Source organism: Homarus americanus, unplaced genomic scaffold (assembly GCF_018991925.1).
Source record: "Homarus americanus isolate GMGI-L3 unplaced genomic scaffold, GMGI_Hamer_2.0 scaffold14720, whole genome shotgun sequence".
Lineage (NCBI taxonomy): Eukaryota > Metazoa > Arthropoda > Malacostraca > Decapoda > Nephropidae > Homarus > Homarus americanus.
Window position 1 is genome coordinate 592,022 of NW_024724088.1, and position 72,089 is coordinate 664,110.

General features: G+C 44.5%; 1 protein-coding gene across 1 annotated transcript; it reads right to left on the minus strand.

Moving 5' to 3' along the window:
- Nucleotides 1–25,488: 25,488 nt before the first annotated feature.
- LOC121864036 (protein sax-3-like) lies at nt 25,489–38,534 on the minus strand. Its single transcript, XM_042362932.1, has 4 exons — nt 38,148–38,534; nt 29,673–30,251; nt 27,721–29,256; nt 25,489–27,323 (listed from the first exon to the last, which is right to left on the minus strand). The coding sequence occupies exons 1-4, from the start codon at nt 38,200–38,202 to the stop codon at nt 26,239–26,241; spliced, it is 3,255 nt and encodes a 1,084-aa protein (XP_042218866.1). The 5' UTR covers nt 38,203–38,534; the 3' UTR covers nt 25,489–26,238.
- Between the last annotated feature and the right edge of the window lie 33,555 nt (nt 38,535–72,089).

Sequence of the window (72,089 nt, forward strand, 5' to 3'; positions counted from 1 at the left end):
CCCACATCCCACACAACTTTCTAACACACAGTAAAAGACACTAAAACTAACCTTGAGAGTGCGTGTGATACCCAAGTACCCAGTTCGGCTCCCAAACCTTTCAACCGCCTCAAGCAACGGTTACCAGTCCTAGGCTACAGGTAAACAGTATATCACAATCTTGTTAGTCCAGGTACGTCAGTTGGCAGATAACAGTGGTATAATGACAACCTGGCAGGTACATCACATCAGCTGGTTTTTGTTCGTGTGGTAAAAAACTAAAAAAAATATATGTGAAAGGGTTTGTTCTGTTGGTTGCTTGGGTTTGTGTGTATGTGTGTGGGGTGGGTTTGTGTGTGGGGTGGCTTGTGTGTGTGGGGGGTGAGTGTGTGTGTGTGGGTTTGTGTGTGGGGTGGGGTTAGTGTGTGTGTGGGGTGGGTTGTGTGTGTGTGTGGGGTGGGTTAGTGTGTGTGTGTGTGTGGGTTTGTGTGGGTGGGTTAGTGTGTGTGTGTGTGGGTTTGTGTGTGTGTGTGTGTGTGGGGTGGGGTTAGTGTGTGTGTGTGGGCTTGTGTGTGTATGTGTGTGGGGTGGGTTTGGGTTTGTGTGTGTGGGGTGGGTTTGTGTGTGTATGGGGTGGGTTAGTGTGTGTGTGTGGGGTGGGTTTGTGTGTCCAATAATGTGGGGTGGGTTTGTGTGTGTGTGTGTGGGGTGGGTTAGTGTGTGTGGGATGGGTTAGTGTTTGTGAGTGAGTGACTCTGCTTTTCCTGTATAATTACCCATCATATTATTGACTACACGTACGAGAAATATCTATCCTGCCAATCTTTATATCATGGTAAAGATTTCCTACTGTTCTGTATCCTGGCTTACCACAGTATCTCCTTAGATGACTCTATCCTGTTAAACTTCATTCTATAACCTCAGACAATAACCCCTTCAGTAAAGTATATATCCTGTTAACTACAACATTCTATCCTGGTATTCCATCATGCTTACAAACATAAGTTCAAATTAACTCTCTCCTGAACCCAAAAGATAAGAATATATATATTTTTTTTAAGCCCTAAGATGGTATAAAGACACATTTCTGGATATTTTTTTTTCTTTCTGTCATTATTCTCTTGTAAGACTAATTTCTGCACAAACTGGTATATAAATTAGTTCTTATCTCGATGCTGGAACAAGAAACTTTTTTGTATCTCAAGTCGGTATAAGGAAAGAACAGTTTGAATATTATTTTTCAGGGGGGATTTTCTCTGGGGTATCATTCACACCGAGATATGTTTTGGGTCTAAATTATGCTAAAGATAATTTTTTTTGGGGGGGTCACCTGAATATTAAGAGACCTATAGTTTATTTTATTTTAGTTAATGTTTTTATTAAATCTCATGTTACCTGTGAGGTGAGGTTAGGTTAGGTTAGATGAGGTTAGGTTAGGTTAGGTTAGGTTAGGTTAGGTTAGGTCAGGTTAGGTTAGATGATTCCTTTCTTTTATAACAGATGAAACGACAACACCAACAAAGGCCAATTCCTTTACAAGACACCAAAATTATTTCTCTATCTCTTACATCATTTGGTCACCCATTGTCTCTCTCTATCTCTCTCTATCTCTCTCTATCTAATCTCTAATCTCTCTGGGGCTTCATGGTCTGCCAGCCTTCGTGCACAGGTCAGCTTCACATCTAAGATACCACGATATGCAAATTCATAGATCTTTAGCGAGATACTGACGGTGACTTTTTCCTCGTGTTTCTCCGCTGCTCGACACCCGATAATTAAGACTAGAGTTATTTTAGTTTCTTTATTATCTAGACAGAATTTTATTGGGATTCCCACCTCTTAAGAGTAATTTACCTGGTGATTAATTATCCTATTGATTACCTTGTTTTACCGAAGGTGATTTAACCTAGCCTAACCTAAACCTAAACCTAACTTGAAGATTAACCACTCTAACACTACCTGAAAGGGGGGGGGGGGTGGAGTATTAAGAGTTAGGTTAGGTTAATTACAGGTAAAATAACAAAAGGTGGATTATCTTCAGGTGAGTTGTTTACTTTCGATCCAGCCAAAACTGTCATTCAAAATCCGCTTAATCGCATCTCTGGTATATACAAAATAAAATAATACTCCTGTAATTCTGATTATCCGAATTCTGATTACACCCACACACTTCTGATTATCCAAAACCAGTTAAATTAACCTTCTGCTTATCAAAAAAACGAAGAATATTTATGGATGTAATTATCCCCAAGTTAATGACTCTTAATTACTCTTGGTAGAATCTGGGTTAATTACAGTGTAGGATGTCTGTGATTCTGGTTTTACACGCTACTAATTATCATAGACCGGTAACTACTTGTGAGTGTCTGAGTACTACTTGTTTTAACTCGTAATGATGAAGAAACGTGTTATTAGTTGGCTCTCTCTCTGGTCCGTACAGGTAAGAGTGGATTTGATACTACTGATGGGGGGGGGGGTGACCTGAAGATTAGACACCCCTCTCATTATTTCACCTCAGGATTAGACACCCTAACGCTACCTGGCCGGGATAGATTTGCCCACTATCTCGGTCACCAGAACAGCCATCACTCCTATAGTTGAGTTATTAGTAATTTCAATATCATTAATATCATTCTTATCATAATTACTAACATCAAAACACTCTCTTGAACCAGACATTGAAACACCCGTAGAAACAAGAAATAAAGAGAAACTGATAAATACAGACTAAGAAACACAGGAAGAATAAATGAGGTTAAGAAACTATCAAAATATCACAATACTGTACACGGGTCTGAATATATTACCGTCCATTTTATCAGGGTTTACTGTAACGAGACGACTGATAGTACTAAAACCGGTTATTTGGGACGTTGGTTATTATAGAGTTATGTTAATGTGGTTATATAGTTTAATAGTTTATGTTACTTGTATATTATTGGCCAATCAAGTGACCCCAATCCCCTATCATGTAACTATAGATTTCCAGTCTTTTACCTGTCTGTTCTATCAATAAACTGTTAATTATTATTATTATTACACACACACACACACACACACACACACACACACACACACACACACACAAAGACTTCATTAGTGAACCGTCCAACATTATCACGATCTTTCTCATGCACAACGGGAGGGGACCTGACGTCTTCACCCCACCCTCCTCCTCCCGCCTTCCTCCTCCTCCCGCCTTCCTCCTCCTCCCACCCTCCTCCTACCATCCCTCACAACAAACGACTTCCTCCCGCTAAAAAAAAACAACAACAATAACACCTTCATAAAATAACAACATCACAACAAAAAATAACAATAAATGACTGAAAGCGGGAGAAAAAGAGTTAGGGGTTTTGTATAGAAAGTTATTAGTGTTATTGAAGACTGGTTCGGCTGTTCTGCATATCAGTTCAGTGTGTAAATTGAGTCTTGACTTGACCTAACAATAATTGGGGTGGAGTGGAGTGGGATGGAGTGGGATGGAGTGGTAGTTGTGGTTGGGGAGGGGGGGGGGTTGTGGTAGTGAGTGTGAGGTAGTGTTGTGGGGTGGTAGTGGTGAAAATAACTAATGATATAGGGGCGTGGGTGTGGGGTGTAATAGTGATATTAGTGGTGTGGGAGTATCTTGTGGTGTGACGGTAGTAGTCGGTGGTGGGGATATCTTAATGGTGGTAGTAGTGGTGGTGGGAGTATCTTAATAGTGGTAGTAGTGGTGGTGCGGTGTATCTTAATAGTGGTAGTAGTGGTGGTGGGAGTATCTTGTGGTGTAGTAGTAATTGGTGGAATTATCTTAATAATTGTGTGGTATTGGTGGTGGGGTATCTTAATGGTGTGGTATTAGTGATGGTGGGGAGTATCTGTGTAGACTAAGGCCCTGGGCTGATAAAGTGTGTTGTGTTAAGTGTATTGAGATGCAGTATACAAAGCAGGGCGTCTCCACTGTACCGTCACCATACCACACAGTACCATTACCATACCACACTGTATCATAACACTGCATCGTCACCATAACCCTTTGAGGACGATGGTTTGACCTGTAACCCTTTAAGGACGATGGTTTAACCTATAATCCTGAAAGGGGTTAAATCGTCATCCTCAAAGGGTTAAATATTCTCTCTAGAGGATGGAAGGCTGAAGAGGAGGATGATGGGTCATAATTTTAGACCTTATACCTGAAACTGGCCTTAATTAACGACAAGGTGTGTTAGGAGGGTGAACGTTAGGTTAGGCTTGGTTAGAGTTAGGTTAGAGTTAGGTTAGAGTTAATCATCAGGTGATCCCTAAATATTAATTGACTGGGATGTTAAGAGACCTTCAACACAGCATCAAACATACGTATGTAAACATTATCTTGTGAGGGCCAGCAACATACCTCTCTCTCTCTCTCTCTCTCTCTCTCTCTCTCTCTCTCTCTCTCTCTCTCCCGATAATCATCTCGCCCATCACGGTTCATACAGGATGATTCGAGTGCATACATCCCGCCTTCCTATCTGGGTAATAATTATTGTTCACCGGCATGATATATTAGGCAATAGGAACCTACATATTGGGCGTCTCCTCCTGCTGGGCCTTCTTCCCCCACCAGGACCTTCACCATCACTAGGGTTTCTCCAACACCCTCTCCAACACCCTCTCCAACACCACCATCATCTCCACCACCACCACCAGTACTATCTCCACCATTATTAGGGCCCCACTACTATCACCAGAGTACCTCCACCACTATCATTACCACCATTAGGCCTTCTCCACCACTAACACAGGGCCTCTCCACCACCAGATCCTTTCCACCATTAATAGGGTTCCTCCACCACCATCTCCACCACCACTAACTGCCGCTATTAAACTGCGGTGATTTATAGCCTCAATATGATTATTTCTCAGATAGCACGGTGGTGTTGTTGTTGTTGTTGTTGTTGTTGTTGTTGTTGGTTGTGGTGGTGGTGGTGGTGGTGGTAGTGGTAGTAGGTAACTCGTAAAGTGGTGTTGTTGTTGTTGGTGGTGATGTTGGTAATTGGTGGTATTGGTGGTAGGTAATGGTAATGTGTTGTTGTTTGTTGTTGGTGGTGGTGGTGGTGGTAGGTAGTAGTGGTGTTGTTGGTGGTGGTGGTTGATGGTGGTGGTGTTGTTGTTGTTGGTGGTGATTGGTGGTGGTGGTGGTGGTGATTGAGTGGTAGTGGTGTTGGTGGTGGTGGTGGTGGTGGTGGTGGTGGTGGTGGTGGTGGTGGTGGTGGTGGTAGTGGTGGTGGTAAAGATTTAAAGAAATATATTTTACTGTTGATTTGATGGTAAAATAAGAAAAATAAAAACTACCAAAATAGCGTGGAAATAACACTGAGACTTTACCATAACAATAAACATCCACTTAATATAGTTTAATGTTAATTTAATATATCAAGTTAATATAGATAGAGTTTTAATACTTTATATTTTCATGTATATATTTGTCTTTTGTCTTCAATAAATAAATAAGATACATTCTCTCAAATCTTCACTTACAAATTAAATTCATCCTACGAACATTTGTGAATCAGAACTCAAGGATAGACAACACCTACCTATGATTGGTTGGTGAAAATGTGGGTATTATTATTTCACCTCTCGCCATGTTTAGGTCGAGTTATCAGAGAGGACCACCACACATGGCCAGGCATTAAACTACATGAATCGGGCAATGACGTGTTGGGGAAGTGTTATTATGTGGTAAAGGTGAATAACACTGGCTGGGGTCTGTGTATTAGTTCCTGTTTTCATTTTGTTAATATGTGAAAAACAAAAAATCTTATCATATGATGTCCAGTGTATTAGTGTATGTCTCAAGGTGGTTCTCGTGGGGGGAGGAGTGTTGGATAACCTGAAGATTAGGACACCCAAGTTTTATTTCACCTGTGATTAAACTTCCTAATGCTAATCTAATATAACCTTATCTAACCTAACCTAACCTTAATCTAACATAACATAAAATAAACACATTTTATCATGACATAATATAATCTAACCTAATCTAACTTAAATCTAACCTAACCTAACCTGGACAGGAAGACTGAAGGGCAAGGAACATGAGAGACAATGAGGGCAAGAGAGACTGAAAAGGGGCAATAATAATAATAATAATAATAATAATAATAATAATAATAATAATAATAATAATAATAATAATAATAATAATAATAATAATAATAATAATAATAATAATAATAATAATAATAATAATGATAATAAAACCCATGAAAATATAGAATATTGTGTGTGATTGTCTCGGTTTTTAGTAAAAAAATAATCACAAAAACCAAATGAAATATCATTTACAAAATAAGAAAGGTGGCTTTAGTCTGCCCTCGTGTTAAACCCTTAAAAACAAACAAACAAATCAAGTGTTTACTGACCTTGATCAGTCTTATTGTTTGCTACTGCTGCTGCCTGATAATTGGCGCCTCTTGGTATGGACCAGTGCATCAAAGTTTGGCACTAACGACTGAGCTGTAGCAACCTTCAGTATTGAATTAAGGTGCGCACCACTAAGTTGAGGCCGAAGCCGAGACTTGTTCAAGTTCATCACAGAGAAGAGTTGTTCACAGACATATGTACTTCCGAACATTGACATAATCTTTGAGGCAAAACATTTAATCATGGGATAATTTGGTCAAAAATATTGATAAAATGTGCCACCATCAACACTCGAAAACTTGTTCCTCAACACAGAGTAACGCTGGAGCTCATTGGTGATGTTGATGGAGTATATTGTTCTAGGAAACAGCGGACTATTTTATTCAGCTGAGGGATACACTCACTATTTAGTTTTAGTTCCTCAAGGTAAGGCTGGAACAGCAAATGGGCCGCGAGCCTCATGCAGGAGTGTGTCGGGGAGCTTTTATGACACCCCTGCTCTAAAGTTATTTTCCTGTAGTCTACACTGCTGTGCCCTTCGTCGACAACAGTCAGCAGCCATTTTTCGTGCCATGGCAACCCTACAGGTTTGACTCTTATTGGTTTAGGGTGATAGAGTAATGTATCCGTTACCTTGATTTTGAAGTTTTCCGGATTATTGGGCATTTTGCCTCTCTAAGTCAGAGGACATGTTTGGCACTTCAGAAACCCTACTGGCTTGAGTCATATTGGTTTTGGGGGTCACAGTATTAGTATTGTTTTGCTTTACTAGTTTTCTGAACCGCTGGGCCATTTTTCGGCACCAGGCAGCACCTCGCCTTATTCCTCGCCATATTCCTAGCTTTACTTCTCGCCTCACACCTCGCCTCATTCCTCGCCTTATTCCTAGCTTTACTTCTCGCCTCACACCTCGCCCGAATTCTCGACTCACTCCTCACATCACTCCTCTCTAATCACACCTCGCCTCACACTTCGCCTCATTCCTCGCCTCACACCTCGCCCGAATTCTCGACTCACTCCTCGCATCACGAAACAGGGTGAAGAAATTAACACAGAAGTTTTGCCTCAGTACCCTAATAAATTATCTTGTCTAAATTCAATATCAAAGAGAACATTAATACTCATAAATTGATCTCAACAAGGAGAAAACTATGTCTTAGGTCCTCTGAAAAAGTTTTAGTAAAGTTCCGAGCTGTTAGTGAGAGTCTGAGAACAGGAATATAAAACTTTTAAGGCAAATGAGTCACACAAGTTAACAAAAAACTGGCTTCACTAACCTGCACTAAAGAGGAGGAGTTGGCTGGTTGTATTTGATTTGCAAAGAGGTTCATTCAGGCGTCAGTAGTTGGTTAGCGTCGTCAACCAATAGCCGACCAAGACAGACATTGCCTCTATACCTCGCTGACCATTCATAGGGTTTGATTTTTATATATTTTTTTTCCAATGATATCATAGAACCCAGAGATAAAAGTTGCGTCGTTTCTGTTGCTGTACTGTATGTCGTGTTAGGAGGAGGGGAGGTGTTGGTGAGTTTATCCTAACGGCAATAAATTGAAGCGTGTGAACCTATCATTGAAAGAGGCTATGGCTACGGTATGTGCGTGTGTATACTATGCATGCATGTATGGATGTATATATGTATGTATGTATGTATGGTAATCAGTTTATACATTTCCTTCACATCATGAAGAGAGCCCCAGGTTAAGTATGCAGGTATAATGCAAACATCACTATATCCATGAACATTGTATCCGCCGCCACGTTATTTGTATGCTGAGTAAGGCAACTGTATTACCATAGTATAACGAGTCTACTACCGTGTCACCTGTATGTCTGTAATCACACCTGTCTGTCGGAAAGTATCTGTCGGAAAATGTCTGTATGAAAGTTGTTTGTTGTCACATTCTCTACTCAATGACAGGGTGTGGGGGGACGAGGACCATCGCCCGTTAAGTCAAAAGTCGCGTGTTAAGACCATTCGACCACTACGCCCATTTAATAAGCATAACAACTGCCTGATATTTTCTGTAGTACCGTCAAACACATTTCCTTATAGTTACGGCTTGAATTCTCGCCCCTCCTCGCCCCTCTTCGCTTCTTGCCTCTCCTCGCTTCTCTCCTTACCTCTTGGTGCCTCCCTTGCCACTCGCCTCCCTCGTATCCTCCCTCGTATCCTCCTCAACTCTCCTCGCCTCTCCTCGCCTCTCCCTCACTCACATAATCATTCTTTTATTTTATTTCCCATATTTATTTTTTTCCTACAACATAATTCTTATCATATTGCTATTAGTTATACCTACAGTTACCGTCTTTCTGTTTGTCTGTCTGTCTGTCTGTCTGTCTGTCTGTCTGTCTTTCTGTCTGTCTGTCTGTCTGTCTGCATTACATCAACAACTCCGGAACTTGTGGTCTGGGGTAAGTGAGGGGGGAAGCCACCTGAGATGGTTATCAGAATCTTCAGGTAAAAATCTTATAATTCAAGGGATAAATTTGTGTCCAATATGTGTATTTACAGGTGTGTGTGTGTGTGTGTGTGTGTGTGTGTTTTTGTTTTAGCCATTGTATATTGTAGTAGGGAAATAGGTTAGGTTAGGTTAGGGTTAGGTTAGGTTAGGGTTAGGTTAGGTTAGGTTAAACACACAGTAACAACCACAACATATAACACGTAACACTAACTATCATCTCACTTCACACATCACCAGTCAAATAAAACAACCTCCCCCCACCCCCCCCAAACTTCAAACATCAGGTATAAACCATTAACTGTCCACAGACGTATCCTGAACCACCATTTAAAGGCTAAATTTCAACAGGTATTTTTGTTTTGTTCTTACACCTTCAAATGTCTTAATTAACTCGTGTGTGATAATCCTTTAATTGGTGAGTGTGACGACGCTAGACAATACTGGCCGGCACCATTAGAGGATTAGTTCCCTTGTATGAATGACAGTCTCGTCTCCATCACCTAAGGCTGTAGTCGTTTTTTTTATGATCTGGGTCGTTACTGGGGGGAATCGGGGTCGTTACTGGTTTGGGGGGTTGGGGTCGTTACAGGCTTAGGGGGTCGTTATTGACTTGGGAGGGTCGGGGGGGGTTACTGGCTTGGGAGGGTCGGGGTCACTTGAAGAGAAAGTCCGTTATCAATTGGGAAATATTGACAGATAGATGTTGTTTTGAGGACTCCCCCTCTTCTCTCTCTCTCTCTCTCTCTTCTCTTGACCTCTTCTAATCTTTCTTCAGTTTGTCCTAATTTTCTTATCTTAGTTTATTTACATATTTATCTGGGAGTCTGCCAGTCACGAGTCTTCTTATCACTTGTGTGTGTGTGTGTGTGTGTGTGTGTGTGTGTGTGTGAATGTATGCGTATGTATGTATTTAGGTCTCTCTCACCTGTCTGACCTTGGCTGTGTCCTCTGGCCACGCCCATCTCCTCAACCCTGCGGGTCTTACAGCCGGTTTTGGAGCACACAGCGGACTATGGCAGCTTGGACCATGAAAAAGTGAGGGGGGGGGGGTCACCTGTAGATTAGACCCCCTTAGCTTATTCCACCCAAAGATTAACTTACCTAACCTAACCTCACCTAACCTAACCTCACCTAACTCTCCTTGGTAGCGTTAGTGTTTAGTCATCAGGTGAAATCCTACACAACACAATATAATCATACAGCAAGACACAGCCACACACAGCAAGACACAGCCACACACAGCAAGACACAGCCACACACAGCAAGACACAGCCACACACAGCAAGACACAGCCACACACAGCAAGAAGAGACAGCCACACACAGCAAGACACAGCCACACACAGCAAGACACACAGCACACAGCAAGGCACAGCACACACAGTAAGGCACAGCAAGACATACACAGCACTATGTTCCGGGGCTATTTAGAGGCTGACGAAACAGCTGAGAATTAGTGAGCTCAGGTTCCCACCATTAGTGAAGAAGGAGGGAGGGGTGAGGGAGGGTGGAGGAGAGGAGGTGGGGAGGGAGAGAGAAGGAGGGTGAGGGAGGGGTGAAGGAGGGGTGAGGGGAGGGGTGAGGGGAGGGGTGGGAGGGGAGAGAAGGGAGGGGTGAGGGGAGGGAAGGAGGGGTGAGGGAGGGTAGGGAGAGGAGGGTGAGGGGAGAGAGAAGGAGGGTGAGGGGAGGGGTGAAGGAGGGGTGAGGGGAGGGGTGAGGGAGGGTGAGGGAGAGAAGGGAGGGGTGAGGGAGAGGAGGGAGAGTGAAGGAGGGTGAGGGAGGGGTGGGGAGGGGAGAGTGAAGGGGGGTGAGGGTGGGTGAGGGAGAGAGAAGGGAGGGTGAGGGAGAGTGAGGGAGAGGAAGGAGGGTGAGGGAGGGTGAGGGAGAGTGAAGGGGGGTGAGGGAGGGTGAGGGAGAGTGAAGGAGGGTGAGGGAGGGTGAGGGAGGGTGAAGGAGGGTGAGGGATAGTGAAGGAAAGGATGAAGAGGAGGGGAAGGGAGTGAGAAGAAGGGAAAGGGAGAGAGGAGGAAGAGGATGAGTGTAAGGGTGTTGGAGGAAGGATGAGGTGTAAGGGAGGATAAGGTGTGAGGGATGATAAGAGAGGAGAGGTGAGAGAGTAAGGAAGACTTTTCATAGCAATTATGTTCTGAGTTAACAACCACAACAACTACAAAAAATACCCACGAAAAACAAAACACAACATAATAAATACACACATAAACAACAACACAAAAAGTAACACAACTAATTAATAACCTGTTACCTGTGATAGTCAGAGGAGAGTACAGGTGAGGGGATAATGTGTAGCTTCTCAAGTGTGTGTGTCCGTCACCGCTCACTTCACCTTATCATTATGAAGACTGGGTGGTCAGACTCACTAAGGCTCCATAGTGTTTGGTCCTGTGTTAAGACGAGAGCCAGGGTATGTGGATGAATAATACACACACACACACACACACACAATAATAATAATAATAATAATAATAATAATAATAATAATAACCCCATAGCTTACTTATTTAGCTTAGACGAGAAAAACTATAATTTAAATAAGTTAAAGTTAAATAAAAACAAATAAAAAGCTATAATTTCAGAGATTTTCACAATTCAGTATTTCACAATCGGGATCTAAACCTTACCTTCAGAAAACTATAAGAACTCGTGACTTCATTAACATATTGCTAATGAGTTGGAATGTTTACCTTCTTTCCACACAATTGTAGGTAATATTAACGTTAACGAGAGGGGTTGTCTAAACCAAACCTTGATGGACAGGTGAGGAGGGTGAGTTAATTAAGATGACAAGGTGATAATGGTAACAGGTATGTGTGTGTGTGTGTTGGAGGTTGTGTTGTTCAATTTACTTTTAACACCTCACTACCTCCTTAGCTTAAACCTAACCTAACCTAACCTAACCTAACCTAACCTAACCTATCCTATCAATTATCAGATTTTTAGTATTTCAGTTATGATTGGTTAGTTTGTCGTGTGTGTGTAGGAGAGGGGGGGGTTAAGTGAGGAGGTGATGGGGGATGGGTGAAGGAGGGGATGGGGTGATGGGTTAGCTGAGGTGGGTAATAAAGAAAGTGGGGTAGTTAGGGATGGGATAGGGAGGAGGGGGTGTGTAGTGTAGATGGAGTGTGGTAATTGGTTTGGGGATGGAGGATAGTGGTAGGATAGAGGGGGGTGGGGTGAGAGTTATTTATAATGAAATACACCTATCCATCATGCAGGTGAAGAGATACAGGATCCACTTGGCCTGTTGCACCCGTGTGTTGGTGGTCCTGCAACAAGCAACACTTATTCTCTTCCCCTGGTGGGTGTGTCTGGCTTACCTCCTCTCTCTGGCAATTTCTATCTCTCCTCCCCTGGGTACCTCTCATCTCTTTCCTCACGCTCCCCTGAGAAAAGCCCTCCCCTTAATGAGGTAAATGACCCCCCGTGTGTTATAACCAGGTGAGTATTTAACCCCGTGGGGCCACACCTACGGCAGTCCTGTTGGAGGAGGTGGTGTGACCAGTGCTCTTGGCTGTAATATTTTGCTGGTGTTCTCTCCTGTGGTGGCCGTCAGTCTGTCTGTCTGTATCTGTATTATGTAGCTGTAAGTATGTGTTCTGTAGCTGTGTGTGTTCTGTAGCTGTGTGTGTTATGTAGCTGTGTGTGTTATGTAGCTGTGTGTGTTATGTAGCTGTAAGTCTAATTATGTGTGTTCTGTGAATTTCATACTTTGTGTTTGTGTATATTCTCACACAGCCGCTGTATCTATTGCTGTAACTGGTGCTGTAATCGTCTGTCTCTCTCTCTCTCTCTCTCTCTCTCTCTCTCTCTCTCTCTCTCTCTCGGTGCCACTATGTTATCGTTCAGTGGTTGAGTCATAATGCTGTGCCCAGTCATTGTTTACACATAGTTGGTGGTCAAATAGGCGCCAGATCCTCCCCAAGTCCAAATATGTCCCGATCACTCCTTGTTTGAGTACTAGATCTGGGGCCTATTAAGACTGGGGCCTATTAAGACTGGGGCCTATTAAGACTGGAGCCTATTATGAAAGGGCCTATTATGAATGGGGCCGACTAAAACTAGGGCCTATTAAGACTAGGGAACATTAGTATTCAACGCAAATCCATGCAGAGAAACACACACACACACACACACACACACACACACACACACCGTCATTATCATGGAAGTGAAGTAAATCTTAATTAGGCTTATACTGTGTGAGTAAAAACACTATAAATTATAGTCTTGAGTGTTAGTAGGGCAGGGTGGCAGTAGGGTGGCAGTGGTGGGAGGCAGTGGTGGTGGTGGTGGGGTGGCAGTGGTGGGTGCAGTGGTGGGTGGCAGTGGTGGTTGGTAGTGTTGGTGGCAGTGGTGGTGGCAACGGCGGGTGGCAGTATTAGTAAGGTGGCGGTGGCAGGAAGGGTAAGGTAGGGAGGCAGGGAAGTGAGTGGTGGGTGGTGGTGGGTGCAGGGGGTGGCAGTGTTGGGTGGCAGTGTTGAGTGGTAATGGTGGCAGGCTTTGGTGAGTGGCAGTGGAGTGTGGCAGTAGTGGGTCGCAGTGTTGGGTGGCAGTGTTGGATGGCAGTGTTGGGTGGCGAGCTTCTTCTTAGTGTTGGTGGTCTGAGGGGTGAGGGAGGAAGAGGGTGAGGGAGGAAGAGGGTGAGGGAGGAAGAGGGTGAGGGAGGAAGAGGGTCAGGGACGAAGAGGGTGAGGGAGGAAGGAGATGAGGGAGGAGGTGAGGAAGACTTGGCTGGCCTAGTCTGTACATTTACCTCAATTAAGCGAAGTCGTTCAACAGCCCTTCTCGTCCACCTACACTCATACCCACTACCACCACACCACACCACCCCTACCACCACACCACCCTACCACTACAATTCACAATTACCCCTACCACTATTATATTAATTTCATGACCCAGGTGTGTACTTAATACTGATAAATTTCCCCTGTGATTGGTCATTACAGAGTGGAAGGTTTTGTCACCATAACACCGCCAGCCAATCAAAGGAGAGTAAGCCCAGACAATCACAGTAGGGGAGGGACAGACTTACGAACACTAAGAGATAATGTCGCTAACAATGTGGGAACAACGCCAGCTGAAGGACCATAGGACCATGGGACCATAGAATAGACCATCATTGGGCCATAGACCACCAATGGACAGCAGGGATTAAGGGAAGAGAGAGAGAGAGGGAGAGAGAGAGAGAGAACATATTATGACAACTTACTTCATAGACAGACAAACAGACACAGACAGACAGACAGGACAGATAAACAGACAGACAGACAGACAGACAGACAGACATTCAAGCTATCGACACGGAAATATAAGACAGTTGGGATACATTTTGTTTTCTTTTAAATTACGTGGGAATATTTTGAGGTATGTAATCAGCATAAGACTCCGGGACATTGGTCGAGAGTAACAGCCAACACCTCTCACTGACAGACACACAGACGGCAACTATATAAACAAAGGAGGGTCAGGTCAAGCATGTAATCAGCCATATGTCTACGAGGAGAGAGGGAGAGAGGGAGGGAAGGGAGAGGGAGAGGAGGAGGCTGAGGGCAGGGAGGAGAGGCTTACCTACTAAAGAATTGTCGTCCCAGCTTACTCTACAGTTGTGGGTCCAGGAACGTCAATAAATCACTGCTTTAAGCTTTCCATCAAGGCGTCGTAAATCAGCTTTAGTGTATGGAAGGAAATAACCGCAGCTTAGAGAGGGTGATTTTTTTTGGGGGGTGAGGAGATGAGAGGGCAGGGGTGAGGGAGAGGGTGATGTGGCAGGGGGGGTGGAGGGGTGAGGAGGGGGTAGGGGTGAGGGACAGGTGGCTTCATGTAGGCCTCTTTAAACTAAGTCAAAATAGTGATACACATCTTAACTGTTGAAAAGGAAATGTTTTGATTTTTTTAAGGGTTTACCTCAAGAAATAACACGTTTAGAATTATATTTTCTTGTACACCATTCGGGGATGATCAGGCTAACAGTAATGCCCTTAACAGCAGGTGGTAGTTAGTGAGAGTGCTGTAATCTGATCATAACAGCAGAAACAGCGAGCAGTACAGCACTTGGGGATGATCACGCCAAGAACAATTTCAACAACAGCAGAAGCCAGTAAACGGTCCAATCTAAAGTCTATACCATTAACAGCAGAGCCTAGTTAGCGGGGTGCTGTAACGTGATCATAACAGCAGAGCCTAGTTAGCGGGGTGCTGTAACGTGATCATAACAGCAGAGCCTAGTTAGCGGGGTGCTGTAACGTGATCATAACAGCAGAGCCTAGTTAGCGGGGTGCTGTAACGTGAATCATAACAGCAGAGCCTAGTTAGCGGAGTGCTGTAACGTGACTCAGCAGCTAGAGCGGGGCACGGATCATAGTTAGCGGGGTGCTGTAACGTGATCATAACAGCAGAGCCTAGTTAGCGGGTGCTGTAACGTGATCATAACAGCAGAGCCTAGTTAGCGGGGTGCTGTAACGTGATCATAACAGCAGCAGAGCCTGTAATTAGCCAGCGGGTGCTGTAACGTGATCATAACAGCAGAGCGGGGGTGCTGTAACGTGATCATAACAGCAGAGCCTAGTTAGCGGGTGCTGTGCATGCCTAAATAACGTGATAACAGCAGAGCCTAGTTAGCGGGGTGCTGTAACGTGATCATAACAGCAGAGCCTAGTTAGCGGGGTGCTGTAACGTGATCATAACAGCAGAGCCTATTAGCGGGTGCTGTAACGATCATAACAGCAGAGCCTAGCGGGTGCTGTAACGTGATCGGGTGTTGTAACGTGACCCAGCAGAGCTAGTTAGCGGGGTGTTGTAACGTGATCATAACAGCAGAGGCAACTGAGCAGTGGAGCAAACAGCAGGGGGTGCAGGTGTTGGGGCGTGACCCTGAGGGCACAGCAGGGGCAGCTGTGTTGGGCAGCAGCTGTCGGCTCTCACGATATGGTGCCCGAAGGTAAGTCTAATGTGGGGCACGTGGTGGGGAGGAGGTGAGGAGGGCACGGTGGGGAGGAGGGGGGGGTGGAGGGCACGTGGGGAGGAGGAGGGGTGGGAGGAGGGCACGTGGTGGGGAGGAGGGGGTGGAGGGCGTGGTGGGGGGAGGAGGGGGTGGGAGGCACGTGGTGGGGAGGAGGAGGGGTGTGGAGGGCACGTGGTGGGAGGAGGAGGGGTGTGGAGGGCACGTGGTGGGGAGGAGGAGGGGGGTGTGTGGAGGGCACGTGGTGGGGGAGGAAGGGGGAGGCACGTGGTGGGGGGAGGGGGTGGGAGGGCACGTGGGGGGGAGGAGGGGTGTGGAGGGCACGTGGGTGGGGAGGAGGAGGGGGTGTGGGGCACGTGGTGGGGAGGAGGGGGGTGGAGGGCACGTGGTGGGGAGGAGGGGTGGAGGGCACGTGGTGGGAAGGAGGGGGTGTGGAGGGCACGTGGTGGGAGGAGGAGGGGTGTGGAGGGCATGTGGGGAGGAGGGGGGTGTGGAGAGGCGTGGTGGGGAGGGAGGAGGGGGGAGGGGCGTGGGTGTGGGAGGGCACGTGGTGTGGAGGGCACAGGGGAGGAGGGGGTGTGGAGGGCACGTGGTGGGGAGGAGAGGAGGCACGTGGTGGGGAGGAGGAGGGGGTGTGGAGGGGGGTGTGAGGGCACGGGGAGGAGGAGGGGGTGGAGGGCACGTGGTGGGGAGGAGGATGGGGGTGTGGAGGGCACGTGGTGGGGAGGAGGAGGGTGTGGGAGGGCACGTGGTGGTGGGTTGGTAGGTGTATGTTAGGGTACACACACACACACACACACACACACACACACACACACACACACATTAAATTCCCATGAGTGTGTAGACTGCAGTGTATGTTTCGCCCACCCAAACACACTCATGTACAGTATACCTAAATACACTCAAACACACCCAGAAACACTCAATCACTGACAGGCGCAGATCAGATTATTTCCCTTAGGCCTATACGATAATGAATTGCGTAGGCGTAGATAAGACATTATCTTTCCTACACACACACACACACACACACACACACACACACACACACACACACACACTCAGTCATTCATCCTTTGGTACTGAGAGAATCATTCTGCCATGGTCCACACACCTTCCACTAGGACCCTTAATTACGTGATCAATTCACCTGCCAAAATTATCGAACGGATCACCTGAAGTCCCTCAGTTAATTTCACCTGATAATTAACCACACTAAAGGAACAGTATCTATTCTAACCTAACCTAACCTGGGGGGTGGGGGAGGTAAGGGGGGGCTAATCTTCAGGTGATGTAAGGATCTTTGACGGGGAAATATCGATAAAAAATCTTCCTGTTTAACGTCAAGCAGCCATCAGGGGTCAACTGTGCCTCCAAGCAGCCATCAGGGGTCAACTGTGCCTCCAATCATCCATCATTTAGTGTTGCCTTCATGTGTGGGGATCAGGACGAGTATAATGTCTCATCACTTTGCTACGCTGTCGACCGCTATGGAGCCACATGTCTCTCTCTCTCTCTCTCTCTCTCTCTCTCTCTCTCTCTCTCTCTCTCTCTCTCTCTCTCTCTCGTGAGCCAGCCAGCCTGACCTTGTTTCCTGACTGGTGTATGTGTGTGAGAGAGAGAGAGAGAGAGAGAGAGAGAGAGAGAGACAGACAAATCGGGGTCGGAAAAACAAAATTATATTGTAGACTCTTAACAAAAGCAAACTTATTTAACTTAATTCACTTAAGTAACATTTATAAAAAAAAATCTTAATTTACTTGAAAAAATAAACAAATAAATAAATAAACAGATAAATAAATAAATTCTAAAGTAAAAAATAAAATAAATTAATATATTCGTCAATTTTTCTATTCTCAGCTGTACAATGGAAGGAAGAGTGTCATTAGGCAGTTAACTGGTTGAGTTAGTGGAGCAAAAAGTGTGTGTGGTCAGCGATAGTGAGGCTAATGCACCTTAGGCGGGGAAGTATTGTACACGCAACACCCAACCATTCTCACACTACACCCACTAACTTCGCAATACACCCACAATAGATGTACGCTACACCCTACACTCCTACACCCACCCACAACTCTCTCTCTCTCTCTCTCTCTCTCTCTCTCTCTCTCTCTCTCTCCACCACGCCTCCATCATCACTACCACAATAAGTTATCAATTAGACTCGCATCAAACACCTGTTACTCTGAGTGTCTTTGAACCCACACACAAACCTTAGGTAACGTCTTCAGGTAACCTTCTTATACCGAGTCATTTACCTGAGTTAATTAATTAATCAAGTGAAATAATTTTAGAATATTCTTTATTAGTTTATATAATTCATTTTAATCTGAACCCAGGAGTTAGTTGGATATATATATTGAATACATTAATTTATATACCTGATCGGATTATATAGTTATGACTCGAGTTAATTAAGGTAACAGGTATATTAATTAACTTTTTTTCCCTTATTAATTTAAGTAGTTTCTCATATATTGACTCTAGTTATAAATCGTAGTTAGTGTAAATTAAATAGATCACAATTAATTTATATAGTTGAAGAGAATGTATAGTTATTACCTGAGTTAATTAACGTAGCAGGTAAGATAATTAAATGGAGCCAGTGAAGTGGTAATATTAATAAACAAAACAAAACTCACCACGCTGAGATAATAAGCCATATTGTTGACTATCTCAATACCCTGTCTAGGCGCCATAGTGTGTTGCCATCACTCACAACACTAAACTCGCTAAAATAACTAAAACTCGCTAAGATAAACTAAAACTCGCTAGATTTCCCCACTCTCTCCCGAAAACTCTGTAATATTTATAATTCAATCCAAAAGTGTTTTAAATTGAGTAATATTAGCTTTAAAGTCGTTACAAATCGCTAAAATTCAAACGAAACGTTGCTAAACATTACGCTTGATTGGGGGAATTTTCCGCTTAGTTGGCAACACCACACGGGTACCACCACCACCACCAATGTCAACTCGACTCTGACCACAAGCAAATATACCTCGCTCTTCCATTTATCTCCTACTATTTCTCCTCTTATCTACCTTCATTCCGTTTATCTACACAGGTAATAATCAACGAATGAGAGGAGAGAGAAGGAGGGGGAGGAAGGGGAAGAGAGAGAGGCAGGTGTATAGAATATTAGGTGAATCAGTGTTCGCTACGCTGGGTCTTGAAGGTTTATATAGGCAGAGCCATATTTAGCGGCGGTGGCGATAGCGGTGAGGAGGAGACGGTGTGGAGATGTGGTAGCGGTGGAATTAACAAAATGGTGAGCGAGAGAGAAGGATAGAGAGATAAAGAGATAATACATAGAGAGAGAGAGAGAGAGAGAGAGAGAGAGAGAGATATATAAATTGTTACGTTAACTCTTCCTTCTGTTGGCCTCTCGACAATGCACAAAATAAATAAATAGGAAGTTTACTCAGTTGGAGAATTTATCCAGTGACAAAAACACCACAGAACTTAACCTAACCTACCAGGAACACTTATAACACAATACAAATAACAATGTACTCACCACTATGGAGGAGAAGGAGGTGAGATCCACAACCATATACTGTCCACAACCTAACTGACTGGTTAACCCAACACCAAACCTCTAATGAATGAGTCGAAACATTAACAAAAGCTTCAACTCTTCCAATAAGTTGTGGTGACTCTTGGCAGTCCTCACCACACCTTTATACTTAACCAATAGATGGCGACACTGATAAATAAATATACATATTCAGTACACATATACGATACGAACAAAATATATAACATCGTACACAAGTGACAGACGAGTAAAACCTTACATCATTAATCAAAACTCAACATATAAATAACAGAATATACAGAGAGAGAGAGAGAGAGCCAAAGCATCAGCACCAGGGAGACTAGTGGGGGGGTTGACGGGCTCAGATAATATCATGGACCCCAAAATTTTCTGTCTTATCAGATGTTTGTGTTTACCGTCACAAACAGGAGCTTAGGCGTCCCTACTCATATACATACAGGTACATACATACATACATACATCCATACATCCATACATACATACATACATCCATCCATACATACATACATACCATCGGGACATTACCTCCGGGTGACCCATACCAAGTTAGGTGGTATATGGTAGTATTGTTGTTGTTGTTGTTGTTGTTGGTGTTGTTATTGTTTGTTGTTGTTGTTGTTGTTGTTGTTGTTGTTGTTCTATGACCGTTTGTTTACATCTTACATTGTTTGTATATCTTCACTGTCTATGACCATTGTTTACCTGTACTGCAGTGAGTCTATTGGTCCATAATAGGCAGCCTTGTTTACACCCAGCCCTAAATACTCATATACCTGTCCAATTTATCTGAAGCCACCCACCGTGTGTTCGGGTTAATGGCCGGTCTCTTGGTAACTTGTTCCACTCATCCACTACTCTGTTTACAGGATAATGGTTACCTTATTTCTCCCTAAATCTAAGTTTGTCTAATTTGAAATCATTGCTACTTGTTCACTTGTGGTTTGAGAGTTTAAGTACCTTTGTTATATCACCTTTGTTTAGCCCTGATTTACATACTTACCTGTATATGTGTTCATCTCTACAGTATATCACTCAGGAGAATGCAAATTTCGTTTTACCTAACTTAACCTAATCCTAATCTAACCAGCATTAGGGTGTGTTTAATCATCATGTGAAGAAAAACACTAAAACTCGTTCAAACTTCAGGGGATCTCATTAAGTTTATGTTTCAACAGTCAGTCAGTCAGTTGGGTGTTGTACAATCCTGCATCTTAAGTTACGAGAAATTATTCATGGTAAGGACCTTTAAGACCACTACACTATACTGTACTAACTCTGGGTCCGGCCATCAATGGTGAACAAGCAGATAAGAAAACAACAAACAAGACTCGAGAGACAAGTTGAGCAAATTTGTGAGTGAAAATAATTGTTGTTGTTTTTTTTGTACTACTAAAGATAACACGAAAACAACTTAAAACTACACAGAATTTAAAAGATAACTTAATGATTCTTTTAAAATTGGGTGTTGTATTTTGGTTTATTTAGTAGTTATTGATGAAGGTATGTGAAGGTGATTAATTTTATCATAGGATCGCCTGAAAGTTAACCCCCCCCCCCTAGCCTAACCTAACTCCCCAGGTAACGTTAGGGTTATTAAACAGGTGAAATAAGGTATAAAAGGTTAATTAATCTTCAGGTAATCCAACTAATCTAATCTCTGTGCATAGAAGACGAAAAGGTAAAGAGATATTATATATATGTGTGTGATGAAGTGAGGTGAGATGAAGTGAAGTGAGGTGTGAAATGAGATGAGATGTTTGAGGCTGTGATGAAATAACTTAGGAAAAGAATCATTGAAATCCAGTCAGAGAATTGTGTAAGAGAGAGAGATTTACACAGACAGAACCATAGTCAACATTACCTACCACACAGCAGGACAGGTTTACCAGGGAGGAGTGTCTTTAAGCAGCTCAAGAGTCAACCAGGCTCCTCTACATCACGCTGGTCAACCACGTCCTGTAGATCCGTCTATGTCAAGGGTCAGGCGAGGTCACCACCAGATCTGTGTACCTGAGCTTGAGGAGGTCACAGGCTTACTGGGAACTGCTGACCCGTAACGTTAGAATTAAACTGACTGCGGCTAACCAGACCAACATAGAGCATGAGACCACACAGGGGTTCAGACCTCACAAGGGTTCATGAGACCACACAGGGGTTCAGACCATACAGGGGTCACAAGGGGTTCAGACCTCATGAGACCACACAGGGGTTCAGACCTCACAAGGGTTCATGAGACCACACAGGGGTTCAGACCTCACAAGGGATCATGAGACCACACAGGGGTTCAGACCTCACAAGGGTTCATGAGACCACACAGGGGTTCAGACCTCACAGGGGTTCAAACATCACACACAAAGGGTTCTAACCTCACATAAGACCATCAAACCCTACCATGAGCGTGATGATCTGTTCCCCTCCTCAATGATCAAGGGTACAGGAAGGATGGCATAGTAATCAATACGTAATTTACCTGTGTAATCACCGTACTGTTATTACCTGTGTATTACCTGGATATAAACTACATCCTGCTGACTACCTCTCTCAACATTCATCTGTCATTCGCATTTAAAAATATCATTCAGCTGTTCATATCTACAGTTTTGGATGTTTATTAGTAGATGATGGTAGATAGGAGTAGATATTTATAAGTAGAATGTGGCAAATGGATGTAGATATTTAGAGGTATAAGTAGGTTCTGGTTGGTGAATGTAGATATTTTTTAATTAGATAATGGTAGATGGAAGTAGATGATAGGTAACTTTCGACAAGACTCACACAGGTAACACAAGACACACAGGTAAGAGCCTGAGCCTACAACAAGTCAGGTAATTAAAAATGTAGCCAAGATAAATGACTTGTTGTAAACTTTGGTGAAGAAAAGATAAATTATACCATCGGGCGGAACCTCAGGTGTCTCCTTCACTCTACTGATGATGTTTACCTGTCCATTCTCACCTGTCCATCCTCACCTGTACGTCTACCTGTCCATCCTCACCTGTCCATCCTTACCTGTACATCTACCTGTCCATCCTCACCTGTACATCCTTACCTGTACATCTACCTGTCCATCCTCACCTGTCCATCCTTACCTGTCCATCCTCACCTGTACATCTACCTGTCCATCCTCACCTGTCCATCCTTACCTGTCCATCCTCACCTGTCCATCTACGTGTACACTCAGTGGCTCCCTCACTATACTGGGTAGAGAAGATGTTCACCTCCACCTGTGATAACTGCCTGACTGACACTTACTGCTGACTCGCTGACTTGCAATTAGACTTCAGTCCTGATTGTTGGCTGATATGTCTAGGTAATAAACATCCACAGGTAAATATCCTCACAATTATACCTTAATGTCTTCATGGTTTTGTGTACACTAGCCCCAAAAAAGTATCGGCCTCTTTTATCATCGCTACAATGTGTCATAAGAGACGAATATTTCCGATCACTAATTGTAATTTCTGCATTATGTTGGTAGGCCTTCCTTCCTAGTATCTGTGAGGTTGACAGTTATTATTTCTGGCATTTGTTGTAATAATGGTGAATCACTGAGCTCCATCCTTAATTGAATAATATTATTGTAGCGATGATACTGCCTCATGTTGCCTGTGATGTCTCCATAGTGACTGTCAATCCCATGGGAGGACTTGACAACATCTCGTAGTGTGTATCAGATAATGTTCCGTTGTCAGCACCGATCATGAGGTAACACGTTATATTCATAATTGTTACCTCATCATTAAATATTGAGGTAGAAATAATATCGAAATGCAGTAAATAATAATGTCATTGTAATTGGATATGGCATCATAATACACCTGTAATTACTATATTTGCAAATGAATGTAATATCGGTTCATAGTGTTTCATATTTCGTTTGACGCTATTCCATCGTAACCTCGGTTCATGAAAACATAATAACGTTATATTTCTATTTGGCGACCCATCCCCAGGGGCTGAAATATTATCTCAGGTGCCATAAATCATCGGAGTTACTCATGATGCTATTGGTTTTCCACATGGCATCACATTTCATCTTATTTCATTACATTATGTCGATAATAGGTGGTATACTGTAGGTGGTATACTGTAGATGGTATACTGTAGATATTATGGTGATCATCAGGTGCAAGAAGAAATAACAAAAGGTACAACTCACAATCAAAAATACCATCCGAACCGAAACTAGTAATATAGTATTGTGTTCATTTCCAAATACATCATAGCCGGTAGGATTAGGTTAGGTTAAGTTAGATCAACCTAATCTAACCTAACATTAAACTAACCTAACCTAACCTACTCTAACCTAACACTAACCTAACCTAACCTAATCTAACCTAACCTAACCTAATCTAACCTAACCTAACCTAATCTAACCTAATCTAACCTAACACTAACCTAACCTAACTTACTCCCCTCCTCAGGTAGTATAAGGATAATTAATCATCAGATAAAACAAGCTTGAGCAGGAAATCTTCAGGTGAGATACATAGAGTGAGATATGACCACCAAGGTACACACTAGGTACACATTCCTCGGTGAGATTAAGAAGGTGTGAGTCGTGGGTTTGTTCGTCATTGTATAAATATTAGCTCACTCCTTCACCCAGACTCTACACTGATGCTGCTGGTCTATTTAGAGGTTGGAGAAGTTTACTGTGCCTGTGACCCATGAGTGTACCTAACCCATGAGTGTACCTAACCCATGAGTGTACCTAACCCATGAGTGTACCTAACCCATGAGTGTACCTAACCCATGAGTATACCTGACCCATGAGTGTACCTAACCCATGAGTGTACCTGACCCATGAGTGTACTTAACCCATGAATGTACCTGACCCATGAGTGTACCTAACCCATGAGTGTACCTAACCCATGAGTGTACCTAACCCATGAGTGTACCTAACCCATGAGTGTACCTAACCCATGAGTATACCTGACCCATGAGTGTTCCTAACCCATGCTAACTCATTCATGGTTTAGTATAAGATTTGCCTTGTCTTACTCCTTTGTGTGTGTGTGTGTGTGTGTGTGTGTGTGTTTGTGTGTGTGTGTGTGTGTGATTTATTAAACTCATCACTATTATCTAAGTTATTTATTCTATTACTTATATACATATTTTATCTCACCTCTAGTCTGGATGATCAGTTCTTATCTCTAACTAAATGTCTAGATAATATGTCTCATTTAATGACTACATTACCAGTCTAAAATCAACACTGTTTTCTTATCTTGTTTATTTACTAAGTGACTAATGTTGATTCAAGGTCTTTTAATACTCTATATTTTATAAGTCTTTTTTTTCTATTGTTTATTGTTACTTAGACATTTGTTGCTTCTGTTGATTATCCTTAAATATTGCTTTGATTTTTTTTTATGATTCAAGTTTTGTATATATGTAAGATTTCCTTTTCTTTGGCATTTCTTGATCTTCAGGGTTGATCTTAACCATTGATGATCTGTGGTCAAACTTTCATCTCGCTTAATGTATTCAGAATAATTTTATCTTCGTTTATTGATTCAGAGTGAGGGAAATACTCTGGACTGACATGCTAAATGATTAATCTGGAAAAGTTAGAAATAAGAGAGACTATGATGACTAAACATTATGAGTATGATGATTTAACCCCTGAGTATGATGACTTAACCCCTGAGTATGATGATTTAACCCCTGAGTATGATGACTTAACCTCTTGAGTATGATGACTTAACCCCTGAGTATGATGACTTAACCTCTTGAGTATGATGACTTAACCTCTTGAGTATGATGACTTAACCTCTTGAGTATGATGACTTAACCTCTTGAGTACGATGGGTCAACATCTTAGGAACACTTATTCATCAAACTCAAGAAGTTAAGTTTTTGTTCTCAGGGGATTAAATCATCTTACTCATGTGGTTAAGTCATCATAGTTTAGGGGTTAGGTCATCATAGTCAAGGGGGGTTAAGTCATCATACTCAAGGGGTTAAGCACCGTTGACAGCTTCACTTTCTCCTCTAGGTATTAAGTATCAAATTCAGTCATGTAAAACTAACTTAACTCTCTCATGTGTCGTGTCATAGGTTAGGTTAGGTTAGGTTAGGTTCAGGGATAATTGACAAAAGACATACTGATTATCAAGTACAGATTTTTAATAGAAAAATAATATGTATTATACATATATATACAACAACTGACTAGTAAAAACAACACGTGGCAGTAGTTAGGTGACGACTGGCACAGTTTGGCACCACAGTACAAATATATTTATAAATGGAGTTAATGTCCAGGGTGTAGGGCAGTGTAATGAGTGTAGGACAGTGTCACTAGGGTATGGTGGGTGTAGGGAAGTGTCACTAGAGTGTAATGGGTGTAGGGCAGTGTCAGTGGGATGTTAAAGGGTGTAAGTGTACCAACACGAGGGTGATATAGGGTGTAAGCGTAGTAACAGGGTGTAAGAACAGCGTCACTCTGGGTGTGGAAGAACTGTCGTATAACTCGCCTCCAGTGAACTCATCTCATGATCATCTTCTGTCGACTCCTTCAGTAGAACCTGAGGGAGTAGAAGAAGGCGTTTCTTTTCTGTTAACAAGACGAAGACTACTACTACCACCAGTAGAAGGCCGTCTTAACACACACACACAAGGTCTCTGCAGTGTGAGAGACACACGTAAGAAGTCTAAACATCAGGGGGAGACAGTGTGGGAGGCAGGTAGAGGCACTAATTGATATGTTTGGTTGAGGATGGAGGCGGTGTGTGGTGGGTCTAACATTGTGTTCCTTCACTGTCCACTGAGGCACTTGTTCACTGTCACACCCCGAGGTGTGCCACCGACTCTTATGGGTCACACTGTTGTCTGCTGGCCCAGCTGGCACTGGCACTAGTGTGTGTTGCTACGTGGCGGGTCTGTCGGTGGTGGAGGGTGACAGTCGGCGTGGACCTTACGACAGCTGCGGCCCTGTAATGTATTAAAGGTAAGGAAGCCGTCGCGGCAGTCGGCAGGAGTCACCTGTGTGTACACATCATAGGTGTGATCTGAATCGGCGTCACACGGCCGCTTGTATTGTTCTGACCCGCCCATGTTGTCGTACTGTGAGGACACATACGCTCTCCTGGCCCCGTGAGGATCACTGCTGCCCGTCGGGTCACCCAGGTCAAGATCTAGAGGCGGTGGGCAAGCTGGTGGGGGCGGAAGAAAAGCTGCCCAGTTTACCTGTACCCCGGAATCGTCGCTGTGGTGTTGCCAGTGTGCACTGTGGTTCAGGCGAGGTGACGGAGGCGAGAGCAAAGCTGTGGTAGCATACGGTTCCGTTGATGTCTCGCTGGGTCTCGGCACTCGTGGTTCGGCGTACTCGTTCGCTAGTTGGTCTGGACGAAGAAGTCGTGTTGATGACAGACTGGACTCTTTGTCACTCTCCGAGGGGCGCCACAACTTCTGCTCGCTGTACATGTTGATGGAGTTGTGGTCAGGGTAGATGGACGGGTCCTGGTAGAGGCTGTGGGGCGGGTTGGAGGGCGGCGCCTTATGCCTCAGCCGCCTCACATACAACACGGTGGCCAGGAAGACCAACAACACCAAAGGAATCAATAGGTACACCAGCCACGCTGGTTGTGGCGGGGCGTACAACACAGAACCTCCACCGTTGCCAGCTGCGTTGGCCTCCTGAAGGCTGTTGACATCACTGAGTCCAGCATCCAACAAGACGGGGTCGCTGAAGGGTCCAGGACCCGCCCCTGTGAGGGCCGCCACACGCACGGTATAGAGGCGGCTGGGAAGGAGGCCGCGAGCCTCCAGCCAGGGGCTCACCACCGTCTCTGTGGTGTGACTGCCGTTGTGACTTATTGTTACCTGGTAGCCCAGTAGCTCCCCGCGGGCCTCCTCGGGACTCACACTCGACCACCTGATGAGTACAGAACCTTCCTCACGCACCGTCACGCGCACATCACCTGGCGCAGCCGCCGGCACTGTAAATATGACAAAAATACGTTAATATATGGAGGAAGTAGAGTAAGATGTGTTCAAAATATTGTGAACAAGGACACAAGGTTTGTTTTGTCACCAATTAAGTTAACATAAACATAACAAATTTCAGCTACCTTAAAAACCTTGACCTATCATAGAAACAAAATAGAGATGAGTTTGTTAATCATTGGGTTGGATGTGAAGTTATTTTTGTTTTGTGTCACATATGTACAGGTGAGGTGTTCCTACTTCTGGCAGGTCAGTAGCGGGTGTTGACTGAGAGAAATATTATCGTACAGTATATCACCCGGCACTCTTATACTCTTAGCAGCCTTCTGGACACTTCTGGGCGGCCACCACATCTCCGTACATAGTGAACAGAGAAAATGGATGACTTACCATCTTCAGGTGTGGTGAGAGAGTAGGAGTTGGAGGGTGTGCCCTCGACGCTGTGCCAGAAGGGGACGATGAAGAAGGTATAGGGAGTGTTGGGTCGCAGGTCATGGAGGAGGTGGGAGGAGGACGAGGCGCCCAGGACGGTGGTCACTTGTACAGCGCCGTCCTCGCCCACCGAGTACACCAACACGCCCTCCACCGCCTCGTCCGTCGAGGCCAGGAAGTCCCAAGTGAGCAGTACACTGTCGGGAGCCGTGATGGCGGCGTCAGTGAGGGTGACGAGGGGACGAGAGAGGCGGCGACGGGCCTGGCGGACTTGGTTCACAGTGAGGCTGGGGTCTCGGGGGGAACGGGTGGTGATGGGGTCAGACCAAGGGCTCGGGAACGACGCCCCTCTGTTGGTGACGGCGCGGACCAGGAAGGTGTAAGTGTGTCCGGGAGTGAGATGACTCACCACGGACGACTCCTTCCTGATGGCGGCGTCAGCAACTCGCCACTCGTCCCAGCCCTGCCGCCAGTACTCCACGGTGTACCACTGACCAGACTCTTCACTTACTTGCGAGTTGGGCAGCCAGCTCAGCTGCACCGCCGTCTGGTTGACGGCCAGAAGACGCGGCTTGGTGGGAGGCGCCGGCAGCAGCAGCGGCTCCAACACCTCAGCATTATGATCTACCCTCAGTACCGCTGCCTGTTCCACGGTGCCCGTGTCCGCCGTGGCCTGGCACGTGTAGATGCCCGCGTCATCCAGGCGCACATCCTTGAGGATGAGGGCGCCGTTGTCAGGGAGAGAGATCCTGGAGTCTGTCGAGTGTTGGGACACTTGGCGAGCTGGCAGGTGGACGGCCGGTCGGTACCACCAGGAAATGGTGGCCTCGGCAGCCTCGCTCACTACCTCACAGGGGAAGGAGGCAACACTGCCAGGGGCAACCATCAGGTCTTGGGGTCCTATACCCACTACGGGTGGCGGAAGGGCTGACATCACTGCTACCTCTGCTTTACCACTCACACCGCCACCACTGCTCACTCCCCAGCAATAGTAGGTGCCACTGTCTTCTGTTGTTGCCTCCTCTAGTCGCAGTGTGTTGCCATTATCAGACACAGAAATATGGCCGCTACTTTTCCCAGGAGCAAGAAGTGCAGTCCTGTCTAGTGTAGGGAGGCGCCACAGCACCAGTGGCTCAGGTTTACCCTCCATGCGGCAAGAGACTTGTGCTCCCTTACCAGCCATCACTTGAAGGTGTTGTGGTCGCTGTGTTAACTGAGGGGCGTCGATGATGGTGAGTGTAGCTCGTGCCACGGCCATACCTGCCTCACTCTCCACCTCGCACACGTACAATCCAGAGTCTGCAGCTGTCACCTGCTCCAGCACCAGGCGTTGCTGTTGATCCTCGATCCTGGCACGTCCCAGTGGCATTTTGCCGTCTAGCCGCCGCCAGGTCACTGTGGGCGTGGGTGAGCCTCGAGCACGACACGTCAGTTCTACCACCACGCCTGACGGGGCAGTGACGTTGGTTGGCCGTTCCTCAAACCATGGCGGAGCTGAGAATGAAGAATTTATATTATTTCATATTACAAACCCATTAGATCCCCCCCCCGCAAAAAATCGCATGTGTTTTGGCTGTAGAAAAGTGCAGATATATCACAGGTACAGTGAGAGAATGAAGTATCGTCACGGGTGTGTGGACCTCATAAACAGTAGGCTTGTCTATGGAACCTTGGAAAGGTGTCGCCAGTGACAACATTCACTGTGTTGGGTAGTCAGGTTTCATTATACTTCGACAAAAGCTGAGAAGATATTTCATTCTTTCACTGTGTATAAATAAACAGGTGGAATGACCACAGTGTACAGCAAAGATCTATAACAAGTTTGGTTCTGACAGTGTGGCAGGTGGAGGACTTTATCACATAAAAATGAAAGATGAGCCACAAGTAGTTGACCTGCGACAACAACTTACTCATGACGGTGAGTTGGGTGGGCTGGGACTCCCTGGTGCCGGCGGCGTTGCGGGCGCGACACACGTAGGTGGCAGAGTCTTCCTGGACGGCCTGACTGATGACCAGGTCTCCCTCCTCAGTGACGCTGACACGGGAGGAGTTGGTCACCTGGCGGCCGTCCCTCAGCCAGCTCAGCTCCGGGGCCGGGGTGGCCTTGGGTGGCCGGCAAGGCAGGGTGAGGGAGTCACCGACGCGGGCCCTCATCGTCGACTCCGCCTGGCTCTGGAAGTCGTAGGCCAGCGTGGCCACGGTCAGTGTGGCGTTGTTGGAGCGTGTAGCACCGTAGCTGTTGGAGGCCACGCACCAGTACGTGCCCGTGTCACTGTCCCTCCTGGAGGAGGTGACACGGAGGAAGAAGAGGGAACCAGAGGGCAGGAGAACACGGTGGGAGCGAGGATCTTGTGTCGACGTGACCACCTCCTGGCCGTCACGGAACCACCTGACGCGGGCGGCCCCTGAGGCGGCACAGTTGAGGGTGGCGGGGTCGTTACGGCGAGCCACCATGTTACTGGGGTGTTCCTTGATGACTGGCGGCCCTTCTGTAGGAACAAGATGGTCACGTGTTACTGGTGGTGTTACTTCTGTAGGAACAAGATGATGACGTGTTACTGGTGGTGTTACTTCTGTAGGAACAAGATGGTGACGTGTTACTGGTGGTGTTACTTCAGCAGGAACAAGATGGTGACGTGTTACTGGTGGTGTTACTTCTGTAGGAACAAGATGGTGACGTGTTACTGGTGGTGTTACTTCTGTAGGAACAAGATGGTGACGTGTTACTGGTGGTGTTACTTCACTAGGAACAAGATGGTGACGTGTTACTGAAGTAGAGATAAGTTTATCAGTGTACAAATATGCAACTTGCAGGTGTATAACATCCCCGACCTGGAGTCACAGTATAACACAGTATAACACGATGAACAGTAGACCACAACGTTTAGGCATTTGTTATGAACTGATGAGACAATCCTAAATCACAACACATGGCTTGTTTATTACCAGGTACAGTGTGTTCATTAATGAGGGATCACACACACACACACACACACACACACACACACACACACAGCCTTACGAGGAAACGGAAGTAAAGCCACACACTGTTCCCAGGACTAATTGACTACAGGAATACTAGTACATCGCCCCGCAGGTATTAGTGCTGTTACTCAACGTGTGTGTGTGTGTGTGTGTGTTCCATAACCCACCTGGCTAGTTCATCCTGTCACACACCTGCCTGCACCACTATTATTATCTACATTACCTCTTATTTCATTCGTTTATTGACTAATTTCTTTTTATCGTTTTACCGGTGTCTATAAATTTTATCGTGTATTTGTTTTTCTGAGGAGGGGGAGAAGGAAGGGGACGAAGAGGGGAGGTAAGGGGGGGGAAGAAGGGGAGGAAGCTTTGGGGTTAGGGGGGAGTGGGTTATAATTTTGGTGATAGTGGATGTTAGTGTCGCAAGAGATGGTGTGTTTTTCGTGTTAAATTGGTCCAGTGATGCTATCTTATATTGTTGATGAGATGGAAGAGAGAGAGAGAGAGAGAGAGAGAGAGAGAGACTGATTTTCATACCCAAGAATCAGCTTCGAATGATAAACTAATCAATCAAACAATCAACTCTACCTGACAACCTCAATCAATCAATTCTACCTGACAACCTCAATCGATCATCTCTACCTGACAACGTAATCAGACCATCAATTAACCAGGTATATATATATATATATATATATATATATATATATATATATATATATATATATATATATATATATATATATATATATATATATATATATATATATATAACACTCTCCCTCACCTGAGAATAAGTCAACGTTGCTACCTGGCTAACAGACCCCCACCTCACCACCACCACACACAGCTGCCCCGACACCACCTCTACCATCACCTACCTACAGCCTCTGGGCAGCTGTACAACCCTCCACTATCTTACCTCTGAACCAGTTATCGATGTTCTGGCGATTTTATTGGTGTTATGGATGTGTTATCGATGTTAGGTTAGCATTAGGGTGGTTAATCTTCAGGTGAAATAAGCTGGGAGGGTTAATCTTCAGGTAATCCTAATTTTTTTGTCTCTTTAACTGTATCATTACAAAGACTCCGTGACCTCAATACCCAGGTAATTTCACCTTCATTTCCTCCGTGTAATGTGCTACTGTAGGTGTGTAAACGCTCTCTTTCTCTCTACCTGTCTATTTTTGTCTGTCTCTGTCCCCCTTTCTGTCTGTCTGTCTGTCTGTCTCTCTTGTCTCTCTCAAACACAATATATTAAGGTTGTCTGAGATCATCCACACAAAAGTACTCTACAATTACCTGCCATTCGTTGAGGTACCAATAACATTATCGTTTATTAACACCAAGCCATTGAGAGAGAAATAATTGGTAGTTAACGGTGAAAGTTGATTGTTTACATAACCACGAATACAGACAGGAAGCCTTTGTATAAAGCATCAGCAACACTATTATTATAACCCTTTGTATAGCGTACCAGCCACACTATTATTATTACCCAGAGAGCTGTGGGTCATAGACTGCTTCACGTGGGTTGCATTCAACACTCAGAAATACCTATTATTATTTTTTTCTGACAGGTGAGGTAGGGAGGAAGGGGAGTGGAGGAGGGTAAGAATGTTATCTCAGCATCTGCCCATTGTTTGTCCAGTAGTCTTGTGATGTATTGGAAGGTAATTTGCATAGATTCTAATTTTCACTTACGAATTAGACTATAATTTGGGGGGTTTACCTGAAGATTAAGGCTTGTCCATAGCTTCTTTCACCTGTTGATTAACTACCCTAATGTTACCTGGGGGTTTAAGTTAGGTATAGTTAAAATTACAATATGTTAGGTTAGGTTTAGTTAGTTTAGAAAGGTTAATCATCAGGTGAAATTAAATTGGTGACCAAATCTTCAGGTGTTTTATAATAATTACCTTTTTTTGTTCACCTTGATATATTTACCGCATGCTTGTTGTTCCACTCTCAGGTGCTTCACGTCCCAATTAGGGCACAGGTAGGCGTGAGTTTAGTGACCATAGATAACGTTGGTACATATAAGGCTGTCCCATATTGTCCAGTCCTGTTGTTGTGGTGTATATTACTCTCTCTCTCTCTCTCCCTCTCTCTCTCTCTCTCACCTACTCCAGTATATCACCATACCGAACCGAATCCAATCTACCATGACACAGGATCGGTACACCACAAATTCACGACACACACTGGACCGGTACATCACGACACATTGGACCACCCAACACTCCATGGCAATCTCTGTTTGCCACCCTCCCCCTTCCACACACACATACACACAGACACAGACACACACACAAAGGCCAGTCACAAAAAGCAGAGCGAGAGGCAACATTAAGCACGACGCCTCCCTATTATGGTTGAGTCTGGCACTAACATCGTCCACCGTCCCACACCACTAGCAAGCATAACAGGTCAGAGCTACTATCACCACGGTTTAGTTAAGATAGCTTAGATTAGCGTTAGATTTGGTTAGCTTTAGGTTAACTTAGCTTTAGGTGAAGTTAAGTTGGCTTAGGTTAGGATAGGTTAGGTAAAATGGACCCTGGGCGTTGGGGGGGCTTATCTTCAGGTGACGGAAACTGATATGTTAAGGCAAGACATGATGTCCTGTGTTGTGTTGTAGACGAGGGGTATCAAGACTGGACTCTGAGGGGCTGAGTCAGGGTGTGATGTGTGTACTGAAGAACGTCGCCTCCATCACCAAGTAAGGTGGAGTGTATCCTGGGTGAGAGGTGGTGGTAGTGGAGGAGGTGTAGTGGTAGTGGTGGAGGAGATAGGGATAGTGGTGGTAACAGGAAGAGGTAGTGGTGGTAGTGGAGGTAGTAGTAGTGAAAGTAGTAATGGTAGTGCTGGTAGTTGTAGTCGTAGGTGTGGTGCTAGTAGTGGTAGTGGTATTGGAGGTGGTAGTAATGGAGGTAGTAGTAGTGAAAGTAGCAGTAGTGAAAGTAGTATTGGTGGTAGTAGTAGTGGTGGTAGTGATGATAAAGGTTATATGAGCTGTGTGATTAAGTGGTGACTCCTGCAGTGTTAGGAGAAAGGTCACGTTGATACGGTAGTTAAACACGGCAGAACGTTACTTACATTTATATTCATTACCAGACATTGTTAAGGACCTCTGCTGAGTTGACAGACATAAGCGCCCAAGTTCACAGTGTCCCTCACAGTATAGTACAGTGGTCTGACCATGGTGCTTATCCCTGGCTATCTGTAGTGGTCCAACCATGGTTTGTATCCATTGGTTTTTCGGTCTAGTGCGCCCCCCCCCCCCACCAGCTATCTACAGTGGTGGTCCATCGGTCCATTCATGGTATATATCCCCAGTCACCTACAGCGGTCCACGTGTCACGGCGGTATTCCCTGGTGGCCGGCCCGCTCGCCCAGCTGTTGTCCCGGACACACACCCTGGGGGTCGGCCCTCACCAGCCAGCCGTCCACCACTAAGTAATGGGTCGCTGGGATATGAATAAGCTTGACAATGATACAGTTGGTGGTGAATTACGAGTGGAAAAAGAGGGGTATGGTGGGTTGATGGGTGGAGCGGGGGGTGGGATGAAGAGGGGGAGAGAGTTGGGTGGAGAAGGTGGAGGAGATAGAGAGTAAGAGAAGGAGAGTAGGTGGAGGAGGGCAAGAGTGGTAGGTGGAGGAGGAAGAGGAGTAGGGTAGTACTTGGAAGTGGAGAAGGGCAAGAAGAAGTAAAGGAGCAGGAACTGGAGGTGGACAGGAAATGGAGGAGGGTAGGAGGGCAGGAGGCAGTCGGTGGTCCAAGTGTCACACAAAATCTTTACAACAGGACCAGACCTTCAGGTACCTGTTATTAACTCCCAAACCCGAGAAATGTCTTAATTTATCTTTACCTCAGTCTAGGGGTGAGGGGGGGGGGAGGAAGGAAGGGGGAGTGATGGGGAGGAGGAAGGGGAAGACGGAGATGGGGTAGAGTGGGAGGGGAAGGGAGAAATTATGAGGGAGAAGGTGGATGAGGAGAGAGGGGGATGAGAGAGAGGGAGGAGGAAATGGAGAAGGGGTGAAGGGGGTTGGAATGAGAGGAGAAGGATGAAGTGAAGGGAAAAATTATGGGGGTAAAGAGGCCTAGGATGAGCAGGTGAAGGAAAACACACAGGTGAGGGTCAAATCACCTGAAATAATACTTGGAACGTCTCGTAACCTTTTGCATGTAGACGATCGGTAATTATCCTTGCAAAAGAAAAAAACACCTGAAGATTAACCCTCCCTAAAACACTCACCTTACGTTGTGTTAGAGTGGTCAATCTTCACGTTCAGACTTAAGAGAGTTCAGTGTATTGAGACAAAGGTTCTGTGTTGACCCCTTCACCCTGCTTTATGAGGCGAGGTATGAAACGAGTCGGAAAAATTATGATAGATAATTTTGAATGGTTCAAAAGTAATGTGAAAGTGGCGCAATAAGAGGACTGACTGCTGGTAGGGTCGTCGGACACAATAGTTATATCAATAACGACCAACTTATTTGGCAACATACTATATAGTTCAAGAAGATTAAGAAAATATACATATAGAACTCATTGTGTATTTTACCTCAGAGATATTCACGAGAAATATTTATCCCTAATCATTTTTTTTTCTTGTTTATGCATTATTATTCTTGTTAACCTCGGCAGTAAGGTTGTCTAGGCCCGAAAAGAAGCCGCTAAATGGTGTCTAAAAATGACCCCAACAGTACAGAAAACGTCATCACTACAGGAAAATTCTACGTCAATGATAAATTATTTGTTTTTGTGTTTTGTTAATTTTTTTTGGTCATAAAGTTAATCAATATAATGTGAATAAAAAAACGAGGAATATTTACACATTCACACACAATATCATATATTTTTATAGGTTATATTATAATTATTATTATTATTATTATTACGTTATTATTATTTTATTATTATTATTATTATTATTATTAGTATTATTATTTCATGCTTTTTAGATTTGCGTCAATTTAGTTAATATACAACAGTTTCGTACCAAGTCGCTGAGCCACTGACTGTCTTAATCCCATTGACTGTCTTAATGCCACTGACTGTCTTAATGCCACTGACTGTCTTAATGCCACTGACTGTCTTAATGCCACTGACTGTTACCAATTAATCAAGGATATGGAAGTAACTTTGCCATTCTTAATAGAATGTTTAAATAAATGAAAGAAACGGTTAAGGGGTTTTCAGTTTTTTCCTGTACTGAGTTTAAATATTGATTGGAAAAGAGTACCAGAATTAGTGATGAATTTATGTTATGTAGTGAGTAACGAGGAACCCAATCCACCTCTTAGACCGGAATAATTTGTTCAGACTCACACACACACAGATGTTATAAAGAACACAACATTCCCCTTGATCACACAGGTGTTGAGGAACATAGACCACAGGTGTTGAGGAACATAGACCACAGGTGTTATCAGGTGTATCCACAAAAAAAAATGTATAGGTACGTAGAGATAAAATGATCACGTTAATGACATAATGGTGATATCTTTCTCACCTGTCTGAGAGTTAGGTGAGAAACAACAACACCTGTATGAGAGTTGTACCTGTCATTGTGTTATGTTAATGAATGTTGTTAAGAGACATATTAACGAGACAGGTGAATGGATGCTTGTTCTTATATGACTGACAGACTGATAATGTTATCATATAAAATAACTGTAAAAATAAGACCATAAGAACATAACATATAACACTATATAAACAAGATGAAAATAAGAACACACTATATGAAATTATTATACAAAAATAGGTTAATAATAAGAACATAGAGTACTGGAAGAGTGGAACAAGTTACCAAACATCATCATTAACTCGAACACGCTGGATGGCTTCAAATATATAGGTTGGATGGATATATGAGCGATAGGGGTTGGGTGTAAACGAGACTGTCCAATATAAGCCAATAACCCCTTTGTAGTTTCCTCCATTATGATCATATATGACTAATGTAAATAAGGCTATTATATAAAGCGACCCGTTTCCATCCTACGCCATCAACATAGGTTAGTTTGCTTCACGCTGGGTTAGATTAGGTTACGTGAGGTTAAATTACGTCAGGTGAAATAAACTGGGGTGTATAATCTTCAGGTGATCCATAACCCCGTGTTGCCTCTGGGGTCAAACACGGTAAAGGTTCTACACTATTTATATCTCGCTTTTAAACTGTCAGCCTTTTTTTTTCTCTAGTGCAGTTGAAGCTTCCGGCCGTCGTGACCACATTAATACTGGGGGAAAAAAGAACAACCCTGGCTTTATAACGGGACTACGTGTCTTTGAGGGATCACCTGATGATTAGACACCCTAGTTTATTTCACCTGAAGAGTAGCCCCCAACCAGCTTATTTTACCTGATAATTAGACACCCTAATACTACCTGGGAGGGGGAGGGGTTAAGTTAGGAAATAAGTTGGTTAAGTTAGGTTAGCAATAGGGTGTCTAATCTTAGGGTGAAATAAGCTAGGGTGTTTAATTTAATCTATTTAATATATCTATCACATTATCTATATATAAAGTTATCTATCTATTTAGTTATCTATATATCTATCTAAACCTGTAAAGAAAGCTTCCATCTTTACAACACTTATAAACAGCTTAGTTCATAATACCATCAGTAATTACTAAACATTCCTTAATTAGAATATGATCATTATAACACATTAATATTCCAATAACGCGCAAAGGTCATTTAATCTGCGCGATCTTAGAATATTTATCTCTAATTGCATATGATATTAACTTAACGAATATAATTGACTCGTAACTTACTAAATATAATTGACTGGTTAATATTACATGTGTTATGGTTATCGTAAGTTAGTTTTGGTTAAGTGAGTGTTTTGTGTGTGTGTGTGTTTGTACTGGTTCACGTAGTTGTTTGAGTAGTATTCCAAGATAGCGCAGGTAAAATTAATTAATGTACCTTTTTTGTGAACACCTGTACCTGCATATGTATGTTTTTTTAATTAATGATTTTTATTTTGGATTGTGTATAAACAGTGATTGTAAAAAGATGACAAATATGAGGATATAGATTATGATGTCTTACTAAACAAGTCACTTAACCTAACCAAACCAAACTCATTAAAACCCTAACCTAACCAAATAGACCCCGTGTGTAAAAGGCCCCCACAAAAGCCCCATCAAAAGACCCCGTGTATAAGAGACACCCACAGCCCCGAACACCCACAGCAGTCCTACAAATAGACCCCGTGTGTAAAATGCCCCCACAAAAGCCCCCTCAAAAGACCCCGTAAAGAGACACCCACAGCCCCCAACACTCACAGCAGTCCTACAAATAGACCCCGTGTGTAAAATGCCCCCACAACAGTCCCACAAAAAGACCCCGTAACAGGCACCCACAGCCCCCAACACTCACCTTCATGAGCTACACTCAGCCCCAGCAGGAAGATCACATAAACTATAAAATCCATGTTTACGTCGCCACCAAAAACCTCACCAAGTTAATAACATAAATAATTCAGTTATGTGACATTTTCTACCATAATTAAGGGAATAAACACCTTTTTTTTTAATCACACTTGTTTAGTTTCACACTTTTCTTCGAGTCACTTTTGTTTTATTGATCACTCACGATTGCCGGGTAAACAAAGTGAGATGTATGAATTGTTTTGTGAAGCACTTGAGGGAGATATGCATTGTTCTGCTGAGTTCATATGTGCGTATGACTAATCTCCTTGAGGTCTCGTCTCACACTGCCGCTCGCCTCCTCTCCTTCCGACTCTTCGTGGCCGCGCACTGTGTAGGGGCGAGTAGGAGGAGTCAGGAGGCTTGGGTGGGTGGGGCCAACACACAGGCGGCCACCAGTCCACTGTACAGACTCGGCCCGGCCAAGCCAAGCAAACTCCGGCCACGGCCAGAGCAGCACGCGCGGGTTCAAGGTTGTCTGTCCGTTGTGGCGGTGTTGTACCGGACTGATCAAATTGACCACCTTTGTCTTGACCGAACGAAACATATATGTATGTACATTGAAGCTCTCCCCTCCATATAACGGACTTCTCTCACTAGATTATCCGTTAGGTTAGGTTAAGTTAGGTTAGGTTTGGAAAGTTAAAACAGCATCACCGAGATTTCCTAAGCAGTTGTTGTGGAGGATCTGCCGGAGGTTCTGCTCGCTGTCGCTATTCATCTGCTCTGCTTCCTGTCTTGCGGTTTTGTGCTGTCTGCTATATCTTCCCGTCTGCTTATTATATTTTATCAGCGTCTTCCTCTCTCTCTTTCTTCCTGTCTTGTGGTTTAGTGTTGTCTGCGGTGAGTCTTGTCATTTTCTTATTCTATTTCATTAATGTTTTCCTCCATACCTTTGTTCGTATGAGTCACAGCTTAACTTCATTTTTTTTTACAATATTACCTTTCGTCCCCCCCCCCCCACTTCTTTCCTAGTGAGGGAGTAAACAACAGGAAACTCCTATAAAAGAAAGAATCAGTCCATTATAAGTTTGGGAAATACTGTTAAACCAACCATAAATCCGGATAACTTTAGGTTTACTTTATATTATTCCAGCTAAATAAACTGTTTTTATTCATTCTATATCTCTATCAATATATCTAAATACAATAAAGTGTTTCAATTTCAATATAAATTTCCAATATTTTACTCCTATATGATATACACGTAATACACACCGAAATATATATAATTTTTCTAAGTAAATTGGGTGTTCTTTCCTCTACCCCCCGCCGTCACCACTACTGCCGCTGGCTATCATCAACACACTGTCGCTAACACACACACACCACACTACACAGAGGGTTGCAAACATTCTCACGTTGACTCACAATTACACGGTGTGGGTAAGTTTACAAAGGCCTCACAGCATCGAGAGATCACCTGAAGATTAGACCACCCTAGTTTGTTTCATTTGAAGTATTAACCAACCACGCTAATCTTGTTTTTTGGTGGGATGAGGTTAAGCTAGTGTTAGGTTTGTGTTAGGTTAGGTTAGGTTAGATTGAACTAAGATACACACAACACTGATTTCTCAAACACACTTAGGAACACCGGTAGTAAGGGAGGTGTATCAGGTATCAAGACCACGTATGCTGAGTGACCTGACCGCGAGGGAAAGACCAACTCCACATACCTTTGGTCCCTTCTGTACAAAGCATTTCGACCAGCCATCTACTCCGGGTCTATCTTTTATACGGCGTCACAATACACGGAATGTTTGTGTATTGTGTTGGTAAGTGTTTACAAGAGGTTAAACCCTTTATGGATGAGGTCAGGGGTAATGGAGGGAGAGAGAGTGAGAGTGAGGTGAAAAGTAGGGATAGAGAGAGAGAGAGAGAGAGAGAGAATGGGAGAGAATGTGGTGGTTTGAGAAATAGAGAAAGGGGGGGGCGTAGATAGGTGAGGTGACAAGTAGAGAAAGAGAGAGAGAGAAGAGGAGAAAGAGAGTGAATTGGTTTGAAAAATAGAGAGAAAAAGTAGAATGAGAGAGAGAGAGAGACAGAGAAAGAGAGGTATGTGTGGCGGGTGAATGGTAAGGACTGGCTGATTCATCTATAGGGGAAAAGGTATACTCTAAGTTATAAGATGTTTGGTCCACACAGAATAAACTTCGATCTAATCTCCCCTTAGCGGTCCACACTGTACACATCCTCCTCCCCACCATGAGTGACCTTCCTGACAGTGCTCCTACAAGACGGTCACCCACCACCGCCTCTGTTTTGGTTACCCTGAGGAGTGATGATGACTTATTGCTTCCCTGGGAGTCACTTCCCCTTGGTGAATCTCCATCATGTACGTGGGATTGTAAAGATGGGGTGATGGTAGTTAGTCATTTGGGCCCTTCCAGTTGTATTAGACACCAGTTTAGGTATTAAGTTTGGGGTCTAATCTATATAGTATCTAGTTTTATTAGACATTGATTCTAATAAACCTTATGATAAGCTCTCTTTCTCTCTCTCTCGCTCTCTTTCTCTCTCTCTCTCTCTCTCTCTCTCTCTCTCTCTCTCTTATCAGCCAAACACACACACACACACACACACACACAGTAGCTTCAGCCGGTGTGGCCAGCCGGCGTCATGCAGCGCTCAGGGTATATAGCCGGTGGGACCTGTTGCCGGAAGTCAGGGCAGGTTTTTGTTGCCGGATTTGCATAAACTGGGCGTATGACAATGCTATGCGATTCCCTCCACGCAGATGGGATTCTCATTGTATTGTTATCGGTAAGAGCCCTTATGACAATAGGTTAGTGGGTTCTGTCTCCAGTTGGATGTTGTTCTGGCTAATGAATGGACGAGAGAGGTAGCGGCGTCACTATTACCTGGCTGGCTTGTGTCCGCTCGATGGGTCGTCTTTTGTTGGCCTCACTACACTTTCCACCATCTTGATGTGTAATTAAAGGAGATCACATGAAAATTAGCTACACTATAGTTTATTTTTAGCTTGAGATTAATTACAATTAACCTAATATAACTTAACGTAACCCTAATGCAAATCTAACCTAGCATAACCTACCCTAACTTAACGTAACCTAACCTAACTTTTTTCCTTTGAATTTTTCCATGTTACTTTTTCCAATTACTTTTCTCATTACTTTGTTACTTTTTCCAGTTACTTTTCCTATTACTTTGTTACTTTTTTCCCCATAACTTGTCTCTGTTACTCTCTCTGTTACCTTTTCCTGTTACCTTACCTGTGAGTTACCTTCCAAGAGCCGTGCCAAACACCGCCGGCAGTCACTAGAGAAATGAGCGGCGTCCTTCACGGTGACAATGGAGGCGGTGACTTCTCGTTGCAATCTGGGTGGGTCGGGGTAGAGTCGGGGTTGTGTCGGATGTTGGTCGGGACAGAATGCATGGGTAGGGGTGGGTTGGTCGGGTGCCTGGTGGAGTTGGGGCAAAGTTCGGATCGTGGACATGGTGGGGTAAGGTCGGGGAGGTGGGGTAAGGTCGGGGTGGTGTCGGGCGGGGTGGACATGGCGGGCAAGGTCTGGGTGAGGATGGAGGAGGCGAGGCGGGAGGGGCAGGACGGTGGAGGAGGCGGGCGGGAGGGGTGGGTCCTCCTTCACGCTGAGTTAGCGAGTTTGTGTCTCTCTCTATCATCGTCACGACACACTGGCTCACAAATTTCTCAACCCATCTGTGTGGTGGAGGGATAAGATCGATTGAGAGAGAGAGAGAGAGAGAGAGAGAGAGAGAGAGAGAGAGAGAGAGAGAGCATGTGTGTGTGTGTCACTTAACCACAAAACAGAGGAAAATTAGAATGACAAAACACTCATTAACATTCAATTAAGGTTAGTGTAGGTTAGGTTAGGTACAGGAAGTATGGAGGAAATTGCTCAATAAAAGTCATCCGTATAAAGGGGAAGGATAACACTGAGACCATCAAGTTACCAACGGCTGTAATTAAAGTTAAATGGCCCTCATCTCCCATCACTCCACACAACACTTCACCCCAGCAACACATGGCAGACAACACTTCAACTTACACTTCATCTTGGCAAAAATACTATCACACGACAGACAACATTTTACACTTCACTTCAACATTTCACCCCCCACTTCACCACCCACACTTCACCACCCACACTTCACCACCCACACTTCACCACCCACACTTCACCCCCACACTTCACCAACACACTCAAGACAACACATCAACACTTCACCATCGCCCATCACTTCTATTTCACCATTTCTCACAACACTTCCACTTACTTCACCATCACACTCTACATAGAACACTTCACTTGAGCAACACTCGTCCATAATTGAGTGTGACCTGTCTGATACGTGGGGGGGGGTCAATGACGGCAGCTGAGGGAGAAAGGAGCTTCTCAACCTTGAAAAGAATCAAAATTGTCTTGAGGAATACCAAGGTGAATGACATTATCTGCTTCATTAATGATATAAATTGAAAATAAACTAATCAACAGAAATAATTAAAACGTAACTAATCACTTTGCTACATTTAAGAGCCGTCACATGGAGTTTATTTTCAAGTAATGTCCAGCTGGGCCCCAGATATCCAGCTGGGCCCCAGAGTATTCACGCCATCAACTTCAAATCACAAACTGGACCCTGAGGTAAATACGGTAATATAGTTTTTTTTTCTTCTGTGGCAAATGTTTAAAAATTACAGACCTTAGTTTAACACGAGGCGCCACTGACCATAACACTACACTTTTACTTCACCACACACAACACTACACCATCACACTACACACAACACTACACCATCACACTACACACAACACTACACCATCACACTACACGCAACACTACACCATCACACTACACACAACACTACACCATCACACTACACACAACAAACACCACACCACACACAACACACACCACCACACACACAACACACACCACACACTACACACAACACTACACCATCACACACTACACACAACACTCACCACCATCACACCAACCATCACACACACCTCTAATAACAGCTCCTTCTACTATTATCTCTATCTACCACCACCACCACCACCACCACACACCACCACCACCACCACCACCACCACCCCCACCACACCCACCACCACCACCACCACCACCACCACCATCCCACACACCACCACCACCACCACCACCACCACCCCACCACCACCACCACCACCACACCACCACCACACACCAGCACCACCACCACCACCACCACCACAGTTGTTATCTGACATAGATTGTTCACGAGACAACAATAATGTAAGGGGTAAAAAAACTTTGGTAAAACTGTGAAGTTGCTTCCCGACCCCCACGTCACTCCTCCTCCTCCTCCTCCTCCTCTTCTTCTTTCCTCTTCTTTTCTTTCTTTTTCTTCTTCTTCTTCTACCTGTTCTTCTTTGTCTTCCTTTTTCCTCGTGTTCTTCATCTTGTTCCTGGTCTTCTTCTTCCTTCTGTTCTTCCTCCTCCTCCTGTTCTTCCCCTCCTCCTCTTCTTCCTCCTCCTCTTCTTCTAGGGATGTTCAATCTTCAGGTGATGATACAGGCTGAGTCATCCACCTCACTGCACCTCCTGGTTGACCCCGTTCCACCACCACCACTACCACCACCACCATCATCACCACCACCACCACCATCATCACCCACCACCACCACCACCACCACACCACCACCACCACCACCACCATCATCACCACCACCACCACCACCACCCACCACCACCACCACCACCACCACCACCACCACCACCACCACCTATCATCACCACCACCACCACTCACACCACCATCACAACCACCACCACCACCACCACACACCACATCATCACCACCACCACCACCACCACCATCATCATCATCACCACCACCACCACCACCACCACCACCACCACCACCACCACCACCACCATCTTGATAACAACCCCTAGTGGTGATCTCTACTGCCTCATGCACTCGGTGGTACTATACGGGGTTAGATATCCACTTATAATGGTGATTGTGTGTGTGTGTGTGTGTGTGTGTGTGTGTGTAGGATGGTATTTATGGATGTATATGTATGATAGTATGACACAGTATGTATGTATGTATAAATGTGTATGTATAAAATTCCTAACCACACCACTACTCACTAAACATCATTCACTAGCCATAATCCCTTCACTAAACACACATAACTTCTACAGATTACTGAAAGATAATCCTGAACGACGGATGTTTTGACAGTAAGGAACTCATCTACAGCGTGTGTGTGTGTAGCGGTCACTCTAGGTAGGTTAAGGATGAACGCAAGCATTATCCCGTACAGTGTAACCTCTGTTTAACGAACTATATATAGAGAAAATTCCGTTATATCGAGGGTCCATTAGATGTGAAACTTCCATCTAATGATTTATAAAGAGATGGTTCGTCCATTATATCGAGGGTCCATTAGATGTGAAATCCTTACTTAACGGATTATATGTAGAAAGAAGTCCGTTATAAGGAGGGTTCACTGTATCGGTATAGTGGAGTGTAGGGTACAGTGCCGTCTCTTGTTAGGGGAAGGTGCCACCGAGTGAGTCCTTCTCTAGTGTGTTAGGAGAGACATCACATGGATATAATTGGCTAAGGATTGGCACTGTAGAGGCTAGGCACTATCCCTGGGTGGCACTGTGAGAGGTTAGGCACTATCCTTGGGTGGCACTGTGAGAGGTTAGGCACTATCCTTGGGTGGCACTGTGAGAGGTTAGGCACTATCCCTGGGTGGCACTGTGAGAGGTTAGGCACTATCCTTGGGTGGCACTGTGAGAGGTTAAGTACTATCCTTGGGTGGCACTGTAGAGATTAGGCACTATCCCTGGGTGACACTGTAGGAGCTAGGCACTATCCTTGACACTGTAGGAGCTAGGCACTATCCTTAAGTGACACTGTAGGGGGTTACATAGGCACTATCCCAGGCACTGTATAATTTAGGCACTATCCCAGGGTGGCACTGTGGATTTTAGGTACTATCCTTAAGTGACATTGTAGGGGTTAGGCACTATCTTTAAATGGCACTGCAAGGAGTTAAAACCTACTACTATTATTAACATTCTATTCACCAAACACTTACATTTAAATCACTAATGCTCATTTAATAACACAAACACCATGTTATAATGACTCTCAAAACAACTTAATTATTAAATTTACACTCGACTCATTAATAACACTACAGGTGATAGTTGCAATAAAGTCATTAATTAATCCTCCACAGGTGAGAATCGGTATCAAATCACTAATAATCTCCCCCCCACCCCCCACCCCCCACCCCCAGCCTTTCACCTGTATGTGTTTACCTGTATCACAATTATCACGGCTCATAAACTTGGCACTAAACACGCGGTTGGCCTTATTACTCTCACCCCCCCTTACATCCCCCATGGTCTAATTCACACTGTATTTGTGGACGCTCTGTGTGTGTGTGTGTGTGTGTGTGTGTGTGTGTGTGTGCCGCTGTCTTTGTTATTGCTCTGGCTCTTGAGGTTTTAGTAAGTCACTTTGTTTGTTTATTGTCACTTGTGTTCCGGATCACCTGAAGATTAGGCACCCTAGTTTGTTTTACCTGATGATTAATTAACCTGAGGTATCTACGGGTTTAGGTTTGGTTTAAGTTAGGTTAGGTTACCTGACCTCACCTGCCACCACCACCACCAGGTTTGGGTAGTGCGTGACTCGATTTTACATGTCGGATATTTAGGTTGGCCTTATGGCTTGTGAGGTATTTTTATATCCGTCGCAGTAGTGAGAATCGAACCCTGAGTCCCACCACACGCTCACCTTCATACCAGCAGTAATGGTGAGTGAGTGACATTTAGCTGGTGAGTAATGGTGAATTTACTCATATTTTATGATGACGAGTTGGACTGTTACTTATTTTTTGTACTATAAAAGGTTATTCTGGTGGCCAGGTGTTGGTGTGGCCAGGTGTTGGTGGGTTGGTGAACAATGTTGGTGACACACGTGGCACTCCTTCAGGTACCACACACAGCACGTGGCACTCTCTGGCATATGTTGTCACCGGAAACACAGACAATGAAGCTCTTCTTCGTGGTTGACAGGCAACTACCCTCTTCCCCCGTCTCTCTCTCTCTCTCTCTCTCTCTCTCTTTCTCCCCTTTCCTCCCTGCCTCTCCTTCTTCCTATCACCTTCTTTCCTTCCTCCCTTCCTCCCTCCTCCCCCCCTCCCCCCCCCCCCCTCCTCCTACCCTCCGTCCTTCCCTTCAATATCTTCATTCTTCCTTTCCTTTATATAGCTTTCCTTCCCTCCTCCTTTTATGGTCTCACATCCTTCCCTCCTCCCTCTCTCCCTCCTTCCCCCTTCCTCCCCCTCTCCCCTCCACCTCTCTCCTCCCATACCTTCTCTGTATATGGTCATACCTTCAAGTGGCCATGTTGGGAAGATAGCCATAGTGCTGGGTAGAAGGGCCATGGTGTTGGAGAATGGCCATAGTGCTGGGTAGAAGGGCCATGGTGTTGGGAAGATGGCCATAGTGCTGGGTAGAGGGCCATGGTGGGAAGATGCCCATAGTGCTGGGTAGAAGGAGCCATGGTGACGGAAGATGGCCATAGTGTCTGGGTAGAAGATACTTGGGAAGATGGCCATAGTGCTGGGTAGAAGGGCCATGGTGTTAGAGAGGAGGACCATAGAGGAGTTCTATGGTCCTAACTATGGTAGAGTGTCATATGGTAGTGGCTATCGTGTATGGTACAGCTATGGTATGGTAGTGACAGTTAATGGTAGAAGATATCGTTCAAGAATAAGTTACCTACGCATCACTGTGTGTGTGTGTGTGTGTGTGTTGACGACATTACTCTCCCTGATTAGGATGTAAACATGACATATGGGCCTCCCTTCTTACCCTGACCTCTCTCTCTCTCTCTCTCTCTCTCTCTCTCTCTCTCTCTCTCTCTCTCTCTCTCTCTCTCTCTCTCTCTCTCTCTCTCTCGTTATCTTTGGCCCTGTCCTCACCTCTTTCTCCACCCTTCCTTCCTTCCCTCCCTTTCTCCTTCTGTCTCTCCCTTCCTATATCCCTTCTTGTTCACCCTCCTTTCTTTCCTACAACCCTCCAACCCGCGCCCCCTCAGTGGACAGATGCCTTCCCTCCCTCATTCCCTCCCTCCCCTTCCCTCCCTCCATCACCCCTCTGTGTATATAAACAAGGGGAGGCTGCCTGACCCACCACACGATGTACCTAGCAAATATTACCACACTATCTGCACTAATAGTTTTACTCACCACTTTGTAACACGCTGGAGAAATTATTATGCAAATTAGTGTTTACCTGAAGATTCTTGCACCCCCCCCCCCACCACCAAGCTTAAATCACCTGATGATTAACCACCTTAATGTTACCTGGAGGGTTTAGGTTAAGTTAGGTTAGATTAGATTAGGTTAGGTTGAGGGTGGTTAATCTTTATGTGATCTTACGGGCAGTTCCATTCATTAGATACCTGTTACAGAGTGTCCCAGGTGTGCAACAGGAAAGCACGTAGAGTTCATACCTGCATCTGACTCTAAATAGTTGATAAATGAACACGAGTCTGGGGGGTCAGTTTGTATAGGTCTTGACATGACAAGGGGAAGGTGGGTGGGTGGGGTCTTGTGTCATGGATGGCCACGCCTTTTGATGTCAGTAGAGGTGACACTTGTGACACCTCCTCGCTAAAACTGGCATTAATCATTGTGTCATGACCTCACTCTACCTCACTCACTTTACATGGGAGAGGAGTGAAAAATATTACCCATACTTATTCATCTTTATTCATATTTTTACTCATTAACACAGGTTAGAATATGTGTACACGTTAAGACTATGTGTACAGGGAAAGACTGTGTACAGGGAAAGACTATGTGTACATGGTATCCTTTCTTTCCGCTTCACTCACTCTCCCTCCCTCTCTGTCCCACCCACTCGTCCGCCCACTCCATCATGAGGGTAAGGGCGTGGGACCTCACCTGTCACCGTCCCTCACCGTCCCTCACCGTCCCTCACTAGTCCCTCACCCGTCCCTCACTCGTCCCTCACTACCACTGTTTTATTTTAATAGTCAATATCTGCGACTGTTGTTGGCTTTGGAGCTGGGAAGATCTCGTTCCCTTGAGGCAGAGCAAAGCAGACCTAAAGGAGAGAGAAGGACAGTCGACATCTCAACCAGGCTGTAATGTGGCTTCTGGGCTGTTGCTTCCATTCTGATAACACCTCTCTCCTTCCTTCCCTTCCTTTCCCTTCCCTCTCACCCTTGTCTCACACTCCTCTCACCCTCTCCTTCGCCTCCCTCCCTCCCTCCCTCTACCTCCCTTCCTCTCCCTTCCCTCTCACCCCTGTCTCACACTCCTCTCACCCTCTCCTTCAGCTGCCGTTCCCCCTCTCACTTAACCTCTTTGATGGTATTTACAAAGTGATCTCCTCTCTCTTCCTCTCTACCTCTGACCTCTCACCACTCCCTCTTCTCCTCCTCCTCTCTTCAAACTCTCTCTCATCCTGTCATTCACTCTGGCCACTCAGTCACTCTCCTCACAGTCTCTCACACATGTACACACCTGTCGCACCAACACACCTGAGTACCTAATCCATACCTGTATATTAAGGTATATATCTAATAATCTAGGTGATACATACATACTTAATCTATATACACACTAAATGTATAAATGTTTGTATGTATGTATGTATGTATGTATGTATGTATGTATGTATGTATGTATGTATGTAATAAGAAAATCTCAGTATCATTCAAGTATCACTAAGGAACATGATATACACAATAGCATAAGTAACTCCATTGATAACTAAGTACAGTAGCCTCTTGACGTTTACTATAGAGAGAAGCTTGACACAGCCCCTCTGCCTCTCTCTACACATCCTTAAGAAAGCTTGAATGAGTTATCAAGCTTAGTACTTACAGAGGCAAATGTTAGGGTTGGTTAGGTTATATCATGTCGTTCTAACCTAACATAACCTAACCTCAGCTTGGATGATATAAGCTTGGGTTCCTCTCAGCTGTCAGGATGATTTAGTGTCGTGACGTTGTTGATCTCTGAAGAAGATCCATCGCTGTCTTCATCACTGTTGACGCCCGGCAGCTGTGGGGGGGCCTACACACACACACACACACACACACACACACACACACACACACACACACACACACACACACACAAGACCTTACCAATGAAATAATATTTATAGTGTGATCGAAACGTCACTGTGCACCTTTGAAAATTAACACCATTATTTTTATTTGTTATACACCTTATTATTCTTACAGTAAACAGTTGATATAATCAGAGTTAATATTAGAAGTGGTTATTATATCCAATATTTAGTTTATGTAGAATAAGTTCAATTATAATTTAGATATAACAAGGAAACAACTATAGAATTAATTATCATAGGTGCACAGGGACTTTTTGATCACCCTGTATATGTAACGTGTGGTCCTGGCAACACACACATTATAACAACCTTCTCGTGTGGTGATGGTTTTAAAAGACTCATGTAATGGTTGTTTTACCAGTAATATTGTCAGGTTACAGCGGAAGTCCCCCTACTTATGTCTCCCCTTTCCTTCCCTCCCCTCCCCTACCCTTTCCCCCCCTTCCCGTCCTCCCGTACCCCCCCATTCCCTTCTTGTCCCCTGTCTCTCCCCCTTAGTCCTCCCCTTCTTCCTCAACTCTCCCTTACCCTGTTTCTCCTTCCCCGTCTCTCATCCCTTTCTTCCTTCCTTGTTTCCTTAAAAGCCTCCTTCTCTGCCTCTTCTCTGCTCCTCCTCCATAACCTACTGACAATATAATCTTTCCAACCAGTTTGACTCCTGTTGTAATAATAGTTGTAGGAGGTTGTTGGAGGTAGTTGGAGGTTGAGGCTCACTATTAGCGTGTTGTAAGTGTTGATATAGAGTCAGCATGATGGTGTGTGAGTCTCGCCTCTAACACGGGGCCACTTTACGACTCGGGTTTAGCAATAAAGCTTGGGTTGTAATACAGGGTGTCGTGACGCTGGCCCTCTGTACACTCTCTGGCCTTCTCTACGATGACTCTGGCCCTCTGTACACTCTCTGGCCTTCTCTACGATGACTCTGGCCCTCTGTACACTCTCTGGCCTTCTACGATGACTCTGGCCCTCTCTGTACACTCTCTGGCCTTCTCTCTACGATGACGCTGGCCCTCTGTACACTCTCTGGCCTTCTCTACGATGACTCTGGCCCTCTGTACACTCTCTGGCCTTCTCTACGATGACTCTGGCCCTCTGTACACTCTCTGGCCTCCTCTACAGTGCTTCTGGTCCACACTGACTTCTCTTTATTTCGTTGTGTCTCAGGTGTCACTAAATAATGATATTAATTTTCCTTCCAAGATTTAAAATTCCTTCTGAAGTCAGGTGGAACACGAAGACAAATGGGGAGTTCTGTTTCTCTCTCTCTCTGTCTCTCTCTCTCTCTGTCTCTCTCTCTATCTTTGTCCTTCTGTCTGCTTATCCTCTCTCTCTCTCTCTCTCTCTCTCTACGCATCACTGCCTCTGAGTTATGTCTAGAATTACAGAGTAAATTATGGTAGGTTGACTTATGGTAACTCGACCCTCCCTCGACCTCTGAGGAGCTGCCGTGATATTTACATAATTATGTGCCTCTGACTGGCCCGCTCATGTCCACCTCAGACTGGAATTTATTTACAGTCACTAGTTCGACTGACGGTGTTATTATAGTGTGGGGTGGGAGGGGTACCAAGCTTACCAGGCCCCTCCCATCATCTTCTAGGTCACGCCTCTTATCCTCCAAGCCACGCCCCCTCCCCCCTACTCAAGCCCCTCCCCCCTAGTAAGGTGTGTTATATGATGTGTTTGTTATCATGTTATCACTGATGTTTGTTATTAATGTTTTGTTTTTTAGTGTTGATGTTCACACACTCAGGTAACACAAACTAAACATACGACCAATTGACCTGGTTATTTTATTTCTTCCATTGACCTCCTTTACTGACCTCCTTCATTTACGTTACTTATTCAGCTTCTTCATTCAGCTGCCTTCATTCATCTCCACCCATCCTTCGTGTGGTGAAATAAGCTGGGGGTGTCTAATCTTCAGGTGATTCAAATATTCGTGCTGACATATAACATTTGTTGAGGTGAAGACATCTGAGAAACATCCAAATACGACCACGCACAATGACTGACATCTATAGACATGATCACGTACAAGGACTGACATCTTTACGTAAATTGATGTCATGTTATATGAAAAATTTACTGAAATACAGGTAAAATAGTGTAATTTACCTGTGATATTGGACTTTTGAGACACCCTGTAGTATAGTGAAATCTACCTGATCTACCTGTGACTTTGGGGACTTTTATGACACCCTGTAGTATAATTACGTAGTGGGAAATAGGTCATAAGGTGTTAGAAAGTTAATCGTTCTTACCTGGCGGGTTTATAACGTGACAAAAAAAACACCTGTGGACTCAGGTTTAGGTGTGTGACGCCCCGGGTGCAGGAAGTAACACTCGTTAGTTAGGTGCTCAGGTGGGTGCTCGGGTAGGTGTGTAGGTAGGTGTGTAGGTAGGTGTGTAGGTAGGTGTGTAGGTAGGCTTGTAGGTGCTCAGGTAGGTGTGTACTGTGCTTGGGGCTATACCACTCTTATGTACTGAACGTTACAATATGATTTCAATAACGATATGATATGATTTAGCTACAGTGAAACCTTCATATAACGGACTGGGGGTTTTCACATCTAACAAACCCTCGATATAACGGATATTCCTCTCCATATAGTCCGTTAAATCGAGGTTTTACTGTATATCAATTTTCCCAGGTGATGATCTACTTAGAGGAATATTTTCACTGTGGATTATTTTGTCGTATCATGGTGACGGTGCAGAAATTGTTGATTTAAGAGATATTCAATGTAACCTGTATTTGTTCCTTGTATAACCTGTATTAACAGTTTTTATCTCCCCCCAACACACACACACTATACACTGCTCTACACCAATATATAATCAGGTGTTAACACGCTTCACCTACTGCCATCACTCACTATATGTCATGCCACCTGCCACCCGCCACCTTACTCTTCCTTCCTCTTCCTCGTCCTCTCCTTCGTCATCCTCGTTTTCGTCGTCCTTCTCTCTCTTCCTCCTTCTCCTCCTCCTCCTCCTCCTCCTCCTCCTCCTCCTCCTCCATAAAGATAGAGCGAGAGCGAGATAAATGGATAAGTAAATAGAGATAAAGATAAAAAGCGTGCGAGAGAGAGAGAGAGAGAGATAGAGAGAGAGAGAGAGAGAGAGAGAGAGAGAGAGGCCGCCACATACTATCAGCTACACAGATCTGGCGGTAAACAGGTTTGGTGGATGGTCTTGCCTCGGATCACTTACCATGAATGGCGCTCATCACCCGGCGCTTGGTCTTATCTACAGGTGAGGCCTTCAGGTGGTGAATGGCAGGTATCAGGTAGAAGATGAAACCACAACAGTGATATTAGTGTGTATTTTTAACCCTTTGAGTCAAGGGGATTTAAGGCATCGTCATCAAAGGGTTAAATCATCTTATAGACTTAAAGCATTGTCATCAAAGGGTTAAATCGTATAGTCAAAGGGTTAAAGCATAGTCCTCAAAGGGTTAAATCATCGTCATCAAAGGGTTAATGGTTGAGCAGTTAAGTCTTTGTGTTTTACAGTTACCTCTGGACTAAACTTGCTGAGGTACTTTTACAGGTTATTATCATTTACGTTCTATTTACATTTACAAGTTTGTTTACATTTTACATTTAGAGAACGTGATATTCATACCATCTTGAGTTTAAATATCTGTAGACAACGCGCAGTTATTTCAGGATATTGTTAAATTGACGTATTTTGGAGCCTCATCTGCGCTGCGCCTCACACCGCCTCACTCTGCTGCGCCTCACACCGCCTCACTCTGCTGCGCCTCACACCGCCTCACTACGCTGCGCCAACAATGGATTCTAAACCTCACAATCGTCTCAAAGATTATGACGTCACGCTGGTACTAACTTTCTGCACATTTAGACCAATAGAGAAGAGGTCGTGACGTCACGGTGTTTACACGCACACGCTCCTCTGTTGGCGGGAAGACGGGGGAGGGGGAGGGGAAGGGGGAGGGGGAGAGGGAGATGAGGGGGTGGAAAGGGGAGGAGAGACTGACAAAGACTCACGATCATTATTCCTTGTAAGTGAAGATTGAAGAAGAAACGTGACGGCTTGACTGAACCTAAAATACAACTAAAAAAAAAAAGATGGTACAAAAGTCGTGCTGAGACTCTACCTATGAGCTGTACTATTTCATACAATAACTTAGGTAATATTTTTATTGACGAGAGTTTTCATATTTTACTTGAACACTTTCTATCAGGAATATGAGGATGATTCAGTCATATATATACTTCATGAAACTACAGAGATGATTTAATGACACTTTACATTCTGACTTTATGCTACAAACATTCATAATTTATTAAGACTGAAGGGATGATGGTCTTATAGGCATGACAGTCAGTTAGGGGCAGTGTGGATACAGCATACTGTATATTAAGTTTTGGGTAAATAAGGCGACAGGGTGGCCGATACTGTACTGGACAGCCTTCACTTTCCAAATTGCAAAGTCAAGAACCCATCCACAGCTGGGGGAGTTGAGAGTTCCCTGAGCTCGAACTAGCGACTCTTAGGACAGGTGTCGAGAACTGTGTCTACTCAGCCACCGCACCCCAACACATTGCTGTACATCTAACATATTCTGTGTGAGGTGAAATACTGTCATTACCGACCAATAAAACATTTCCCTCGACACTCACCTCAATTCCTTCATATTTACCAAAGAATAAATGATTTTTCGGAGGCCCTGAAAATTAGACACCCCAGATTATCTATTTAAAGACTAACCTAACCTCACCAAACCTCACACAGGTAGCGGTAGGATGCTTAATCATGAGGTGAAATAAGCTGTGGGGATAATCTTCAGGTGATCAGCAAACGTTTCCAATTAAGAAACAAAGTTGAACAGTTCTTTCAATTACCTAAAGGTCGAAGCATAATAAGAAGTATATTTTATTTTACCTGTGGCTTTAACTGTACTCCTTCCTGTAGTCTTACCTGTGGTCTTACCTGTGGTCTTACCTGTGATCTTATCTGTGGTTTTTCTTGTACTCTTACCTGTAGTCTTACGAATATTCTAACCTGTACTCTTACCTGTAGTCTTACCAGTGTTTTAACCTGTGGTCTTACCTGTGATCTTACCTGTATTTTCACCTGTGCTCTTACCTGTGGTCTTACCTGTGACCTTACCTGTGGTCTTAACTATACTATTACCTGTAGTCTTGGCCAACAAATTACCTGCTTCACGCGCCATTAGCCCTGTTGTGTTGACCTCCTTGACCAGTGACGTCACGGTCAAAACAAAACATTGGTGGTGGTGGCTGGTTGGCAGGACCGTCTCGTGGTGGTAAAGGTTGGCAAACGTTACTGCCTCATGAAGGTAAATATACACGACACCTGTGGCTTTTACCTTAATTGATTACCTGTGGCTTCTACCTTAAGTGATTACCTGTGGCTTCTACCTTAAGTGATTACCTGTGGCTTCTACCTTAAGTGATTACCTGTGGCTTCTACCTTAATTGATTACCTGTGGCTTCTACCTTAATTGATTACCTGTGGCTTCTACCATAAGTGATTACCTGTGGCTTCTACCTTAAGTGATTACCTGTGGCTTCTACCTTAAGTAATTACCTGTGGCTTCTACCATAAGTAATTACTACCTGTGTGAGCTGATCGAGAAAAGCAGTGGATCCTCAGAGAAAAACATTTGGATCATCTGAAGATTAGACACCCAAAAGCCTTTTGTTTCGCCTGAAGATTAATTATCCTAATGTTACCTTGGGATTAGGTTAGGTTAGGTTAAGTTAGGATACGTTAGGGTGTTTAGTCGTTAGGTGAAATAAACAGGGGTGTCTAATCTTCATGAGATCCCTTTATATTACTGTATATAGTGTAAAGTTAATTAAAACATGTAACGAAAAAAAAACGAGAAATGTTAAACTGTGGTAAGGTTTAATCTCAAGGCGTGAGAGAGAAGGTGAGAGAGAAGCAAGAGACGTTCTCAGTGTCTCTCGCAGCTGATGGTGAGATAGTGTCAGCAGACGACCCTTCTGGTGCAATGTTTTCTCACTCGCTTATAAATCTTTACCAGATGAGTAATGTGGTGAGTCAACAGGGTTAGGTTAGGTTAGGTTTGGTTAGGTTAGGTCAGGTTTGGTTAGGTCAGGTTAGGTTGGGTCAGGTTAAGTTAGGTTAAGTAATCACCATTCAGTTATACACAAGGAAGCAGTATGATCGCCACTGCACTAGACTGATTTTACTTCCTCAACTGTAAAGTCAGTTTCATCTTTACAGCTGGGTGGGTTAAGGGGTACCTCACGCGTGAACCAGCGACCTTTAGGATGATAAACGAGTGTTGTATCCAATCGGCCACCGCAACGCTTGACTTACCTGTACATTAAACAAAGGAAAAACATACATAAACGCCAAACAGCAACAAACTCTTATACTTAATTACCACATCTAATACACAACACTTAATTATATAATCCAATAACAATAAACTTTAGTATTTAATTATCACATTTATTATAAAACAATTAATATATATATAATCCAACATCTAAAAATATATCTATAATTCCCATGTTAATTCTCTGTATAATTAAGTGTTTAGTGACATGAGTCGAGGGAATAATGTCGACTTAACTCACGAATAATAAACAGTTTAAGAATATTATGTAAATCAGAAATCACATGAAATAAAGTTAAAAACAATTACAAGCGGCCACGAGCGAGGGTCACGGAAACACTGTTGGTTGGCTGGCTAGCTGGGTCCTTCTGCTATGGTCGACTGAGCCTCAAAAACTTGTTCCCTCAACTCTCTTCCCTCCAGTGTAAGTTATCTCTCACGAAGGCTCTGGTATCGGCACACGCCTCGGCTCCAACACTGTGACGCACTGCTGAGCTGACCTTATTCTGTCTGTGTGTGTGTTGGGGTGGGGAGGAATAGAGAGTCTTATGAGAGGTTGACGAATGTTAGTGTAGGTGTGTGTGTGTGTGTGTGTCTACCTGTCTCTGTGTACTGCCTTAAAACGTCTTACCCGTGTGTGTAATATCACCTGTTGAGAACCTAGGTATTGATAATTATCTAACAAAACATTACTTCTGAGAGTTTGAATATTAACTTACAACTAAAAAATAAAATCATAAAGTCATCCCCTTGAGATGACTGTTAGTAAAGGATTGAAAGGTCTACACTGTAATATCTATAATTAGAGAAGATTACTCAGGCTTCATCATCGATTAAATCTTGGTAAATCACGAGAGTTTGATTGATGTCTGAGGTGAGGGGATGTAGGTCTTCTTCCTGACTGACCCCCAGGTGTTCTCTCTCCTTATACACCTGAGGCAAAGTTGATATTCTGCCTCGTCAAAGATTCGTGTGTGCGGGGAGAGACAGACACACAAACACATTTACCCGGTGGTCGTGTAGGTAAGGAAGGATGAGGTTCTTTGTATGACGGTATAGTGTTTTCGTCAGGTTGTTACTCAATTAATCTGGTGTAAAATTATGATAGCAAGAATAATTCATCAGTTATAAATGACCCACAAGACCAGTCACCCATTAAAGTCTTGCTGCCTCTCCTCCTGAAACACCAACCCCGAGATTCAGACTCGTAAACCCGAAGCATTTTAATGAATCAGTGTCTAATGGTTCGGGTTCATGAGTCTGAGTCCCGGGGTTAGTGTAACAGCAGGACTTGTGGGTGAATGACTGACAGTACATAATCAGATATTACCAAGTGCCGGGGTTAACTTTGACTGCGTTTGTATATTTGTGAAACATGAGTGCTTAAAGTGACCGCTAAATCGACTTTCATCCAATAGTTTCATTAGTTGTAATAAATCAAGTAAGACAACGAGTGTCTGTACCCCCTCCCGTGTCTGCTGTTGACAATATGAACGTCCATCAATCAAGTGGCGGCCAGACGACACTAATAACTGTCTCCCACGTAACCTACTACCATGAACTAATTCCCTGGTCTACTGTGTAAAACATTACTCCAATAATGGCGCTGCAAGCATCTCAGATAGAAGCTGTGGTGTGGAAAGGTGAGAAAGTTTAAGGTATTATGCCAAGATCAACAGCTGTGGTGTAAACAAACTTTTCTCAAACACATCTTAAGTGTGTTAAGTGATAATATAACAAGTGGTAGTATTTTGAGATATTTAATGAGTGTTTGTGTGACTTAAGTGATAATTAGTGATCTCGGTTAAGTGATAATATGGATCCATTTATGGTAGAGGACATAATTCAATATTGTTTTCATTGTTCCTAGTGATAAGTTCAGACAAAAACAAGAGGATTTTCTTCTGTAACACTTTTAGCGCATTTTACCCATAACCGACATATTGGCAGTTGAAAATTAGAAAACAACTAGAAAGGCTATTATTGAATTTGTTGCCACTATTCGTCTATGAAGTTTCCCCCGCAGTCTAGAATGGAGACACATGTAAATATTGTTTATTCTGTGGAGACACCATAAGAGGGTAATGTGTTTCCTGTACCAAGAGGTGTGATGTCTCTGTGTCATGGTCACGTTGACTGCTAGTCTGTTTTAACTAATAATTCTTATTAAACTCCACGACCGCAAAACATGAGAGGGTAGCTGGTTAGCTACTCCTAAGAAGAAGTCTGTTTTTCCCATTCGTTGTATACACTCATGATCCCTCCCAGTACGTCCCGCCTTTGAAGACAGTTGTCAATGTGTTGTTATACCATTCTCTCCTGACAAGCTCAATCTTGAATTAGTCTATGTAAATCAACTTTAGTAATTCGCCAGACCTTTGTCAACTGAGGGTCATCTTTGAATGAGTAACAGTTGAGTTGTTTGTAATTACTGTCGACGATATCGTTGATTCGACATGATTGAGACGGCAGGTCCACCTCCTGGGCCGAGGGCCCCAGACCCGCCTCGTGTCGGAGTGTAACCGACCACAACAGCAGTCGTCAGTTGTTAGAGGCGCCAGTGCTTTACCCTGGGACATGCCTTGGAGTTGTAGGTCCACAGTGTTGTTGTATGTGTTTGGAAATAATTACCCCATGTTGGGTAGTGGACCCATGTATTTGTTGGTATCAGTATTAACGTGTTGTGTGTGAGTGCATCTCCTTTGCACTACCAACACTGTGAAGTATCTTAAGTAAGGTTGTCTTATAACTGGATGTAATGGAAAGTACCTCGTAATGTGGGATAAGTAAAGTTGTCCTCTTGGGACTATGAGTAAAGTTTGGTAACTCTACTGTAATGCCATGCACCACCAGTAGGTGTGAGAAGTAAAGTAAGCCCAGGAGTTGAGCCTGGTAGTTATATGTTAATAATATCTCTTTTTCCCTTTGATTTTATATTAATAAACTTGTTCTTTGAGTATTTTAGGAGTATTCATTTCTCCCACAGTAGTTACCTTTATTTCCGTCCAAGTGACTTGGTACCAGAATTACAATACCCATGTGCCTTAGACCCTCTCCATGCTACCAAAAAGAATTAAGGTTATACAGTAACCATTGAAGTAAGTAGAAAGAACAATTGAATTAAAGAACTAAGACAAGAGAAGTAAGAGTAAGATAAGGCAGAGTATGAGTAGAGAGAAGGAACAGCCGCCGTTACATTGCTGGTCGCTTGGTTGTTATAACCCCCCCCCCCTTACATCTGTATCTCTGGGTTAATGCATAGAGGCCGGTGAGGCGACAGGACATTTGTTGGAGAGTGTACAGTTGTAGTCAAAAGTTTGCCCCCCCCCCTAGCCTAACCAAACCTAACCTAACCAAACCTAACCTAACTGACTTACCCTTATTGTCATCTGGTGTGAATGTGTTGTTTTATCAGATTTAAGCTGGTTAGGTTAGATTATGTTAGCTCAGGTCAGGTCAGGACAGGTTAGCATTCGAATGGTAAATCTTAAAACGAAATAATGTAATGAACTATTCACACCAGTTATTTATACCAAGACGTGAATAAGACCTGTCTCAGAGTTTCATTGGATTTTTGGTATTTGACCCCTAATGACCTACGAGATACCTGTGGCATTTTGTTCTCGGTGGAATTTAGATAAAAGGAAAAAGTTTTGCATGGTGACCACTGACTACACAAGAGCGCCTTTCTCCTTCGTGTGTTAAGGTGATCCATCACTTGGGCCCACTGGTGACTCATCCTCCCTCTGGTGGGGTCGTGGTTAGGTTAGGTTAGGTCAGATCATGTTAGGTTTGGTTTGGCTAGGTTAGGTTAGGTTTTATTGGTAATTTGTATGAAATTCTCGTCAAAAAAATATACAAGTTATCGTAATATTCCAAATACCTGTACTGAACGTGACCGACCGAGCTGTCTGATTCGAGCCGAGACGACCCGACTGAATCGACCAACCCGACCCGACCGGACCGATCCGACTCGAAAGCCCCACCTAGACCACGGAACCAGTCTGGGAAATGATGATGGTAACTCCGTGTTGAAAATTCCTCGCAGAAAAGATTTAAAACTGGAGAATATCATATGTGGTCAGCAGGTGTGGTAGTGTTGGTCAGCAGGTGTAGTAGTATTGGTCAGCAGGTGTGATAGTGATGTTCAGCAGGTGTGATAGTGTTGTTCAGCAGGTGTGATAGTGTTGTTCAGCAGGTGTGGTACTGTTGTTAAGCAGGTGTAGCAGTAATGATTAGCACGCGTGTAGCAGTGTAGTTCAGGTAAGTGTGGAGGAGGAGGAATGAGGCTCTACCCCCACCATTGTGTGTGTGTGTTATGTGTGCGTGTGTCAAGGGTCAATACTGTGAGAAGCAAGAGGGAGGATTATCAAGAGTTTATGGTCTAATCTCCCGCCCCGAATATTTCCTCTTTACATGCAAATACATTTTTTTATCGACAGGTTTTCTTTTCAAAGTCTCGGGTGTATATGAGCTGGAAATAAAATCGCACACATTGGGGGGAGGCAGTGTGTAGGGAGGGAGAGGTGGAAGAGAGGAGGAAGCATGCAGGAAGGGAGAGGGAAGGAGGGGGAGGGAAGAAAGAGATCGGAAAGAGGTTGTATTGTGATTTTCCTTTTGATAATTCCGGGTCACTAAGTACACAGGTAATAGTTACTAGGTCATGACGCGTGTACCTGTGATTAAGGTTATGAGAGGTCAAGGATGATCATTTCACTGATTACCCCAAACTTTCTATTTTTTCTTTAGTGGAAAATATCTTTTGCTGATAATCTTGAGAGTTTTGGGTCGAGTTGTGGGAGTAGTGTAGGTGAAGGAGGTGGTGGTTGAATGGCTTAAGATGTACCACGACTACCACCATTACTACCACTACTACTACCATCATTACTACCACCACTACTACTACCATCATTACTACCACCACCACTACTACTACCACTACTACTACCATCATTACTCCCACCACTACTACTACCATCATTACTACCACCACTACTACTACCATCATTACTACCACCACTACTACTACCATCATTACTACCACCACTACTACTACCATCAGTACTACCACCACTACTACTCCCATCATTACTACCACCACTACTACTACCATCATTACTATCACCACTACTACTACCATCAGTATTACCACCACTACTACTCCCATCATTACTACCACCACTACTACTACCATCATTACTATCACCACTACTACTACCATCATTACTACCACTACTACTACCATCATTACTACCACCACTACTACTACCATCATTACTATCACCACTACTACTACCACCATTACTACCACTACTACTACCATCATTACTACCACCACTACTACTACCATCATTACTATCACCACTACTACTACCATCATTACTATCACCACTACTACTACCATCAGTACTACCACCACTACTACCATCATTACTATCACCACTACTACTACCATCAGTACTACCACCACTACTACTACCATCATTACTATCACCACTACTACTACCATCAGTACTACCACCACTACTACTACCATCAGTACTACCACCACTACTACTACCATCATAACTACCACTACTACTACCACACCTGCTACAGTACAACCACCACCACATCTACCAAGACTCAACCACTGTCTGCTGGGGGAGGAGCTTCACATAGCAGCTACATAATAACAGAGCTGCAGGTCACACGAGCAGGAGGGGAGAAGAGGGGTAGAAGGGGAAGAAGAAGGAGAAGAAAGAGGAGGAGGAGTAGAAGGAGGTGAAGGAGGAGGAAGAACTAGCAACATGACGATGAACAGATTACCAAATACAGACCAGTGAGCATAAATCGGGTACTGGAGGTCCCTGGGTCATAGTTCCTCACGGTACAGGTTGCAGGCGCGGCGGTAGGGTAAGTGTGGCGGGGGAGGCAGGTTGTTGTGATACAGACCAACTTACAAACAGTATATTCCCGCCTGGGCTATAAGGCCTTTAAGACCTGTTTCTCATAGACCACAAAGACCATATGTGTTGGATCTGATGAGAAAGATGACTTAAAATGTGAAAATTGCCTGCCCCCCAGCCTATTCCTTCTACAGTTTATTTACCTAATATTGTCTCTTCTCTCACACGTGGTCTGGTCTCAGCTGTGGCGGCAACTTGATATTAACTTGAGCTGAAGAAAAAGCTGTTAATTAGCTGTGTGTGTGTGTGTGTGTGTGTGTGTGTTCATGATAAATTGCAGGCACAGGTTGGAAACATTTGGTGTAATGGTCAACCTCGCAAGAGAGTGGACCCTGTTCGATCCCCGGGCAGGGTGAAACTATGGGCAAGTTTCTTTACGCCATTTGCCTCTGTCTACCCAGTAATAATTAGGGTCCTGGATGTTAATCGATTTGCGGATCGTATTCCGGGGTAATGGTTAGCCAGTGCAGTTGGTGAGTTGTCCGGTCTTCTCGTACTATTCCTTGACACTGGATCATGCAACTCGTTAACTTAGGGTGTGGTTATTATGTTGGCGACAGCTTCTACACCTTAAACAAATTCACGCCATTGGGCCAGCCATCCTCGTTATATGAAGGGCAACCATTATGTATGTAAGTATGTATGTATGTATGCATGTTTGAGAGAATGCAGGCACATATTTAAGACACACAGCAGAGGGTCAGATGACACACGTGCTGCTGTATCTGGGGAGGAGGAGGAGGAGGAGGGGAGGAGGAGGAGGGTGGAGGAGAAATTCAAAACGTTAGTCTTAATTTCACTGTCTCTGTGGTCACTAGCCAGACAGGTCACATGAAGTTATGTCTTAAGTCAGCAGATTGAGTCACCAGCTCCAGCAAGGAGAGAGTTGCTGATCCACACACGTGTACACTGATGCTTCCCAGACGGTGTCACTCCACTCCACTCCACTCCACTCCACTTGTTGCTTTATCTTTAACAGTTACCTACACAGTCACACTCACTCCAGTCTGTGCTGTTTCTCTTATCTTCCTTTTGTCTTTCATCTCTATCAACCTCCTAATCAATTCCTCTCCTCCTCCACCTCTTCCTACCTCCTCCTCTTTTTTTACTCCCACTCAGGTACCTCCAGGCCCAGGTACCTCCAGGCCCAGGTACCTCCAGGCCTACGTATCTCTAGGCTCAGATACCTCCAGAGGCAAATTTCTCCAGGCCCAGGTACCTCCAAATAGCCTCAGGATCTCGAGGGCCCAATAACCGTGATACTGGGAGAGTTTGGCGGTGGAGGGAGATGAGAGGGAGGGAGGGACAGAGAGGGGGAGGGACAGGAGGAGGAGGACAGGAGAGTGGGAGGGAGGGTAGGAGAGGGAGGGAGGCAGGAGGAGAGGGACAGGAGGAAATAAGAGGGCGAATATTACTTTGTTATCTCTGGCAGACCATTCAGCCTCCCCCACTCCTTCCCCTAGCCTACAAAGCGTCAGAGGCAGAGTAAGATTTATGAGACTAATGTAGGCATGACCACCCCCCTCCCCTCCTCCTCCTCTCCTTCTCTTCTTCCTCTTCCCCTCCCCTCCTCCTCCTCTCCTTCTCTTCTTCCTCTTCCCCTCCCCTCCTCTTCCTCCTACCATCCATGACCTGCCTGTGAGAACGAGATAGAGAGAAAGATGTAAAGAGAATTGGGAATGTTTTTGGACACCAGGAAGATTGGAGGAACCTCAGTAGTGTTGGGGGGTTAAACTTCAGGTGGGCATAGCTGGGGTGTCGAAACTTCAGGTGGGTACATGGAGGTGCTTATTTCATCTTAAGATAAACCATCCTAACCCAACCCAACCCAACTGACTTTCTGCTGGATGAAACAAAACGCGAGCAATTAGTGAGTACGTGAGATGTTGAAGTAATTCAAGTGTGGCCCCGAAATATAACTCTTGGATCATGAAGGGGAAAAAATACGTGTGTGAGAGGCCCAGGGATGAGGGGAAAAGCCTGTGGTGGATGTAGTGTCATGGTGTGAGATGAGGGGAGATGAGGGGGGATGAGGGGGGATGAGGGGTGGGTGTCAGGGTCAACCAAGGCCTCACACTCACACCCGTGGGAAACTGATGAGAAGGAAAAGTGATTTTTTTTTTCAGGGGGTGAGCTGGTAGGTGGTGGTGTGGTGGTGGTTGGTTGGAGGTAGTGGTGATAGAGGTGTTGGTGGTTGGTGTAGTTGGTGGTGGTAGTTGAGGTGTTGTTAGGTCAGGTTAGGTTGGTTAATCTTCAGGTGAAATAAGCTAAGAGGGGGGAACTAATCATCTTACCACCTCCCACCTGTAATATATAAACAGGTGTCCCATGTAACAATCCACAACACCTGAACGAACTATCACACAGGTCAAATAAGTAACCTTCAGTCTTGTCAATAAAGGTGTAACACTAATCCTACACCATCAACTCATTATAGCAACTCATCTTGGTTTTCCACGTTGTTTAAGTGTGTGTGTTGACAGTGGTGGGGTGTTGTCACGATCAGGTAACTCTCTAAATCTCCCGGTGTTGACATTTCAATTAGTATTGGATCTTAAGGTCATGGGGATTGTCTTAGACGGTGTGTGTGTGTGAAGCCTGGATCACTGTGTAAGGTCTTGATGAGGGGGGATGAGGGGTGGGTGTCAGGGTCAACCAAGGCCTCACACTCACACCCGTGGGAAACTGATGAGAAGGAAAAGTGATTTTTTTTTTCAGGGGGTGAGCTGGTAGGTGGTGGTGTGGTGGTGGTTGGTTGGAGGTAGTGGTGATAGAGGTGTTGGTGGTTGGTGTAGTTGGTGGTGGTAGTTGAGGTGTTGTTAGGTCAGGTTAGGTTGGTTAATCTTCAGGTGAAATAAGCTAAGAGGGGGGAACTAATCATCTTACCACCTCCCACCTGTAATATATAAACAGGTGTCCCATGTAACAATCCACAACACCTGAACGAACTATCACACAGGTCAAATAAGTAACCTTCAGTCTTGTCAATAAAGGTGTAACACTAATCCTACACCATCAACTCATTATAGCAACTCATCTTGGTTTTCCACGTTGTTTAAGTGTGTGTGTTGACAGTGGTGGGGTGTTGTCACGATCAGGTAACTCTCTAAATCTCCCGGTGTTGACATTTCAATTAGTATTGGATCTTAAGGTCATGGGGATTGTCTTAGACGGTGTGTGTGTGTGAAGCCTGGATCACTGTGTAAGGTCTTGGTGTCTATATATATATACTGTTGCTGAAGGTAGCGGTTTGTGTGAAGGTCAGACACACCTGTTTTTTTTTTTTTACCTGTTGATTAAATGTTACCTGCGGGGGTTTGGTTAGGTTAAGTCACGTTAGATTTTGTTATGATATACTAGGCTAAGTTAGGTTTGATATTAATAACACTGAAAAAATAATTATAACACCAAGAATAAGAACCACAATAACGACAATAACACTAACAATAACAACATACAACCATAAACAACACTAGAAAAAGAATACATATCACAACTCGCAGTTATGATATTGAAGCACAGAAAGACACAGGCATAGACATAGAGTAATAACAATATTGACACAGGTGAGTCAATTGAGAGTCTGAGTTCTTTTAGTGGCACCTGATATACAAATATAACCTCATCCTCAAGCACCACAATAACACAGGTGAGGTGAGTGTTACCTGTAGGACATTTAGGGGGTGTATGTTTGTGTGTTTACGTTTGGAAACATTATTACATACACAATACACATGCAAGTATACTCATTCATACACACACGCAGGTATATTTATAACACACGCACGCACAGTTGTATACTAACACACACACACACACACACACACACACACACACACACACACACACAAGAAAAACACAGGTGAAGAATTACAATACCTTGGGCTAATTAGTCTCACTGTAGGACCTCACTACCTGTGTGTAGACAACGCGGCTTCTCTCTACTGACGAAGCTCCCGACCTAGTTTTTTTTACACTATGTTGACACTCTTTACTTTTTTACACTTTTACGTGTCCTGAAAAATCGCATTTGTCTTTTACATTTTTTTTTTACAAATTTAATTAAGTTTTGTGTGTATTTCGAATTTGATATTATATTCTTTATTCTGTATTTTCTTCTCCTCTTTCTTTTTCTGTTCTTCTTTTTCCCTTTCTTCCTGTTCTTCCCTCTTCTTTTTATCTTCTGCATTCTTCCTCCTCTTCCTTCTCCTTCTTTCATTCTTCCTCCTCCTCCTCCTCCTCTCTCTTGTTGCCCCCCCCCTCATCCACTTCCTCCTACTGTTCCTCCGCATCTTCCTCCTCCTCCTCCCCTTCCCCTTCCTCCTCCTCCGCCTTGGCTGTTTTTGCTTCGCCTCTTGTGTTGTTGTGAGCTACTTCCTGTATAGTCTTACCCTTCCTCCTCCTCTCCTCCTCCATCACCACCTCCTCCTCCTCCATCACCTCCTCCTTCATCACCTCCTCCCCTCTTCCTTCTCCTCCTCACATTACTTACTCCTCCCTCTCTCCTACTCCTCTTCCTTCTCATCTCCGCCCCCTCCTCCCTCCCTCCTCTTCCCTGCGTCGTTTTTGCTTAATCTCTATGGGCAATGGATCCCCCTCCCCAGGAACGCCTTCCTTCTGCCGCTCAGGAGACTTTTTACTCCACTCCTGTGCTAGCTTGGGGAGGGAGAAGCACTCCATTCCCTGTGCTGGTTTTGTACTACACCTTCAACTTAGTTACTAACATCATCAACCACGTCATTTTACCAGCACTACCACCATCAATACTACCAATCTCATCATTTTCACCACCATCATCACCCTCATCATCACTACCACCATCATTACCTCATCACCACCACCACCACCACTACCACCACCACCACCACCACCACTACCATCTTTACCTCCACCAATTTCACCTCCTCATCACCACCATCATCACCACCCTCATCACCACCCTCATCACCACCATCACCACCACCCTCACCATCATCACCATCATCCTCACCACGGCCTGTTGCTCCCTCACCGCTTCACTCACCCTCAATTAGCCATCTCACCATCACCATCTGTCAGTTAACGAGACGCCTCAACTATATATAACCTACAACTTTACCTCAAATGACCCTGTAACTCCCCTGTAACTCACTGTAACTCATCTCGTATAAGAGTGGCTATCCAATTGCAGACATGAGGAGTAATGATTTTTTCTCCTCTCTCTCTCTCTCTCTCCCATTTGCATTCTAGGTTTTTTCTTCATCTTCCTCTTCTTCTTCGTCTTGTCTTTCGTATTTTTTTTGTTTACGATGGGGGCTGGGGTAAGGGGTATATGAGGGCTGACAGGGGTACTGGGGGCTGGCAGGGCTATAGTGAGGGCTGACAGGGGTAGAGTAACAGTAACAGAAGCGTGAGGGCAGTAGCACACAGTAACAGTAGCGTGAGGGCATTAACACTCAGTAACAGCAGCGTGAGGGCAGTAACACACAGCAGTAACAGTATCGTGAGGGCAGTAACACTCCGTAACAGTAGCATGAGGGCAGTAACACACAGCAGTAACAGTAGCGTGAGGGCAGTAACACACAGTAACAATGGCGTGAGGCAGTAACACACAGTAACACTCAGTAACAGCAGCGTGAGGGCAGTAACACACAGTAGTAACAGTAGCGTGAGGGCAGTAACACACAGTAGTAACAGTAGCGTGAGGGCAGTAACCACCGTAACAGTAGCGTGAGGGCAGTAACACTCCGTAACAGCAGCGTGAGGGCAGTAACACACAGTAACAGCAACAGCAGCGTGAGGGCAGTAACACACAGTAACACTCCGTAACAGCAGCGTGAGGGCAGTAACACACAGTAACACTCCGTAACAGCAGCGTGAGGGCAGTAACACACAGTAACACTCCGTAACAGCAGCGTGAGGGCAGTAAAAGTAGGTTGCCGTCAGCCTCCCGCCCGTCGCTATCAGAGTCAAGAATGTGAAGGTCAATTAGCACCTTCCTTCAGGCCAGCCGGGATATACCGTGGGCGTGTGGGCGTGTGGGGGTGTGGGAGTGTGTCGGAGTGTGTGGTGTGGGGGATACTGTTGAGGTGTGTTGGAGAAGGTGTGTATATGTGTGTGTGTGGAGAGGTGTGTGTGTGTGTATGGAGAGGTGTGTGTGTGTGTGTGTGTGTGCGTGCGATACTTCACAACACCTCTACACTTCAACCATCACGCCATCTTGAATCTTCACGCCCTCACCACCAGCCCAGAGTGTGTGTGTGTGGGCGGCGTAGATCACCTGGTGTTGGGCGTAGGTGTGGGCGTGAACGTTGAGAGTAACCAGGCATTTGTCGTAGTCGTTCTGGGTGACAAGTGAGATGTGCGTGTGTATGTGTGTGTGTGTGTATGTGTGTGTGTGTGTGTGTATGTGTGTGTGTGTGGATCAATTAGTTGTGGTAGTGGTGGTATGTTAGTCAGGTAGTTATTGTGGTGGTGATGGTAGTGGGTGTTTCAGGTAGTTGTGGTAGTTGTGGTGAAGGGAACTAACTAACCGTAGCAGTGGGTCAGGTAGTTGTGGTGGAAGGTTCAGGTCGTGAGAGTGCGTGTGTCTGATAGTGACGGTGGGAATGTCAGGTAGTTGTGGTAGTAGTGGTAGGTGGGTTGGGTAGTAGTAGTGGTAGGTGGGTCAGGACACTAACCTACCGTGGATTGTGGTCGCTAGCTTGTCCAACGAAGGAGAGAGGACACACACACACACACACACACACACACACACACACACACACACCCACCCTGAATGTCCCCTTGCTAAAACACCTCAACTACCTGGTGATTTCAGCCGACACACGACACAGGGCGTGGTGATGCGTGGTGACACAGTACACAAGGCGTGGTGATCTCAAGTGACACGCGACACGGTGGCTGGTGAGAGTTCGTTCATTCCCCCTTCATCACGTATCGCAATGAATCTTTCCTCTCTGTGTAGTATGTGAAGTGACACCTTATACCTGATACCTTATACCTGACACATGTGGTTATTTAGTGTGTACAGATCACCTGGAGATTATCCCCTTAACCCAACTTATTTCACCTGATGATTAAACACTCAGAATGCATACACAGGTAACTTCCAACTCATGACTGAACAACAGGTGATAACTGCATCGTTGGTTTCACATGGGACACTCACCAACACCTGAGATATTACCTTAATTACTACAGGTATATTTCTCTACCTGGGTGTGTCCTAACTCACCTCTACGCATAAATATAACCCAAGGGAGAGAGAGAGAGAGAGAGGTAATTAGCTGGCCTCATCATCATCCCCGGGAATATAATTAACAATGACACTAATTAACTCAGGTGTAGTAGTAATGACGGTCATTATATTACATCAAGGTAATTATCTGAATATATGGGTGATTGGAATGTCTCCGCCTTAGTGCTGGTCCCTCGCTGGTCACCTGGGATCAGGATACGCTCATCACCTGAACTGAGGAACAGACAGACACTTAAATTATAAAGTATAAAAGTGGTATAAATTATGAAAAAAAAGTATTAAGTGTAAAGGAATAATGTATAAACCGGTATTTGTTATTATTATTATTATTATTATTATTATTATTATTATTATTATTATTATTATTATTATTATTATTATTACACACACACACACACACACACATACACACACACAGAGGCAGGTCGTGTGTTGTGTTGTGTGCACCTCAGCCTGGTGACAGAGGGAGGGGGGGGTAGAGGCCATCTCCTCCGCCTCAGTATTTACACAGTTGGATCTGTCTGCCTTGAACTGGCTAATAGTGGCACATTCTCTCTCTCTCTCTCTCTCTCTCTCTCTCTCTCTCTGTAATTGGAAGGACTAGAGAAGAATTACCTGATGATTCGTCCCACCAGGTTATTCCACCTAACCTCACCTGCATTTATTTATTTAATTATTTGTTTATTTTCTCCACCTCTCTACTCCGCCTCACTCTCTTCAACACCACCACATCCTCCTCCTCCTCCTCCCCTCCCCCTCCCTCCTCCTCCTCCTCCTCCTCCCCCTCCTGTACTCTTCTTCTCACAATAACAAAGAAAATATGGCGCTGTTTTCAGAAGACTTTGGTGTGTGGAAGAGAAAACACGAGACGTTTAGCGTTTACTTCACTAATTACCTTCGAGGACGACCCACCGAGGGGGGAGGCTGTGAGGTGGGAGAATAGATTAGGTTAGGTTAGGCTAGATTAGGTTTCGTTAGGTTAGGTTAGGTTAGGTTATGGTTCGTAATCTTCAGGAGAAATAATCTAGGGTGTCTTATCAATGAATATAATACAGGTACTTCATAATGACTCACTAATTATATATCTAGGTAATACTTATACAGGTATTACAGGTAACTCAACATAATATATTCACATACTGTTCAGGTACAGCAATACCCTTTAATTATCTCGATCTGGGGGAAAAAATAAAACGAAAATAGCGAATGATATTAACCCTGGTATTCAACTTTTTTTTTCACGCAGACAACATAATTATACCACCACTTAAGAGTTTAACAGCCTGGGGTCCGCCTTCAGCAGTCACCAGAAAAAATAGCTACCTAGATGACCTTCTAACCGAACCTAACCCAACTTAACTTAAACCAACCCAACCCAACCTGACCTAACCCAACCTAACCTAACCCAACCCAACCCAACCCAACCCAACCCAACCCAACCCAACCCAACCCAACCTAACCCCACCCTACCTAACCCAACCCAACCCAACCCCAACCTAACCCTACCTAACCCAACCCAACCTAACCCATCCCAACCCAACCTAACCTTAAACTAACCCTACCTAACCCAACCCAACCCAACCCAACCCAACCCAACTCCAACCTAACCCTACCTAACCTAACCCAACCCAACCCAACCCAACCCAAACCAACCTAACCAAATTGTTTACCTGAAATACAAAATAACAAAAAGTCTGCCGAGGTGGTGTACAGTACCGTCTTGTTTACACATGTCGGTGGTAGTGTTTACATGAGGTGTTATTGTTAGTGTGTGGCGGCAAACAAAGTGTTGGCTATCTTACTGACTCAACTGTCATTCTTGTTTACTACGAACTGTTGATATGACTTAAAATAATCTTTGTTAGGTTAGGTTTGATTGTATCGGGGTTGCTATGCTAGATTACTAAGTTACAGTAAGTTAGGTCAGGCTAGGCTAGGTTAGGTTAGGTTAGGCTAGGCTGTAGTGAGAAGTAGTTCGACAGGTGGGGTTAATTATAACTCACCTTCCTCAGTAAAACGCAACTTACCAGCAGGAGAATTTGACTCACTCCTCCTACACCGCCGGAGACGCAGCAGGTGTTGGGCCAGAAGCTACCTGAGGACATATTTTTGGCTGTATACAAGGCTGCAGGACTTTTATTATGTTCCTCGCGGCCTTAACTTACACTGGTTGATATTTCTCCCTGAGACGAGGTAAAACTAGCAACAGAGAGAGAGAGAGAGAGAGAGAGAGAGAGAGAGAGAGAGAGAGAGAGAGAGAGGCAATACACCTTACACAACACAGCCAGGTACAGCAGCAGCAGCCCGCGTGGCGCCGCCCTGTTTGGCTCAGGGCGGCGAGGTATTACATCTGCCACGCCCGACCTCTGACCAGACGGGCGTGACTGTGTGGGAGGGGGGTGGCTATGTGGGCGTGACTGTGTGGGGTGACTCGGGTGACTGTGTGGGTGCTATGTGGGCGTGACTGTGGGCGTAACCTTACCTAACCTAACCCTTTCAATACTAACTATTATTCCCCTTGAGTACGATAACACTGTAGTCAACGGGGTTAATGCATCGTATACTCAAGGGATAAAGAGTACAACGACCCATCTCTCTTTAAGGTCGTGAGTCGTAACACCTGGTCCATAGTGGTAGTTTTGGCAGGTAGGTGGGTGGTCGTAAGTTTCCGGTATTGGTGATAGTGGTAGGATCTGGTTGGAGACTGGTTGGTAGTGGTGATAGGTGGATGTTGGTCGTGGTAGTTGTGGTTGGTAGTGGTAAGTGGTAGTAGGTGGTGGTCTGGTAGTGGTAATAGTTATACCTACCACCACAATCATGTACACCATCAATACAGCCATGTACGCCAACAACAATACAGTCATGTAAGAATATAAACCGCTATTGTGTTTATGTGAAGGTGTACCCTCCTCTCTACCCTCACCACCCCCCTCCGTAAACACCTGTGACAAGTGTACCCAGGTGTTTAAGATAACACTTGCACACCGCGTCGGGCTTGAAGTTAATCACAGGTGCACAGTACTTCATAATAAGGTTAATGACAGGTACACATTATACATTATATATAGTATAGATGTATGGGTCACAACTCTTACTGGGTGTTGCATTATGAGGGCCATGGCACTGTGTTGTAGTAGGAGGGAGGGCCATGGCACTGTGTTGTAG

Coding starts and splice junctions, on each gene's coding strand:
- LOC121864036 (XM_042362932.1), bottom strand. CDS start 38,202: ATGGATTTTATAGTTTATGTGATCTTCCTGCTGGGGCTGAGTGTAGCT. Junction 30,252..38,147: donor GCTGAGTGTAGCTCATGAAG/GTGAGTGTTGGG, acceptor TTGTTCCTACAG/AAGGGCCGCCAGTCATCAAG. Junction 27,324..27,720: donor TCTCACCACACCTGAAGATG/GTAAGTCATCCA, acceptor TCATATTTACAG/TGCCGGCGGCTGCGCCAGGT.